This window comes from Miscanthus floridulus, chromosome 19 (genome assembly GCF_019320115.1).
Source record: "Miscanthus floridulus cultivar M001 chromosome 19, ASM1932011v1, whole genome shotgun sequence".
Taxonomy (NCBI): Eukaryota; Viridiplantae; Streptophyta; class Magnoliopsida; order Poales; family Poaceae; genus Miscanthus; species Miscanthus floridulus.
This window is the reverse complement of record NC_089598.1, coordinates 55466894-55538982: the sequence shown is the minus strand read 5'-3', so window position 1 is coordinate 55538982 and position 72089 is coordinate 55466894.

Here is a 72089-nt window from a genome sequence, read left to right as displayed (position 1 = left end):
TCTATTTCCTGCAAAACAATAATCTCCAAATACATGTGGAACTTGGTCAATAGTAAATGCATATGTGCTCAAGATTGCTAGTTTCCCCTCTTTTATGTCTTAATTGTGGGTCAAGTTGATCGTTATGGACCGCCAATACCAGTCCGACCCCCCTCTAAGGCAAGGGTCTAACTCTCACATAGGAGACTTCACTGCCATGGGCCAGAGCAGTACACTGCCCCAGCACACACCTAGGCAGAGGCTAAAAATTCTAGGAGGGCCAAAATTTCTAGGCCAGACAAGATCAATAGCCCCACTTCTTGTCTATTTTCACCCTTCTTAAGGAAGCCAACTCCAAATGTGTTTGAAACATTTGTGCATGTGAGTTAGCATTTTCACAAAAAAAATTCCAAAGGATTTTTTACTCCACTTTCCATGCCACCCGATCCTAGCACGGATGCAAAGTTAGATCACTCAAGTGGCACTAGATGACCGATATACAAACAAGTTTGCCCCTCTTGATAGTATGATCATCTATCCTAAACCCAGTCATGCACTTCTTTACACAACCTTTGACCGGTGAAATGAAATACCCTACAAGTCATACATTTGCCTTACGCATTCTATTTCAACTCCTCTAATGTTGATGTCACACAAGCACCAACCTCCATCAACAAATGATATGATCCACTTCATATCATCATGTGACCTTATCGGTTCATCAATCGCAAACTTGCTTGCTCTTCACCATTACCCTTGTCCATCGGTGCCAAGTATTTTCTCATGCTTCTCCGCCACGTGTGGTGCATCGCTCCAAAGCCTCTGACTTGCCCTTCACACTTGCAACTGGTCAATCACAGCCAAGCCTTGTCTTGATCTTCTCAACCTAGCCACATGACTCCATGTCATGTATCATATGCAATAAGTTCCTTCATCACATGTGTACCTATGGACTAATTTCATATGTATCTCACATAAACACATATTAGTCCACCTAGGTTGTCACTCAATTACCAAAACCAAATGAGGACCTTTCAAAAATGCATATACATAACACATAGTTAATTATGCAATTATAAAAAGAGTCAAGATGCTTAGGTGACTCCCTGGTGGATGGGGAATGTTCCAATAGCTTGGACCAACTCCGATATCACATACCTGAATGTATGCATATGAGATGTCATGATCATGTATGCAAACACATTATGTAAAAGAGAGAGAATAGAAGATAAAGCATAAGGTGAGAGATGATTGGTGTGTGGCTCAACTTTTAGGTGAGTGCAAGGTGCAACAAATAAATATGATGCTTATACTTGACATGATATGCTTAGACATGGATATGATTGAGTATCAAAGACATAGTACTAGGTGTGTGCAACGTATGTGTTAAAACTGTAAGCTTATAGGTGCTGTCGAGGTACCAGCAGACTATCCGAGGTGCTGTTGGATTGTCCACGCATGTAGTGTTGGTGAAATCAGCTAAGTATTGGTTTTGCTGGACTGTCCGTCAGAGCGGCGGACAATCTATGAGTGCAGGACCTGAACTGGGTAGCCTTGGGCTTGAATAATTAATTTTTACCAGACTGTCTGGTGGTTTTCTAGATGGTCTATGAGAACATGATGTGGTTGCTGCCGAAAACATCTAAGTGTGTGATGTGGCAGACCGTTCATTGTCCTGTTGGACTGTCCGCGAGAATACAGTTCATGTGTTCTAAGGACTTCGAGATTGGAATCTTAGCCTTGGGTGTTTGCATGTTTGTGCTAACTTATAGTGGTATTTCTAAGGTCCTCTCGGTCATATCTAGATAGGTGGATTGAGTTATATTGCATCTATTCTTGAAAACACCTAAAGGGGAGGGTTCTAGGTACCTAAATCTTATCTTCTATGGCCTCTAGTGGATGAGCTCGATCTGGTGCTTTCCTAGTGTGAAGAGGGTGTAAATCAAACTTTTGGAATGGTTGTGAATTTCTCTAACTCATTCTCAAGTTCTTCCTTGGATCCTTCTCCTTGGCTTGGAATCTTCCTCTTGCTAGGGAGAGAGGGCTCCTCCCCCTTCCATCCCAAGCAAGGACATGTGGTGGGTCTTCTTTGAAGGATCTAGATCACCTTGGTCATATCCTTGCTGCTCCTCTCCTTCCCCTTCATCCTTGTTGCCTTGGTAGTGGTTAAAGAGAGAGAGGATGAACAAGAACTAGATAGAGAGAGAGAGCCAAGAGAGTGAATGAGCGCGTGAGAGTGGAAGAGGGGCTGCTAGTGTTTTAAGTGATCCTGTGAGTGCTAAGTGTGGTTGCAGCCCTTGCATGTGTACGAGGTTGTCTTAGTGTGCTCCTAAGTTGCTTAGGAGTCCATCTAATAAAGTGTATGTGCTCAATGTGTAGCAAAGTGAAGGATTTCTAGTGTTGGGTTACTATATGTGAAGCATAAAATATATGTTATGTGCACCAATGCAATGAGATGATGCACACAAATATTTTTTAGGCAGCATATGCTCAAAGGAAGCTAACAAAACTAGTTTCATGTCTTTTGAAGTTCTAGAGGAGTTATTTAACAAACAAGAATGCATCCAATTTTTTAGTCCAAATTTTAAATATAACTTTGGTGTCAAATTCATGTTTGGATGATAGAGAATATTCTAAGTAACACAACAAATCTTGTTTCATAATTTTTGGATTTAAACTGAATTTTCTAAGAATTTTACAAGTTGGGCTGTTGTTGTGCACCCGCGGACTGTTCAAGCAGATAGTCTGCTGGGATGAATGTGTGAGGGCGGAGCGTCCACTGGGACAAACGCCTGTTCGGGCAGACAATCCACTATTTAGGTGGATAGTCCGCGAGAACGATGAAACACACAAGTGCAAAAGTGTTGGAGCCAATTCTGGGTGCATCCAGACTTTGAATTGAATGTGGTTTGTTTTTATGGTCTCCTAATGAGGTGAGGAACTCATTCTAAGTGTTGGATTCATCATGCACCATGTGTGGGGAGCTTGCCTCCAACCATGGTGAAAAACACCATTGGAGGGCCATGGGTTCATGGGGGAAGGTCATAGGGATGGGGAAGAAGAAGATGGACTTCGGGGGGAGTCTCACCATGCCTTGGGGGACCTCCAAACGTAGCAGCTTGGCTTAGGAATGCTTTGTGAAGGAGATCGACCTTGGGGCACCATGAGAGCTTGAGGAAGAGATGAAGCTTGGATGGCCTTCTCCTCCAACTCGGCGAAGTTGATGGCGTGGGGGTGGTGCAGCATGTTGCCCACGATGTACTCGATCCATTGGTAACATGTGGGCTAGGGGTGGATCACTACCCCAGATTAGGACATCACTGTCAGTTCAAAAAACCCCTACACTACCGGATTTTGAACCGACAGTTGCATACCGACAGTGATGGGGGGTTGACATCACTGCCGGTTCCTAAGAACTGACACTGATCTATAGGCAATAGTGTCGGTTCCTGGCTCCACCCGACAGTGTCCAATTGAACAGCATTGTCGGTTTGTAGACCCAACCGACAGTGATGGTTGCTTCAAGAGTGTCGGTTCTTGGCTAAAGCCGGCAGTGTTGAGCAAGCCTACACTATCGGCTTGTGTCTCAAGCCGGTAGTATTGAGCAAGCCATCACTGTCGGTTCATGGCTCAAGCCAGCTGTGTTGGTCGAGCCATAACTGCCAGTTGGTGGCTTTGGATTTCAAGCCAATAGTGATGGCTCAACCAACACTGCTGGCTCGTGCCATGAACCAGCAGTGCCATCTTTACCATCACTGCCGGTTTTGTGCTAACCGGCAGCGATCTCTTTTTCGCATTTTACTGTTTTATAATTTACTTTATTTTATTGGTGGAATCGGGTTTTGCTTTATATTAGCTACATAGACGATAGGTCTATCAACATTAAACATTACAAATGTTATGGTTACAGTTCAAATGTACTTATAAAGCTCTCGATCCCTTGAAATAAAAAGGAAATTACAATAGTCTAGCGAGCCGCTCTGGCCCATACTGCGCCTTGTACTTCATGGACTGTGTAATGGAGAATGTTCCTTTTTTCCAAGCACTCCAATATGATGAAGGCTGCTAGCTTCGATGACAGTGCTATGACCTCCATTTCTAACAGCCTATAGTGTTTAAATTTCTTGTGTTGTCATTCAAAAAACCAGTTTTGAAAGGTAGAAATGTTAGAGAAATAAGTAGATCGTTTTGTTGAATTAATAGATATAAATAAAATGGGGATTATACACACCAAAGCATCTGCCACCTCTGATTTTACACCAAGGTAGCGAAGCATTGCCCACATTACGTAGAACCCACATTCATTATTTTCCATCGGCTGGTCTAGGGTCTCTAATTGCATTGGTGCACCTTGGAATAGGACATTTGTCCCACCAACCATTCTTACCTGGACACTGTGCCCCATTATAAAGTGTGAAAAAGGGCAACATTAGAATATGCTATGTGCGATTAGAAAATAATATGTTATTAGGTTCACTTACGCATTAAGCACTTCGACTAGGGGATCGAGCAAAGAAAGTGGTTGTTTCTTTGAGTCCCACACCTTGATACAATTTCTGTTAATATCAACAACAATGAAGATGAAATGGTTGTTGCAATCACAAAACCTTAGTTAATGAATAATCGTAACTACAAAAAACAAGCATAAAAATAAGAGCAGAAAACACATACTCGCAGTTGTAGGCTAGAAGTATTTTGGTTTTATTACTCATCTTGAAATTTTTGAAAATGGCAGTCAGTTTCTCTGTCAGATCTTCCACTTTATTTCCATGCATGCCTCCGCATGTTCTCTCGTTGACTAGCTTGGGTTCCAGGAAAGACATATGAGCATACTTTGTTTTGAAGCAATGTTTTGCTACACACCTACCTAATTCATGGGGAATGTGTAGTCGCGAACTATTTGTGCATCGATAGAGTAGTTAATTATAAGGGTACTTACATAGTCCACAGCGTCAACATTTTGTATCAAGATCGCATCTCTAGAATAGCTGAACCAAGTGATCCCAACTGACAAAGTGCTTGTCTTCATTAGGATAATGGAAAACATGCGACGGATGGATAATATATTTGAAACCCGCCTGCCCGTCTCAAGTGCTTGGGCCATGTAATAATCATGCAAGTCACGCATATATGTTGTCAAATTTTTATACTCCTTGTCCACCAAGAAATTGCCTCTTTGACACTACATTACCGGTCTTGCCGTCTCATATGCTAGTGAATCATAATAGATGTTCGCAGCATCATCCCTGCTTAATCTGAGGTTGTCTTTGACAATCTTGTTTATCTTCCTTTGATCTTCATGGTGTATTTCTTCGAATCTTAATTGATTGTGCTTACTCTCTATTTGCCTATTGAATTCAGACTGCACCCTCTACTTAGGCAATGAGGCAAATAGATTCTAGAATCAAACATTGTCTTCCTTGGAGGTTACTTTTAGCTTTTGTTGGTTCATCAAGTTTGTAACGCTGCCACTCATCGTCCTTTTCTTTTTTTGTTGGTCCACTTTGGGAGCATTAGTGACTGAATCCAAGGACCTTTCCTACGACTGCGAGGATGCCTTAGATCTTGTTTTGGGCTATTGTGGAGGAGGAGGACAAGAATTATGTTTTCTCGATGGTGATGAAGAGGGAGGAGGAGGAGGAGGAGTCTTCTCTTTTCTTGGGGCTGATGAAGATGGAGGATGAGGAGGAAGAGATGCAGACTTCTGTCTTCTCAGGGGTGATGACAAGGAACCAGGGAAGGTAGTGTGATCTCCTCTATTGGGAGATAGTGAGTGATCATCTCTAGGAGACGAAGATTCACCGTCGTCCTCATCATCATCCAAAGACAACTGGTGATCAAGCTTAATACGCCAGGCCACATGAGCACCCTTGTTCTGAACAAGGCGTTGCTTGTCTTCCTATGTGGGATAATCAATGTGCATCTTGTTATACTTCTTATCAAGTATAGTATCAATGCTGACATGGGCATACCCCGTTGGAATTGGGTGGCCATTAATGGTCCCGTCTCTCGCAGGCCAGACCTGGCCGACCACCACCTTGTCAGTTGTCCATTGCTGATGGATGTATAGCCTGACATTGATGGGTTCAGTGATGATGTCCACTAGATGAGGTGCATTCACCTCTTCATCATCATGTAGGGTCAATCTGTAGCTGCCATGACCCCTGAACTGTGGGCTAAAGCTAGTCGGAAGAGGTTCTTGTCGTACTACTCCTGATCCCATGAATGCCATAAGTACATTGACTTTTTCTTGAACCCTGTCATCAATCCCTTTTTCAAATTTGTCTTCCATCTCTTTTAGAACCCTCATATACTCTGCCTCTTGTGCCGCTCTACCCCTCGAGTGGATCTAATAAGTGGAAGATTCTTCCTCGAATGCTATTTTGCAAGGAACAAGACCGGCTCCTCTAGAGTGACCAGGGTGCTCCTTGTTTCTGAGTGCTTGGATGAGCATGTCATTCTCCCTATTAGTACTAAAGGTCCCTTTCCTCACCAAAACATTTACCTCGGAGATCCTCTAGACGAGGCTACTCATGGCTGGATTTGTGGAGCTAAAGCTCATGTCTGGGTAACCCCCTTGTAACACCCCAGGTGTTTGGCTTCCACATTTGCACTTGCATTTCATGAACATGAGCATCATTCATTCATTCACAAGCTTATATCACATGAAACATGTCTTTGAAACATTGCAACGTATTGTTATGTTTCATGTGTGTTGTTTCCTTTATGAAATGAAAAGTGTGCAACACTTAAGTGCAACATGTGCCACTCACTTTAGTGAAACAAAGTTAGTTAATACTATGCAACAAGATCATGAAACATGTGAAACATGACTATGAAACATTTGTAACATTTTCATGTGTTTTTCATTGTTTCAGTACATCCCTTGTTTGATTCTTGTGTGACCTATGTATGGTGTGGCTAAAAATTCTTTTAAGTAACTTAGTTACACCTAGAATGTCATTTGGGACATTGTTCATGTTGATCATTTTGACTAATTAGGTTCCCAAGTCATGATTTGACCAATTTTGACCCCTAAACCCTTTTGTTTGACTATTTAAAAAGTGTAGCTTAGGATGTTTGTATGTCTAAGCAACCTAAAACAAAGTTGTAGCAAATTTTATAAGGAACAAACTTTGTTTAGAAGCCAAGTTATGAAAATGTGCACAACATGTTCAAAAAGGACCCACAAGTCAGAAGTGAAAGCTGATTCAACACTTGAAAATATTTCTAAGTCCTAAATGCCATTTCAGTTTGATTGAGCCAACTTTGGCTTGATACAACTCTTGATCCATGGAGAACTGGCTGTTGATTTCTAAAGCAAAGTTGTAGACCTAGCTTAACTCTACAACTTTCATGTTCATTGCTTCCACTAATACGTCACGGTTTAGGAGCTAATCCCTATCAAACATTGCCTATCAGTCGGGTGATGGAGCACTGAATCAGTGTTTTAGGCAGCTACAATGTATGTCCGTTTTCAGAAAATGAACGCCGCGTGGCGCCACTCGTCGCCGGTCGCCTGACGCGCAGGCCACGTGCCACGGCTGTCCTAGTGCCGCTAGCCATGACTTGAACTCGCTCCCACCTACCTGACGCACTCGCCACTTCAGTTTATCCACTCTAGTCGCCTTCCACCGCGCAACAAGCAAGCTCAGCCGCTCCGCCATTGCCGATCCAACTGCGCCGTCGTAGAGCTTGCTCACCGCTGCAAAAACGTGCACTACGTCTTCACCGTAGCTCCGCCGTGTTCTTCTCGACCTTCTAGCTGAGCCAATCATCCTTAGGTGAGGGCCTCCGGCCATTTCCACCACCGCCCGCCATGACTGAGCTTCGCCGGAGTTGGCGCTCACCGTGGCCAGCGCACCACCGCACCACTCCTCCATCCCTAGCCTTTGTCTCGTCTTCTCCATCTTGTGTAGTTGCTCCTATGATGACGCTACTGACCACACCGGTCCGGACATGCCGGAACGTGGCCACGCACCGCCGTGCGCCATGGCCGAGCCGCCGGGCACCATGGCCGACGTGCTTAGGGGCCGCTAGGGTCTAGGCTTAGGGGGTCAATCGACGCGGGAGACTTTGGGGAACACACTGGTAGCCGTGGTTTCACCGGAGGAGTCGCCGTCGGCGAGCTCCACCACTGCCGCGCCATCGCGTGCGCCTCCCTTCGCTGTCGCTGACCAGTGGGTCCGGCTAACACCCGGGTCCCACGTGTCAGTGACTGTTGTTCAAAGGGCTAGTTCAAAATTGCTGATTTGAATGTTGTTTTGTGAATTTTGTAACTCCAAATGTGTAGATCCAAATGATATGATTCAAATTTTGTTAGACTCACAGTGAGGTCTAGTATTTAAGAAAAATATGATATGAGCATATGATGAAGAAATTTTGGATGAATTAAATAGGAACTTGAAAGGTGTTTTTGAATGCATGCAAACTTGTTTAAATCATATCTTGAGTTTCTATGATCCAAAAATTGTGAAATTTTGTGGGTAAGCTAGTCTTGCTTAGTAGAAGCTCTAGTTAAAATTTGAGAGTCATTGCATGTGTAGTTTTTGAGTTATATATTTTCCTTTTATTATTGATGGATACTTGTATGAATTTTTGTAAATTATCTAGGAATCCTATGGCCATGAAACTTGGTGGGTAGTATCCTAGTACCTTAAGGATGCTAGGAAAAATATGAAATCTGTTGCTTGACACTTTTCACTAAGGTTTCCTAATTATGCCATTTTAAGCCATTATGCCTTATCATTTTTGTGTAGGCTGTAATACTTACTCAAATGGTGTGAAATTTTTATGGTAGTCTACTTAGGGCATGTAGTATCTACTGTAATTTTTGTAGGTTTAATGGTGTAGTTTTCATATATGTTTACTATTTCCTCTAATTAATTAAATAAATTAAGAAAGGTATTAAAAGAAATGTTTTGGTGATGAACACCCTACTTTCTGGTGTTCTTGTGATATGTGTGATATGTGAGTAGAGTTAGTTTTGCCCAATTATGTGTTTGCATCATAAGTTATTAATTATTTCGTTTGCATTATGTCCCTCTGGATAGATCTGGGGACTTTAGGAAGTTCCCCATGATATTTTGGTTTTATGTGAATGTGATGAATACAAGAGTTGTAGATAATTTATGTATCTAGCTCCTGCCAAAATTTGAGGGCATTTGGCCCCATAGTTTAGAAACTAAAGCTGTTTAAAGTTAGGTTCCAGTTTTACCTACTCTCTGTCTTGTGTGGATAGAGTTCTGTTGATTTATGAATTCGACCTGGTAAAGGTTTGAACCATGCTTTGAGGTCTGAAAATGAATTGTAGACAATTTCATAAGCTTTCTAGATTGTCTTGTTGCATGTCAATTGGATTTATAAATCTCCAGTTATGGCTAGTTTACTGTACCGCTACATAGTCTTCATTTTGTTGAAATACAAATGCTTGAGTGTATGCTTGTGCAATGTTCTCGTTGATTGTTTAGGGGTTAGCCTAACTTGAGAATATGCTTAGGTGCAGGTGCTAGGTCATTAACTGAAGATGAGTAATTATACATTAGGTTGTATAAACTTGGTAAGTAAAGTGATTTGAATAGGGCTTAAGTCAGAATATGCAAACTACAGCGAACATGCGCATTCCCCGAGCATCCCTGGCATTCGTTCATGTGCATCCATGATATTTATCTTATGCATTCATGCAATAGGTGTGCCAGAGGGAGTGACGTTGCTGGAGTTCGAGGGAGCCAACCAGGAGGAGGAGCCCGAGGTGCAGGAAGCCGACGAAGCAGTCGCCGCGAAGGAATTGCCCGAGTGCCCTGACCACCAGCCTTCCTCATTCCTGAAAGGCAAGCCCCGGAGCATATTAAGCCTCCCATGCTTTCACAAATACATTGAGTATCTTTTATTGTTGATGATGCATTAAGTATAGGAATTGGTTGGAACCAATTGCTGCATTATATATCCTTCATTGTCTAGATATCGCACTGGAATCCTATTTAAGTTCAGGACGGGTTAAATGCTTAGCCATGCTTAGTGCGGTAGAAGTCAGGTGATTTCCTGTCACCTACGAGCTTTAGGATGAGATGGATCACGGTTGGCTATATTTGCTATCATGGAAAAGAACCATGTGAATAATGGATTAAGACTGGGCGGGGTCTTGTGTAGGGTTTGAACATAGTGACTCCGTCTAAGTCATTTAAGGACCGATACGCTGTACGTCCTCATGTCATGTTGAACGCAGCCTAACACTTAGATCGCTGGATAAGTCGTTCCGACCGCGAAGCCTAGTAGCTCAACTCAAGCCGGGGATGCGAGCAGTGGCGTGCATTCTGGAGGTAGTAAGGATGTGCGGAGAGCCATTGGCATAAGTCCAAGGTGGGTTAGAGTCCCGAACAACCTTGGCAGAGTGGTTCTCTAAGAATGTCAATCTGTTTGGACTCGCGACTCCTGAATCGTACCAAAGGTGACTTGTTTGCGACCCTGATGGGGAAGCAGGGTTTGTGTTTAGGAATACCCCTCCAGCTGGATAGGAATTGATTTGAATCATCGTCTCTCCTGGATAGTGAGAACTTGACTGAGCAGCGGCAACGTAGATTCAATTAATTTAACGATATGGTTAAATGGATGATGATGATAAGGTTGCCACAATGAATACCTGATATGGTTATTAATGTTTGCACCCTAATAAAATGATTGCTTAGTATAGGTGCTAATATAGATGACATGTTAATGGCTAAAAAGTCACTGCTAGTTAGGATAAGAGTTGATCATATTACTTATGCTTTTCTACAAAAAGAAAGTGTCAGCCAGATCCACTACATTAAGCTATGCATAATCCTTGGTGTCATTTGTTTGGTTTTCGATGAGTAAGTCTAGCTGAGTACATTCCCGTACTCAGGGTTTATTCCCTCTTGTTGCAGATGACCTCCTATATCAGGGATTCTGTAAGTATTGTCTCCACCTGGCGGGTGATGAAGACTAGATCATGGGCATGATCTCTGTTCTCTTATTTGAATGCTTTTGCGGGTTGTGATCAGCGAACCAGTATGTGTATTTGAACTCGGGTGTGTAAGTTAAACTATTTGCTTCCGCATGTTTTACAAGACTTGTTTTGTAATAACGATGACTCTGTGGTGATGTAATCTATTTGCGAACGTCTGTGAAATGTTGTAACGTACGATATGTTATGTTGAATTACTGTGATCTTGGTTGTATGCAAGTTGGTTTGAAATCCTTCGAGATTTCAGTTGACTACCGGGTTTATATGGGCTCAAGTTCGAGAATTTGATCGTTTTGGCGATTGTTTTTGTACTTGTGCTCTTATAAATTGGTCGGTTCTGTGATACCCATCGCCATATAGAAATATATCAATCTGGGCTTCCAATTGGCAGTCTCAGGCTCAGTGCCAAGGCATTCCACCTCCTCAAGTTCCCTTTCAAATGCATCCATCTTACTGGCGTAGCCACGAGAGCCGAGTTTGTGAGGATTCATCACTTTAAGGGAGTTCTTATTCTTCCTGCTCAGTTCCAAGTACTCCTCGGATTGCCTGTATTGCTTGAATTCCTGTCAGAAGTCCTTCTACTTGGTGTACTCTCTACCATCCCAATTTGGCTCTTTATCCTTGAGGATAAATTTCTTGTACAATGTCCCCTTGAAAGTCTCGGAGCATGCCCCCATGTTTTCTTTTGCTTTTTTCTTGACTTCTCCTTGTCAAAGTCCAGTGGGAAAGTGAAATATTGTGGGATCAATTTCTCCCATATGTCATCCTTCTCACTTTCAGGAACCCTCCATGGGTCATCATCTTTCCCAATCCACTTCATGTACTTCATCAGGATGTAGTCCCTTACGAGTGCCCCAATGATAGTCTTGTATTTAGCCGTAGCTTTTTTAGGTGCGAGCGGCTCACCGACTTGGTCAAACATAGTGATGTACCAGTGTGCATTCCTACCAGTAGGAAGCTGTGACACGCCTCGCTTGGTTCTAGCCTTGCTGCTACCCAAACCATCTGGCTGCTCGATCAGTTAAACCTCCAGCTGGAGACACCAAGTAAGCTAATAGACTGTAGCAACCTGGGTTTTTGGGCAACCAAAAATGCGAGCTTTTAAAAATTTTCCCACAATTGTGTGAAGCATGTAGTCTCTAGGTCAAACTTAAGTCAAACCTAAGAGAGTTGCTAATAAATTTTTGCACTCATATAGACTTGGTTGTAGGTGTGTGCCCTTGTTCATGAGTTGGTTGAGGCTTGGGTTTTGTTAAAGTTTGGAGTGCACAAATTCATAGCAAGAATTCCTCTCGAATCCTTTTCGAGTTCTTCTCAAATCTCTCTTGTTTTCCATCTCTAAATTCCTAAAGCCATGAAAGGAAAAATCCATTTCCTTTTTCTCTTCTCAATTAGACCACTCCCTCCTCTTCTATCACGTAGCCCACCTCCCCTTCTCTGTTCCGGCCTAGCACCTTCCCCTCCTCCCTTCGCGCTGGTCGAGCAATAGCAGCAGGCTCCCGCAGCACCAGCTCACTTCTAGATCACCTCGCGCAGCTAGTAGCATCACAGCCAGCAGCCCACGTGCATGCAAAACTCCCAAACTAGCTCCACCGCTTCTCACCCCGTAGGCCCATTCGTCATAGGCCCACGCGCGAAGCCCCCACAGGCCCGCTAGCTCAACCCGGCTGTGCCCCAACACCCAAACCCTAGGCACACCTTTGCGTTCCTAGGCATCGCCGCCGCTGCCCCTGCATGCCTTGGCGTCCATACATGCATGCCCAGGATACGCGCCACATGTCCCATTTGTGGTACGGACAACGAGGATCACCGAAGCCCCTAGAGCCCTAGCCCACGTATGCCTATAAGAACGCCAGCCACTGCTCCTGTTCTTGTTTCCCAGCCGCCATCACCACTCTCTTCCTCCTCTTCTCACCTCGCTCATCCAGTAATGAGCGCACAACTACCCTGTTGCTTTCCGTGGCCGCTGAGGCACGCCACCACCGCTGTGTCCGCACCCATCACCTACTCGCCGTGCCACGGCGTCGACCGCGCGCATAGTGCTCTCCATCGGCACGTCCACGATGACCACCGCGATCTCACCTCAACGCCGCGTCATGCCGTGGGCATGACGTTCTCCTCACCATGCTCAACGTTGACCACACCATGCTCTGCTCTGAGCTAGCTGCGGTTGCATCCGCCCCATCCACCACCACGAGCTCCTCTTTGTCCACACGGCGTCCACCCCGCTGCCTCTGCCATCCATGCCGAGCAGAGAACCACTGATGCCGTGCTCCAACCTCGCCCTCTCCATGACGTGCCTCTACATTGCTCTGTGACAACCATGATGGTCAAAATCACCCTAGCCTTGCCCTGCTACTGTCCTCGCCACATCACGCCTTGCCTCATCGTGCCTCTACTGCGATGCCACCGCGACGTTGAGGGCCACGCCGATGCGGGCACAGCCATCCTCGAGTAGCATCCGAGCCTTCCCCGTCACACCGAGCTCCACCTCACCGTCTAACTACTCTCTGCTGAACATGCATGATGTCCTCAACCTCCTCTTCACCGAGCACACCTCGCTGTGCCTCATCCTCATGGCCACCATGTCGAAGCTGGCTGACACTCCTTCCTAGGGCGTGGAACCTCGTCGAACCAGACTCCATCACTGGCATCGCTCTGCACCACCACCTTGTCATCCTCTGCTCTAGCCTAGCACCTCGCCGCTACAATCTTCCACGTCGGGTAGAAAAGCATGACCGCAGCCTCCTCCACTCCACCCATGATTAGGAGCAGCGCAACCCTCGGCCCGTGCAGTGCCAACCGTAGTGGCTAGCTCCACCTCACCAGCAACCCGTCGAGGCTCGACGAGGAGCTGGACGACACCGCCACCCCGCCAGAGTTCGTTCGCTGCTGTAGGGAGGCCACGCATCTACCGTTCCTCAGGCATAGTGAGGCCACGTGCACGCATCAACTTTTGGCCATTCGCTGCCACGGCTAGCACCACCTCACCATCGACCGTCATCCTCCGTCGCGCCGGTGAGCTTCTAGTAGCCAAAGCTCCCTCTTTTCCTTGAAAACCTGCCTCTGTTCCTGACCGCTTCCTGCTACGAGCTCAAGCCATGGCCTTATAGCTTACCCCGCTGACTCCGGCCATCATTGTCGCCACCTCCGACCGCCTCTAGCCCACTCCTGGCTTGCCGCAGCAAGCCATCAGCCAGTCGTAGCAAGCCGCAGCGAGCTATAGCTAGCCCGCAACAAGCAGCAACCAGCCAAGAGTGGTAGCAACAAGCCCGCAGCTCACCCAGGCCCATCCTTGTCTTTGCAGCAAGGTTGAACCCCTTCAACCCTTGTCGGCGCCGTACCCAACATCGACAAAAACCTCTTTTTATCATCATCTATACTTGTTCATACATCTTCATATCTTCATTAATACTTGTCAACATGATCTATCTATCTATGCCTGTGCTGTGCCTTTGTGCTAGTCTATCCCTTATGTTATGGTGCATATCTATTATCGCTATGGATATGTGCTACTCCGTTGTGTTGCCGAGTTGTCGGTTCTTGTGTGTTTGTGTTGTTTGTGGACCATGCCTTCGAGCCGGTTGAGGGGTTGTACCTCACTCGAACGTTTCGGTCATGGGATTCATCCCACCATGGCCGTGATGCCAAACATAACTCAACCCCTCATTTTTAGTTGACTTTGTAGTGCCGTGATCGTTAGCCCCTTCTATGGCTTTAGGACGTGGCCATCATGGGCTCGACATCGGTGCGCTTCCTACCCGCACATGATGAGCCCATCATGGCCTAGTCTATAGGAGACGAACTAGGGGACGACCATCGTAGAACTTATGGAAGCTAACTCATGTAGGTATAGCTTGTGTCCATGAGTTTTGTAATGTCCCGCCTCTACAAGGCTGGGCCCGCTTACATCTGGCAGCTTTTATAGGACATAGACTGCCCTCACAGACCCACACAAGTCTTTTTTGCGCACTTTGTCCTCACTCATGCGCACCCCGAAAGGACTTCCCGGTCGGTCATCCATCCTGAAATTGCTCTAGACCAAGCACGCTTAACCTCAGAGTTCTTTAGAGATGGGCTTCCGGAAAAGAAGTTGCAAGCCCATCTCTAAAGAACTCTGAGGTTAAGCGTGCTTGGTCTAGAGCAATTTTAGGATGGGTGACCGACCGGGAAGTCCTTCCCGGGTGCACATGAGTGAGGACAAAGTGTACAGAAAAGACTTGTGTGAGTCTGTGAGGGTAGTCTATGTCCTATAAAAGCTGCCAGATGTAAGCGGGCCTGTCCTTGTAGAGGCGGGACGTTACAAGTTTGCCTCACCATGACCATCGGGCTTTACCTCTTTTGTTCGCTTGTTTATCCTAACCACCTCATATGTTTGTACCACTTTGACCATAGCGTTTCTTCGGATCTAGTGGTGACAACAGCATCACTATGGACCTTAAGGATAGCCTTGTGCCAATTTAGTTGCACGGTCATGGTGCCCTACGAGTGGGTTTGGATCATGGGATCATGTCTCCTTTCTTTTAACCATCGTCCGTTACATGATGAGTTGGTCGAAAGGGTGCGAATTCCATTCTTCTCTCCTTATTATCAATCCTCATCGATCCAGTAAGATGCGGATTGAGCCCTTCGCTTGTTTGGTGTTTATTGCTCTCTTGATTCCATTCCTTCGATTCCTGTCATTAGCTATGGTGAGTGGATCAGAGGAACCTGAATCTTGTGTACCCCCTCTTTTGGTTCTGTTGTTCTCAAGCCCTTGTATGCTAGTACCTATTTATACCGTAGCATTTCTTTGGTTCTTGTGGTGATGACCGCACCGCTAAGATTCCTAGGGATGTCTTAGTGCCATTCAGTGCACATAGGTCATGGTACCCTACAAGTGGACTGAGCACTCGTGTTTCCTTGTGTGTTGCCCCATCTGATACCTCACCTTTCTCCATGGTGTGTGAATTGGAAGAGGTTGACCACTGCCCCTCTCTTTCTCCTCCTGTTCCACCCTCTCTTCGGTTCTCGCTGATTCAATGGCATACGGATTGAGAGAGACCGGAATTGCTAGCCTTTCCCTTAGGCCGCTCTGTTCGATCCTGCCTTTAGCCATGACGATCAGATCAAAGATCGGACTATCACTTCTAGTTAGCAAGCTTAGCATCTATGTCATGTTCTTGGAACCATACGAGTCGACCTGATCGACACATAGAGTGTCGTCTCTACCAAAAATATGCCATGGGCGTGCCTAGCTGACTTTCTCCCTCGCACCTTTTAGCCCAAGGAAAATGGACTCGCTTCATGAGGGCTAGCCTTGTTTTTTCGTGGTGTTTGCTTAAGTCAAGCTAGGGTCTAGGCCATTATTTGAGATGCTATATAGGTCGACACAATCTACCTAGGAAGTACTTGCTAGGCTGTGACTCGAGCTTGTACTTAACAGACAACCACTTCTGTTTCTCTCCCGCCTAAGGCTTAGACTTCCCACGTTAGGGCTAATTCCTTTTCCTTAAGTGTTCTTTGGTGTTTATTCGTTCTTCCCATGCTTTGTTGCATCTTTATTTGTGGTCTTTCTTGGTTAGTGGTTGATTGCTCCCTTGTTTTGTTTGTCGTACGAGCGAGGTAATTGCATTGGGGATGACGATGTTCGAACCGGAATCCATTGGAGGGAGAAGACGTAGACGACAACAGGACTTGGAGGGGAATAGCTACGTTTACACTAAGGATCTTGGAGATAATAAATCAACAGGTGCCAGGTGCCACCCAATCTCGTAGAATCCTATTAGACATGCTATAATGTAGATTGCTAGTGCTTTACTTTTATGCAAATAATCTATGATAGGTTGCATGGTAGAATTGCTTGTGAGCCTTTACCATGTCACAACATATACCCTTGCACACCCGTTGTTAGGCTAGACGCTCGCTTACTTACTTGCAGCTGCTTCTACTATGCATTATATCTGTGATGTGATGCTTGGTGGAGGATTGTTTGTGAGTGGTTAAGGGACTTGGTGCCGATAATGTGGTAACAACTAGGGAGATCTTGGCGTGCGTTTTGGGTGTGTGGTGAGGGTTGAGTCGATCGGATAGGATCTTATGATGAGTTGTTGGATGAGTCTTGCCAGGGGGGTGCGACCTAGGCATCCCCTATGAGTGGTACCTATGGCAGGTGCATGTGAGATGAGGAGATCCTAGGGTGGAGTGTCTTTATGGGATGAAGCCCTACGATGGAGGTGCCGTCGAGGCACAGGGTGTTGGTTATCCCCTTTAAGAAGATATCCTGTCTGGCCCCCCTAAGGACTGGTATATCTAGAGAACCGGATCATAGGACCCTATGTGCACGCAACTCATTCCTGAATGGGCGAGGGATGAATGCTAACTAGCAACGACGGTGCCACTACTACTAGGTTGCAAGTGGATAGTGTAGGGAGGTATGGGCATGTGGCCCACAACCTCCTAAGACAGCATAGTGACCTCTGGGTCCGATACTACGGCTCACAGTCTTAGCGTTTTGGTGGACTCCAGGGTGGCCTAGGGTGGAGTGGTAGGGTGGCATCACACCGGTTGGAGGGTAGCCTAGTATCAGCCTAGGCAGGGCACTACCGATGATGGTGATCTTGTGGTTCCAGGTGTACACGCTCTGCAGAGTTGATCGATCTATATGTATAGCCGCATCCTCGGATATGGGCATTCCTATGACCTACGCTTCCCTTGATTAGTGAGAGGAGTCCTGTCTTCTTCTTCCCTCTGGGTTTGGTGTTGGTTTTCGGCTTGGGCCGTTGAGGCAAGGCACGAGAGGGAGTCATCCTTGCCGCCTAGAGAGTGAGAGTGTGGTGAGATATCTGTGATTGGATGGGTGAACATGTGTGGATGAGATGGGTTAAAACTTGATGAGCTATTATAAAATATTGATGAACTTGCATATGAAAACTACAACCATAAATAGGCCTTTGGCACTACCCTTGCATTCCACTTACCACAAAGCAAATGCAAAGCATAGTGTGGGAGCCAGTGGCCAGTACAAATCATACTAAAAGATTTTTGGTAGGTTTTGGATGTAATCCATGACACTAGTGGAGATTAGGAGGATTAGATGGTCTCGTTCCTATGCTCAAGTTTGGTTCAGGTGATGAAGTCTACGCCTGCTGACCTTCTACGCCGACTCTGATGATTACCTGTGAAGGAGGAGCCTTCACCCACCGACACGCCACATCTACTCTGATGCTGTTATGTGTGCATTTTTGCTAGTATACGTTGTACTTAGGTGTGATATCACGTGTTGTATTACCTTGTAAACTTGAAATTCTATAATGTATGAACTGTGATATTAACTAAATAATGATAATGTATATCAACTAAATCATGGATCATTTTAGTTGGTATCAGAGCCATACTTGACCCTAGGACAAGACCTTTAGGACAAAACGCTAGTATGGAAGCCAAACATCCTATCTGTTGTTAGAACTATAGGTGCTAACACTTGTTTCCATCCCCGCCTTGAGTTCTACTGCTAAATAATGCTCCCTGTCATGGAAAGTTGACCTGTAGAAAGCATTCCCCATTATCGCCTGTGCTAGAACGGTAGTTGCTTGTGTGAGACTTTGAAGGCCTAGGAGTCACCTTCTGTCAACACTATGCACATAGAAGTTGTAATGCTACTTGATTGCCTGGATCTTGTGTTGTGGTGCTTCTTGTGTTTCTAAATGTTTGAGTGTAAGCTATAGAAGCTATTTTGTGTATGTGAGACTCTGGACCCTTGATAAGCTAGTAGGCTAAACCCAAAGCCATCCTATGACTAGATAAGTGACCCAGATAACAGAATTGAACTATAAAGCCGATGCATCATGTCTTTACCAAACCATTTCTAACTGTTTTTGATTTCCAACTAAACACATTTTCAAAATTATCCTTTCTTCTTTTGGTTGAAAAAGACCTTTCTTTAGCAAAAGCAATTCTTTTTCAAAGGACAATGGTTCAAAACTTTTTAAAAGGTCTCCTTTTTTCAAAAGGAAGCGGTTTTAGTTCCTTCTCAACCTATTTTGATTTCAAAAGCTATCTAAGTAATAGTTTAAAAACCGGTCTTCTTTCAAAAGGTGTTACAAATTTGCTTCCAAAAAACAAAAGTTTTGCTTTTCAATCAACAAAGTGTTTTCAAACCAAAGATCTTTGGCTCGATTTTGTTCTCGAAGCCTTTGATTTTACCCTGAGAGCCAAATCCTTTTCAAAATAAACCTTGCCTTCAAAAAAAGGTTTGCAACTGATTTTTTAAACAGAATCCTTGCGAGAAGATTTTGTTTGCAATCTTTCAAAAAGAAATCTAGCAAAACCAAAGTGAGTTGTCAAAATCTAATTTCAAAAGTTTTGTTTTGAAAAGGGGTTTCTGAAAACCAAGTTTGATTGCGAAAGCTTTACTTTTCAAATAAGATGATTTCAAAACAATTTCAAAACTAGTTTTCTTTGATTCAAATAAAAGGGAAGCAATGTTTTGTTTTGAAAACTAAACTGAGTCTTCAAAATCTCTTGATTTGAAATCACTCAAAAAAGGAGGTGTGTTTTGTTTTTGAAAACAAAAGACATTCAAAAGATTTTGTTTTCAAAACTTGCATCGATTTCAACCCTTTTCTAAAATCCGATCTATCCTAGATTTAAAAGTTTTGCAAATCACCCCCTCTTTATCCATGAAGAATTTCAAAACTAACCATCTTGAAAAGTTTTGGTATTTGCAAAATGTTTTCATCAAAATGGTTTCAAAATCCGCGTACTCACTAGTTCAAAACACCTTTCGTCCAAAAAGCCTGTGTGGAAAAGTTTATAAAATAGGTTTGAATTCAAAAACTCTCTCGTCAAAAGGCCCAAATGTTCTTGAAAATCATTTTAAAAGAGGTGTGGAAAGCAAAAACCTTCTATAAAAGTTTTGATTTCATAAACTGAAAACCTATTTGAAGCATTTTCAAAATCTCTTCTGTGAGTTTGATCTAGTTTGACCAAAAATCAAACTTTTAATTTAAGTTTCAATAACCAAAAAGGGTACAACCTATTTCAAACATCTTTGTGTTGATTTCAAAATCCTAAGGTTGTAACCTTCTTCCTCGCAAAACAAATCATTTAAAATTGTGTTTAAAAAAAGAGAGGCTTCCAAAATTGTTTATAAAGGCTTTTTCCTCATCTTTTCTAAAAACTCCCCTCTCTCTTTAAGCTTGGGATATCATGTGTTGTTGGTGACTTATTTGGTAGTGTGTTCTGATCATAACCCACGGTGCCGCTACAAAACCTGGGGCCCCACGTGTGATGCATCGACATGGCTTGCTACCAGGCGTACGCAGGTATCTAGGTACGTGACTGTGACCGCTCCAAGTGCTACCCGCATACCCCCATAATCCTAAACTTAGCTTTTCAAAATCTTATTACAAAAGCAACCATTTGAAAAGAGTTTTACTTAAAACAAAGGTTGTTTTGGATTTCAAAAATCTCTTTTCAAATACCCTACTTGTTTTAATAAAGAGATTTCAAAACCTAAAGCTTTGCCAAAACAAAGCCTTGTTTGGAGTAAAAACAACCTTCAAAAGAAAAAGTGGGGTTTTGAAAAGGTTTTCTTCCCTTAACTTCTTATCGTCAAAACTCTTGGCCTCTTTCAAATGTTTTGAAAAACCTACTCCTATTTCAAAATGCTTTACAAAGTAATAAAGGTTTATGGTTTTCAAAATTCAAAAACCGGCTTCAAAAGGGATTTTGTTTCGCAATGAAAACTACTTTCAAAATTGTTTTTGCTCCAAAAACCATTGTTTACAATAAAATCATTTCCCAAATGGCATTTAAACTTGCTTTACAAAATTATGGTGCATGAAAATGTGTTTACTAGATTTATACTTGTTTCCCGAAAACCTCAGTTTATAAACAAAAAATAATAATAAAAAATATAAAAATGAATGATGATTTCAAAAGGAAAATCGCTCCCCAAGCCGGTCACTTCGTCGCCCGCAACCTATTCGTTGAAATGGGCGTGTGGTCTCCATGCATGAGCTGAGCGCCCCACCTCATTGCCACGCGTCCTGCCCTCTCCTTGCCTCAATATGGAGTGCCCGAGCCTCTCTCCACCTCCCTCACTCGCTCGCCTCACTCTCCCTGCTCTTGACACTGGAGCAGAGCTCAGGCTGCCGCTGCCATTCCTGCCTTTACTCCCCACCATAGCTGTGGCCACGTGCACCACCACCTCTGCCTCCTCCTCTCCGACCGACGTGCCTCGGCCGAGCGAGAGATCACTGGAGTGGCCTGGCCATCGGAGCCGCTTTCATCGCCACCGCCTGCTGCCGTGGCCGGGCCACCTAGGGCCACCTCCGACTGAGCCAAGCTATCCCATGGATGCATGTGGGCCCCTTGGTGCTCCGCCGCCACTCTAACGCCGCCGACGAGCCCCCTCCGGCCAGAATCGGTGAGCTCCCGCGCGTCCCTGGCTCCAAAATCACGACAAGGACCTCACGCTCAAATTAGAGAAAAGGGAGCGGCCTATCTGCACACCTGTGACTCATATGAATAGTGCCTAGAAGGACCTATTCACTGGAATTGGTATTTGAGGAAAGTTTAGTGTCTCTGATGCAAATGTGTTTCTCCTTTATTGCTTTCAATTGAGATGAAACTTTGGAAAATCATAATAAATTGTAGAAAAATTGTAAAATAGCAAATGAAGACTTTTTCGAATCCTTCAGAGTAGATCTATGCAGTAGAGTCATCTTATGTGATGTGTTAGTAGAAGGTTTTTGCTATTTTTATTTATCTATGTTAATTATGGTTTTCTAGGAATAAATTCATATCTAAAGTTTTGGTGCTCCAAATGAGGTGAAATTTTTATGGTAGTCTTCTGACGCTATGTGTGTGCTGTGGTAAAAATTTCATGCTCATTGGATGTAGTATGAGTGAGTTATTGATTTAACTTGTTTGGTGCTTGATAAATGGTTTTAAATGGTTTATAAGTAATTTATATATGCAAAAATGTGAAATGTGCTTCCTTTACTTTTGCATGGTGATTTTGTGGCCTGATAAACCCTAACATGGCTAGGTGTTTGTAGAAAATGTTGATCTTTAGATTTATCTTGGTCTCACTTATTTTCTTGCAATAGCAATCTGTCTTTTTCATAGTAATTAATATATAAAATCTGGGCATGTGAAATTTGTGCAATAGCCATGTTTTGATAGCACCTACCACTCATAAAAATCTCAGGTTCAAACTAGATGTTTGCCCTATCACCTAAAAATCAATATATAGCTTTATATATATAAATAGGAGAGTAAAAGTTGTTAGTGGATGCATGTAATTAAATCATATGATGCTCCCTTGCTTACCCTAAGTTGAATGATTGCTGAGCTAGGAGCAACAATGGTTTAAAGCTAGTTCAATGTCTTACGTGCTTGCTCTCTTGTTAATATAATAACTAGCGAGTACGTTGTCTATGCATATTTCTAGTCCTTGCTTTAGCTCTTACTCTAATATGTGCTATGTGTATGTTAGTGTATATTTGTGTGTTGTTAAGGCCAGCCCCTGAATCACCTTGGGGCAGGTTGCTTTCCTTTATAGGTTTGTCTTTGTTTGCTAATTAGTAAACAAGTGCCCATAGAATAAAAATGAAAAAGGAACATCAATATGTAACCTCTATGTTTTAGAGATGTGTTAAGATGCTTTTTATGCTAACCATAACTAATGTTGAGTGACCATGTTAAAAAGGAACATCAATATGTAACCTCTATGTTTTGGAGATGTGTTAAGATGCTTTTTATGCTAAGCATAACTAATGTTGAGTGACCATGTTAATAGTAGTTTGTGATCCATGTGATTAGTGGTACATGTACGGCCTTGTTAAAGAATGAAGTGAAGCACCACTTTGCTTATGAGTTGAAAATGGCTGCTTGAGCAGTCTCTGTTGTGGTGACAACTTTGTGATGATAATGATCTCTTCTATGAATGTGGTGAATACCAAAGTTGTATATAGATTCCTTATCTTCCTTGTCCTAAAATTTTATGATTTTAGGCCTGCTGGTGTAGGAGTTATAGATTTTACAAGTTTGCTGTCAGCTTTTGCATATCCTCTAGATAGATCTGAATGATTATATTGTTTGTCTTATTTAAACATGGAATCATGTATTGGTGATCAGAGAAGAGTTGTAGTGCTTTTGTTAAGCTTTCCAAATTGTCCAAGAACACCCTTTTTGGTGGTCTAGAACTCCAGTTATAGATGTTCAAAGTGGAATGGCAAGTTCTGTCCAAATCTGGATAGAGATGCCTTCTTGGTGTTGTTTAACATTGTTAGCTATAAAACCATCTTAAGATGATAATAATAAAGTTATAAACAACTTAATAATATTTCTATAAAGTTAAGAATAATATTTATTGGATGATTAGAACTCTAGTTATGCATTTCTGAAGTTCATGTCAGTTTTCTATCCTAGTTTGTGCAGATCTACTTGTTAGTGTTTTTCAACCTTGTTAACCTTTGAATCAGCTCTAGGTGTAAATAACAAAGTTGTAGAAAATTTCCTAAGCTTTTCATAAAGTCTAGGATCACCTTTGTTGTATGCTTATAACTCTAGTTTTGGTTAAATTGAATGGCTGCTATGTTGCTGTCCAAATTTTGTGCATATACCTGAAGTTGATTGCTTATTCTTGATCTTGATTTTGTGATTGCTAGGAGTAGCTGGTGCTAGATGATTGTTTAAAGTAGCTTAACTTGAGTGCCTCATTGGTGAAAACTTGGTGTTATTTTCTTTCTAACATACCATGATAGGTTTGTGCAATAATTAGTTAAATGACTTGTTCTCTAAGTGCTTATGTCTTGAGGTGTAACCTAATGCTGGTCTTGAATGCTTTTATATGATGCATCTCATGTTACCATTCTTCACCTTCTTGCACTTGAATTGTTGCATCTCATCTAGGTAAGCTAGGTGCACAGCGCGTGGACATGAAGGATATGATGTTGGAGTCGAACCAAAAGACGGTGTTGGTGGATAAGTCCCAAAGATGATGTTTGGTGGACGGATCCAGAAGATGGAAGGACTTTGAGAGTACATGCCTGAATAGGAGATGCTCGCAAAGTGAGTGTCATCTAACAAACACTGACCTAGTGTTGGATCCAAGGCAAGCCTCAAAGCATTCTAAGCCTCCTATGTTTTTACAAATATCACTTGTGTCCTTTATGTTTGATGCATTAGGTTATAGGAGTTGATTGGAAACACTTGATGCATATCACTTCCTTGTCCAAAAATATACCTTAAGCCCTGTGTAGGTCCAAGATCAAATATATGCTTAGCCATGCTTAGCTTGGTAGAAGTCGGGTGATTTCCTGTCACTTGTGAGATATAGGTGGATATCCAGAGCACGGTTGGCTATATTTGCTACCATGGAAAAGAACCATGGGATAATGCAACTAGAGGTCGGGTGGAGTCTATGTGTAGGTTGACTCATGTGATTCCTTCTGTGTCGATTAAGGACCGCATCATTAGAGGCCCTCTTGTCATTTTGAACGCATGACTCTCACTTAGCTGGTCAGATAACTCGTTCCGACCATGAAGCCGAGTAGCTCAACTCAGACCAGGCCTCGTTCTGTTAGAGTGCGCAAATTGGAGGTAGTAAGGATGTGCGGGGAGCCGATGTGAGGCTAAGGGCAGGTTAGAGTCCTGATTGACCTAGCATCCGGTAGTATCCCTAAGGGTGCGGCGCTGATCAAACCCTGCAAAATATGTACCTGAGTTGTACCAAAGGTGATCTAAGACTACCTTAGCATAGGTATGTCTGGGTTTGTGTTAGGAATAACTGCCCAGCTGGTTACAATCGATTCAAATCGCCGTCTCTCCCGGATAGTGAGAAACTTGACGGAGCTTTCTTCATCGTAGTAATTGGACTATGGAATGTGATGGTTATGATGAACTTGGAAATATTACACCTGCTATGGTTACTATTGCATGTTACTAAATGATATTCCACATGTTTGGCATAGGTTAGTTGCTAATCTAGAGATGAATAGCTATAATTAACTTGGTTACCAAATTATAAAATGTATAGCTCAACTAGTGGCTTTTATGCAAAATGTTGTCAAACTAGCTCCACTTATATAGCCTTGCATGATCCTTGGTGTCACTTTATTTTTTGTTTATGACGGGTAAGTCTAGCTGAGTATATTCAAGTACTCAGGGTTTATCCCACCATGTTGCAGGTGAAGTTCTCGGCCTACTGAAGATGGTGGTTAACCGCTAGTGGGCTCAGCGACTCTATATAGTGTTCTTATCTATATGCTTTTGTCACAGGATGTCACGTATGCTAGCAATGTATTTGGAACTTATATTATTGTAATCATTTGAAAGCTATGTTGTTTTCACTAATCGGTTTTGAAACCCATACTTGTATTATTATTTGTGAACTCATTATAAACATTATTTCTGCTGCAACTCCGTGTATATGATGTGTATTTGCTTAATCGTGCGATCTTAGTTGTGATGTTGATTTACCAAGATCCTTCGTGACACTTGACGGACTATCGGGTTTATATAAGTGAAAGTATGTGCGCATTAATGTGTTAAACGGGGACATCCATACTTGAGCTTGTATGAATTGGGCGGTTCTGTCATAGGCCGTGAGTTTGCCTCACCATGACCATCAGGCTTTACCTCTTTTGCTCGCTTGTTTATCCTAACCACCTTGTATGTTTGTACCACTTTGACCATAGTGTTCCTTCAGATATAGCGGTGACAACCGCATCACTACAGACCTTAGGGATAGCCTTGTGCCGATTTAGTTGCACGGTCTTAATGCCCTACGAGTGGGTTTGGATCATGGGATCATGTCTCCTTTCTTCTAACCTTCGTATGTTCCATGATGAGTTGGTCAAAAGAGTACGGATTCCATTCTTCTCTCCTTTCTTATTCTCAATCCTCGTCGATCCAGTAAGATGTGGATTGAGCCCTTCACTTGTTTTGTGTTTATTGCTCTCTTGATTCCATTACTTTGATTCCCGTCGTTTGCTATGGTGAGTGGATCAACGAAAGCTGAAGCTCAGTGTCCTCCCTCTTTTGGTTCTATTATGCTCAAGCCCTTGTATGCTTGTACCTATTTAGACCTGTAGCATTTCATTGGTTCTTGTGGTGACGACCGCACTGCTAAGATCCCTAGGGATGTCTTAGTGCCATTCAGTGCACATAGGTCATGATACCCTACAAGTGGACTGAGCACTCATGTTTCCTTGTGTGTTGCCCCATCCGATACCTCACCTTTCTCCCTGGCATGTGAATTGGAAGAGGTTGATCACTGCCCATCTCTTTCTCCTCCTGTTCCACCCTCTCTTTCGATTCTCACCAATTCAATGGCATACAGATTGAGAGAGACTAGAATTGCTACCCTTTCCCTTAGCCCGCTCTGTTCAATCCTATCTTGAGCCATGACAATTCAATCAAAGATCAGACAATCACTTCTAGTTAGCAAGGTTAGCGTCTATGTTGTGTTCTCGGAACCATACAAGTTGACCTGATCGACCCTTAGAGTATCAGTCTCTATCGAGAATATGCCATGGATGTGCCTAGCTGACTTTCTCCCTCGCCCCTTTTAGACTGAGGAAAACAGACTCCCTTCATGAGGGCTAGCCTTGTTTTCCTATGGTGTTTGCTTAAGTCGAGATAGGGTCTAGGCCATTATTTGTGAAGCCATACAGGTTGACATGATCAGCCCTAGCAAGTACTTGCTAGGCTGTGACTCGAGCTTGTACTTAACAGACAACCACTTCTGTTTCTCTCCAGCCTAAGGCTCGGACTTCCCCCATGAGGGCTAAGTCCTTTTCCTTTAGTGTTCTTTGGTGCTTATTCGCTCTTCCCATGCTTTGTGGCCCCTTTATTTGTGGTCTTTCTTGGTTAGTGGTTGATTGCATCCTTGTTTTGTTTGTCGTATGAGTGAGGTAATTGCATCGGGGATGATGATGTTCGAACTGGAATCCATTGGAGGGAGGAGACGCAGATGATAACAGGACTTGGAGGGGAATGGCTATGGTTATACTGAGGATCTTGGAGACAATCAATCAACAGGTGCCACGTCCCACCCAACCTCGTAGAATCCTCTCAGACATGCTATAATGTAGATTGCTAGTGCTTTACTTTTATGCAAATAATCTGTGATAGGTTGCATGGTAGAATTGCCTGTGAGCCATTACCATGTCGCAACCTATACCCCTACACACCTGCTATTAGGCTAGATGCTCGCTTACTTACTTGCTACTACTTCTACTATGCATTATATCTATGATGTGATGCTTGGTGGAGGATTGTTTGTGAGTGGTTAAGGCACTTGGTGCCTAACAACCAGGGAGATCTTGGCGTGTGTTTGGGTGTGTGGTGAGGGTTGAGTCGATCGGGCAGGATCTTACAACGAGTCATTGGACGAGTCTTGCCAGGGGGTGTGACCTGGGCATCCCCTATGAGTGGTACCTATGGCGGGTGCATGTGAGATGAGGAGATCCCAAGGTGGAGTGTCTCTGTGGGATGAAGCCCCAGGATGGAGGTGACATCGAGGCACGAGGTGTTGGTTATCCCCTTTAAGAAGATATCATGTCTAGTCCCCCTAAGGACTGGTATGTTGAGAGAACCGGGTCATAGGAACCTATGTGCACTCCACTCGTTCCTGAATCAATGGGGGACCAATGCTGATCAGCTAGGATGGCGCCACTACTACTAGGTTGGAAGTGGATAGTGGGTGACACCCTCCTAAGATAGTGTAGTGACCTCTAGGGCCAAGTACTATGTCTCATAGTCTCAGCATTTTGGTGGACTCGGGGGTGGCTATAAGGTCGAGATGACGGACTAGAGCGAGGGTGAATAGTCCTTTCAAAAATTAATCACATCAGCTAACCGAAAAAATTGCAGAATTAAAACAATTTGGTCTAGCCAAGACTACACCCCTCTATCAAAGTTCTCTAGAACCTTACAAAGATCCAATTAAGTAACTAAGGTGCCAGGCTAGCTAGAGCTCACCTAATCAATTCTAGAAGCAAGGTCACACAAACCTATGCCACTAGTACTTTAAGCAACGGGGAGCTCCTACACACACTTGTAAGCAAAAGCACAAAGCCAACTAAGCTCACTAGCAATGCTCAATAACAAGGCAACCAATGTCAAATTAGAGAGCGCAAATACTTAGCTGCACAAACTAAGCAATGTGACTAACAAGGTTAACAAACCAAATTAGTCACGCAAGGGAGCTACTTCTATGCTACACAAGCAAGAAGGTAACTAGTGAGCTATACAAGCAAACTAATTACAAGAGCAACTACACAAGCACAATGTATATGAAAGTAATTACAAGCTTGCGTAACTGAGATTGCAAACCAACTGGGAAGAACAAAGTTGACACTGGTAATTTTTCTCCCGAGGTTCATGTGCTGGCCAACACGCTAGTTCCTCGTTGTGTCGACCGCTCACTTGGTGGTTTAGCGGCTAATTGGCATCACCCACCAAGCCCACACGTCAGGCGCCTGCAAGAACCTACCCCGAAAGTGAGGGTAGCTCAATGACACGCTCAACTAGAGTTGCTCTTCGCAGGCTCCCACGGGGCGAGCACAATGCCCTTCACAAAGCTCTTCTCCAGAGTACCGCACAAGCTTCTTGTCGAGCTTCAACGGAGACCACCACCAAGCCATCTAGGAGGTGGCAACCTCCAAGATTAACAAGCACCATTGGCTTGCAAGACGACCACCTAGTGCCACTGGATGCAACCTCACGATGCAATCGCACTAGAATCACTCTCTCTCACACAATCAGATGATCACTATCAAGCATATGTGAGATGGAGGGCTCCCAAGCACTCTCAAGCATGGACACAAAGTCCCCCGAGGTGCTCAACTTAGGCCATGGCCAAGACCACCTTCTATTTATAGCCCCAAGGGCTAAACTTATTGTTACCCCTTCACTGGACAAATTTCAGGACGACCTGGACGCGTAGGTTGTTTGCACCGGACACATCTGGTCACCTACGTTTAGTCACAGCTGACCGCCACTGTGTCCCATTCAAACTAGCCATTGCCACCAACGACTCTCTGACATGTCCCATCAGATGCGCTATTTGAAATGACCAGAAGCTAAGCCGCAGCGTCTAGTTGAGTCTAGTAAGCTCCTAGGGCCGATCGGACGCGCCCGATCACACCGGACTGGAGATAGGAGACGCAGCATCCGGTCGAGTCTAGAGAGCTCCTAGAGCCACTCTAGGCCGACCAGACGCGTCTGGTCACTTCGGACTAGATGCTCCTAGCGTCCGATCAACTATTTCACTGAACATTGACTTCACTGATTCGCACCGGACGTGTCCGATGTGTCGACCGGACGCATCTAGTCGCTCTCTACAGTTCAGTACCGAGACACATACCGGACGCATCCGATCGCCATACCGGACGCATCTGGTCACTCTGTGACCAGTGCGACTAACTCCTTTTCTTCACCAACTTCTTCTCCTTTGCAAATGTGCCAACACCATCAAGTGTACACCACCATGTGTATGTGTGTTAGCTTTTCCCAAACATTTTCCAAAGGATTGGCCACTTAACTTGCCACGCCACTCGATCCTAGCAATGATGTAAAGTTAGATCACTCAAGTGGCACTAGATGACCGATATGCAAATAAGTTTGCCCCTCTTGATAGTACGGCCACCTATCCTAAACCCGATCATCAACTTCTCTACACACCTATGACCAGTGAAATGAAATGCCCTAGGTTATACCTTTGCCTTGTGCATTCCATTCCATCTCCTCCAATGTTGATGCAACACTTGCACCAACACGATCAACAATGATATGATCCACTTCATATCATCATGTGATCATATTGGTTCATCAATCTTGACTTCACTTGCTTTTCACCGTTGCCTTCGTCCATTGGTGCCAAGTCTTGCTCAAGCTTCACAGCCATGCGGTCCATCGCTCCAAAGCCTCCAACATGCCTTTCATGCTTGCAACCGGTCCATCAAGCCAAGTCTTGTCTTGATCTTCTCTACCTTGATCACATGACTCAATGTCATGTCTCATGTGCAATGAGCTCCTTCATCATCACATGTGTGAGGTTTGCAGCATCTCTGCGCCATTTTCACCTTCATGGCATATGTTGCTCACACACATGTACATGTGGACTAATCATCTGTGTATCTCATATAAACATAATTAGTCCACCTAGGGTTGTCACTCAATTACCAAAACCACACAAGGACCTTTCAATCTCCCCTTTTTGGTAATTGATGACAACTCTACAAAGATATGTAAATTAAGCTCTTTTGGATTCATGTTGCTTGCCCAAGCAATTTTACCATGTGTAAATGATTTTGGACAAGTACCACAAACCCAAAATGGTTGATTAGCTCCCCCTACATATGTGCTAGAGTGTTTGATTTGAAGCTTGCACATATGCATAGATTGGAATTATGGGAGAGTAATTACTACCAAATGATGCTAAGGTGTATAGAGTAAACCTTTGAAGTGTGATATCAATCGGAGTTGCACTTTTAAGTTCATCCTTAGCACCATGGTTAGCTAGATAACACTTGGAAATAAAAAGCACTAGATACCTCGTAAGATCAATATTAAAAGCAAGGTACTATCATTACTTGAAAAGCATACCAAGCTGTCTCACTATCATCCTATGCATGCTAGTTTTCATTTCATCAATCAAATTCTACAACTAGCATACATCACATAAGCATGCATATTGAATTTAAGAACTTATGCAATGCAAGCAAGCACATGAATATGCACATATCAAATGCAATCAATCAAAGTTCATGAGCTTGCTCCCCCTACTTGTGTGCTTCTCTTGTCCAAGAATTTTGATCCATCTCTTTTCTTCAATATTGCTCCCTCTTTGTCCATGTCCATGTCCAACCTCTACTTCTTTGTCTCAATCTCTCCCAAAGCTTTCATATCTTATCTCTCCCCCTTGTACAATCTCAATCTCAAAGCTTTCATATCTTTGTACAATCTCTCCCCCTTTGTCATCAATTTCCATAAAAGATGTGCTTCTCATTGATGCAAAGTTTTGCATTTTGGGGTAGATGGTTGAGGCTTGAATCTTGCATTTTTTATGGACATCACTTGATTGTTGGAATGATACCACTTGTAACTTGTACCACTTGTATCTTGTGTAGGTCTTCTTGAGATACCACTCATAAGATCTTTGATCTTGATATCAATTTGTGTGACACCTACCCCTATGTCATAGCATGGGTCATCCATTTGATACACTAGAGCTCTTGTAGGTGAGGGATGCATTCTTCATTTGATGATCATTTAAAGTTGAGGATCACTTGTGGAACCATCATCTTGTATGATTGATACCACGTGTAGATGTGATATCACTTGAAAGAATTTTTTAGTATAGAACCACTGTTGGATTTATCAATAAAAACCATTTCTTGAACATTTGCTATCTTCATGAGTACCACTTATAGGATATCACTTGTGAGTTGATCTAGACATCATGTGTGAATTCTTGATGAAATACTTGAGTCTAGATACCACTTGAAACAAACAAACTAGATATCCATTTGCATTGTTGTCATGTGCTTGTGCTCTTATCACTATCATGAGCTTCTATGGTTGACTTGAACTAAATTAATTTGCCTAAGCTTCCAAGTCTAGGTTTGAATCCAATGACAAGCTTCTTCACACCTCTTGCAAGGGTTATCTTGCCAATGTTGTACTTGTCACTTGTTGGCAATCCAAATTAAATCAAGTACTTGGGTTTACTTAGCTCATGAACAAATTCATATACTTACCACTAGATCAATTAATCATTCAAGCAATAGTGGTAGGCTATGAATGTAAACATTTCAATTGTTATGCATGATCCTATAAAGCATGTACTATATGTACTAACCGCATACTAGTAAGGGATGAAATGATCATGCACATTATAATGATACCATTGCTATGTTGGAGTAGAGGATAGTCACATAGATTCCAATTCATTACTCCAATAGCAACGTGAAGTCCAATTATAAGCTTGGTGAAGACCAATAGACACCATTTTGAATTACATTCTTCCACCCATATGAAATGAATACCACTTATGATCAAGTGCACTTTCTTGTTGTGGTTGGCTTGCTTCATCTTTTGATCAATGCTTGCATGAGAGCATCAAAGTGAGAATACCACTTGAAAAATCATGATTGACTCTCTTTTGGGTGTTGCTTGCTTTTCTTGATCAATCCTTTTGATTGCTTCAACTAAGCATCTCAAATGTCCTTTGGATCACCACTTCCATGTTAGCCATTCTAAGTACCATACTTGGTTTACCTACACATAGGCGGACAAGCCCCTACACTATGGAGAAGTGACCTTTCTCCAAGAACCATTCTTGCACACTCACTTGAAATGACTTGATTGATTGATCCAAGTGATGGACTTAACTTCATGAGTAACCTTGATTCCTTCTTTAAGTCCTATTATTTCTTCCAAATGATTTCCAATAGTCACTAGAACTTAAACTTTATCTTCATCTTAAGTTTGATCTTGATCTTCCAATTTTGAGTACCAAATATGTGCAACATACACTCCACAATCAAATGGCCTTGTACTCTTTGCCTGTCATGCTTCCAGATCATCTCAAAACCAAACTTAGGTGCCTCAATTACTTATAAACATATTTTCAAATTGAGGACCTTTCAATCAAAGTGACTCTAGATCAATCCAACAATTGTCACTTTTCTGGCAGATTCTGTACTCTTCAAAGAAAAATGCATATCTCCCAAAGTATAGATCCAAATACCACGAAATTTGGTGTAGATGTGCTTCACTAAGTTATCTATCAGCTGTAAAAATTTTAGATTCATTTGACTTCATACGAACTGGCAGGAGTCAGTTCTTCCACTACTGCTACATGCTAAAAACTGCTTGCACTATAGCTGACAAGATCCACTCCAAAACTGAAGCATTTCTTATACAATTCCCATGAAATTTGTACAGGACCTTATACCATAAGTCTAGAGCATGTACACAATTTTTTATGAAAATCCAATAAGTTTTGATCACTCAATCATGGCTAAGATCATAGCTAGCTCAGATTTTGCAATATAGGACAGATTTCAATCACTTGAGCTATACTTCATCGAATGTGAATCAAACTTGAAACCAACTTGTTTGAATACTTTCACAAGACATAAATCCATTCAATCCACTTACTAAATGTCATATTATGAACTTATCCAACACAAATCAATCCAAACTTGATTACTAAGCTATTTATCCATTTAAACATCTCATAGCAAGCAACATTGCATATTTATCCAATTCAATCAACTCATATGCACCCAAATAAAATGATCAACAAGAGATATAGCTTGGTTAGCTCATGATCATCCAACTTGCAAGCTTCAACTCAATTATTTACAAGCCATCAAACATATCCAATGAATCACCAACAACATTGAATATGACACTTGTATGTTGTAGCACATTTGGACTTCACTCAATTATCATGGCATTGGGTTTGGATATGCACTAGGCTTCATATCTTGACTCAACATATGATGATCAATGTGAAATCAATTGAATCAAGCCTCCAATGCCGATGGTACCTACAAACAATCATCCACTTTTTGATGGTACCCAAACAATTTTGGGTCCTCTCAAGTTAGGAGCAACATACTTAGGCATAGCCTTAGTATGAGTAGCGGGATATTTTGCAATTGCCACCAATGAGGTACCATTGCCATCCTTTCTAAGCAGCATCATGATCATCAATTGAAATGGGCTTAGAATTTTTACCTAGGGGATATGAATGAGCCATGTGTCCCCTTTCCTGGCATGAGTAGCACTTTCTCTTTGCTTGAGCCTTTTCTTCCTTGCTCATGTTGTGCTTCTCATTGCCTTGCTTCTCCTTGTTTGCTTGAGCCTTCTTCTCAAGCTTGTTTGGACAACCTAAAGCTAGGTGGCCCAATGTGTCACAACTATAGCATCTCATGTGAGCAATCTTCTCCATTTTCTCATCTTTGTTCTTGCTCATTTGCACTTGCATCTTGATTCATCCTTGGACGCAATGCTCTTTCTCTAGCTTTTCCACTCCCTTCTAGTTTTCTTCTTCTTTATCATCAAATCACCACCATTTCATGGTTGATCTTGATTTGCTCTTGGGGTGTCTTTCTCTTGCTCCACTTATGGCTTTGGTTGAGGCTCTTCTAGTTGCTTCACCAATTGCTTGGTTGGGCACATTGAGGTAAGGTGACCCCAAGTGCGGCACTTGAAGCACTTCACATGCTTGAGCCTCTCTTATTCTTTTATCTTCTTGAGCTTCTCAATGTTAGGGCAACCATTTGCAAGGTGTCCCACTTCATGACACCAGTAGCACATGGTATGAGAGAGCTTTCTTTGTTGTAGCTTCTTCGTCTTTCTTTCTCTCTTTATTTCACCCTTTGTCATCTTCTTCTTGAAGCTAAGGCCACACTTGTCACCATAGTTTCTTTGAGTCTTCAACATGTGCTCAAAGGTGACTTGAGAGTTGTAGCACCTCTCTAACTTGTTGCTCAATTTGTTCACTTGTTCATTGAGCTCATTGTTCTCCTTCAAAAGGTTAATCTCACAAGACATAGAAGTAGAACAAGCATCTATTTGTGAAGAACATGGCATTTCTAATAATTCATCACAAGAGGTGGATACATGCTTCTTGCCTACATCACAAGGTTTAGCAACAATATGTGATTGATCAATTGACCCATGTGATGAGCTCTCACTAGTTTCAGTTTTTCCATTGGAAAGCTCCTTAGTGAGAAAAGCATGGTCTTGTACCAAGTTATCATGAGCAACACTTAGTTCCTCATGAGTCAATTTTAGCTCCTCATGTGAACAAGTAGTAATATAAAGTAGATGCTTTTGTTGTTCACATATGTTCTTTAGAAAAGAGTTTTCATTTTTCAATTTCAATGTTTTAGCTTTCTCATTTTATAAAGGACATGGCCATGCTAGCAAGTCTACTCACAAGCTCATCATATGAATCAACATGATCAACCACATTATCATTTGATACCTTGGTGTCACCTTGTGACATGAAGCAATGTGATGTAGTTGGAGAGCTTGTAGTAGCATCACAATCATCATCATCACCATCAAGTGTGCATGGAGTAGTATCATCATGTGCATCACTTGAGGCATCATCATCAATCTTGTCAAGTGATCTTGTTGTAGAAAGATCATCATCATCATTTGACCATGAGGTGGAGCAATCTTCCACAATCATCAAATTGTGATCATGCTCGACACACTCATGTGCCTCCTCCTTGGTGCCCTTATCATCATCAATGGAGACACTCCCATATATTAAGTTGAGGTACAACCAAATATCATGGGCAGGTCTTCATGTACATGATCTCCCCAAATATGTTATCTTTCATGGATTGATACGAAAATGTTAGTAGCTTGGCAATCGAGATGTAGGCATTTCTTTTGCGCTTTAGTTGCATTCTTTTCATCCAATGCATGACAAAAGCCCACATCTACTGATCCACCACATTTAGGGGGAAATGAACTTAAAATTGCATGTCATCCAATTTTTCCACCGTGCAAAGTGTGTGCCATCAAAAGTGTATGGACAATCAACATCTAGCCCATAAGTCACCATCCTCTCGGGTCGGTGAAGACCACAAATGAGAGACCTAGCTCCGATACCACTTGTAAGGTCAAGATGGTGGACTAGTGGGGGTGAACAGGTCCTTTCTAAAATTAATCACGTAGGCTAACCAAAACAAATGTGGAATTAAAACAATTCGGTCTAGACAAGACTACACCCCTCTATTCAAAGTTCTCTAGCACCTTACAAAGATAATAATTAAGTAACTACGGTGCCGGTCTAGCTAGAGCTCACCTAATCAATTCTAGAAGAAAGGTCACACAAACCTATTGCACTAGTACTTTAAGCAACGGGGAGCTCCTACACACACTAGTAAGCAAAAGCACAAAGCCAACTAAGCTCACTAGCAATGCTCAATAACAAGGCAACCAATGTCAAATTAGAGAGTGCAAATACTTAGCTACACAAACTAAGCAATGTGACTAACAAGGTTACACAAACCAAATTAGTCACGCAAGGGAGCTACTTCTATGCTACATAAGCAAGAAGGTAAGTAGTGAGCTATACAAGCAAACTAATTACAAGAGCAACTACACAAGCACAATGTATATGAAAGTAATTACAAGCTTGTGTAATGAGGATGCAAACCAATAGGAAGAACAAAGTTGACACTGGTGATTTTTCTCCCAAGGTTCACAGTGCTTGCCAACACGCTAGTCCCCATTAGTGTCGACCGCTCACTTAGGTGGTTCGGCGGCTAATTGGCATCACCCTGCCAAGCCCACATGTAGGTGCCACAATGAACCTACCCTAAAAGTGAGGGTAGCTCAATGACACACACAACTAGAGTTGCTCTTCAGTGGCTCCCATGGGGCGAGCATAATGCCCCTCACAAAGCTCTTCTCTAGAGCACCGCACAAGCTTCTTGCAGGCTTTGATGGAGACCACCACCAAGCCATCTAGGAGGTGGCAACCTTCAAGAGTGACAAGCACCACTTGGCTTGCAAGACGGACCACCTAGTGCCACTCGATGCAACCTCACAATGCAATCGCACTAGAATCGCTCTATCTCACACAATTCGGATGATCACTATCAAGCATATGTGAGATAGAGGGCTCCCAAGCACTCTCAAGCATGGACACAAAGTCCCCTGAGGTGCTCAACTTAGGCCATGGCTGAGACCACCTTCTATTTATAGCCCCATGGACTAAACTAGCCGTTACCCCTTCACTAGGCAAATTTTGGGATGCCCGGATGCGCAGGTCGTTTGCACCGGACGCGTCCGGTGGTGACCACCTGCGTCCAGTCATAGCTGACCCGCCACGTGTCCCATTCAAACTAGTCATTGCCGCCAACGGCTCTCTAACATGTCCCATCAGATGCACTGTTCGAAATGATTGGATGTTGAGCCACAGCGTCTAGTCGAGTCTAGTAAGCTCCCAGGGCCTGACCAGACGCGTCCGGTCACTCCAGACTGGATGCAGGAGACATAGCATCTGATCGAGTCCAAAGAGCTCCCAGCATCCGATCAACTGTTTCACTGAACATTGACTTCGCTGATTCACACCGGACGTGTCCGGTGTGGCGACCAGACATGTTCGGTCGCTCTCTGCAGTTCAGTACCGAGCCACATACCAGACGTGTCCGGTCGCCATACCGGACGAGTCCGGTCACTCTATGACCAGCGTGACTAACTCCTTTTCTTCACCAACTTCTTCTCCTTTGCAAATATGCCAACACCATCAAGTGTACACCACCATGTGTATGTGTGTTAGCTTTTGACAAACATTTTCTAAAGGATTAGCCACTCAACTTGCCACACCACTCGATCCTAGAGATGATGCAAAGTTAGATCACTCAAGTGGCACTAGATGACCGATATGCAAACAAGTTTGCCCCTCTTGATATTACAGCCATCTATCCTAAACCCAGTCATCAAGTTCTCTACACACCTATGACCAGTGAAATGAAATGCCCTAGGTTATACCTTTGCCTTGCGCATTCCATTCCATCTCCACCAATGTTGATGCAACACATGCACCAACACGATCAACAATGATATGATCCACTTCATATCATCACATGATCATATTGGTTCATCGATCTTGACTTCACTTGCTTTTCACCATTGCCTTCGTCCATTGGTTCCAAGTCTTGCTCAAAGCTTCACCACCACACTGGTCCATCGCTCCAAAGCCTCACGCTTGCAATCGGTCCATCAAGCCAAGTCTTGTCTTGATCTTCTCCACCTTGATCACATGACTCAATGTCATGTCTCATGTGTAATGAGCTCCTTCATCATCACACGTGTGAGCTTTGCAACATCTCTACACCATTTTCACCTTCATGGCATATGTTGCTCACACACATGTACCTATGGACTAATCACCTATGTATCTCATATAAACACAATTAGTCCACCTAGGGTTGTCACTCAAATACCAAAACCACACAAGGACTTTTGGTGGCCTAGGGCTGAGTGGTAGGGTGGCATAGCACTGGTTGGAAGGTAGCCCGGTATCAGCCTAGTCGGGGCACCACCGATGATGGTGATCTTGTGGTTCCAGGTGTATATGCTCTGCAGAGTTGATCGATCTATATGTATAGCCATGTCCTCTTATATGGACATTCCTATGACCTACGCTTCCCTTGATTAGTGATAGGAGTCATGTCTTCTTCTTCTAGACAAGGCATGAGAGGGAGTCATCCTTGCTGCCTAGAGAATGAGAGTGTGGTGAGATGTGTGTGATGGGATGGGTGAACGTGTGTGGATGAGATGGGTTAAAACTTGATGAGCTATTATAAAATATTGATGAACTTGCATAGGAAAACTATAGCCATAAATAGGCCTTTTGCTCTATCCTTGCACACTTACCACAAAGCAAACGCAAAGCCTAGGGTGGGAGCCGGTGGCTAGTAAAAATCGTACTGAAAGATTTTTGGTAGGTTTTGGATGTAATCCACGATGATAGTGGAGATTAGGAGGATTAGATGGTCTTGTTGCTACGCTTAAGTTTGCATTGAGGTGATGAAGTCGATGCCCGCTGACCTTCTACGCTGACTCTGATGATTACCCGTGAAGGAGGAGCCTTCACCTGCCGACACGCCACGTCTACTCTGATGCTGTTATGTGTGCATTTTTGCTAGTATACATTGTACTTAGGTGTAATATCACATGTGTTGTATTACCTTGTAAACTTGTAATTCCACGATGTATGAATTGTGATATCAACTGAATAATGATAATGTGATAGTTTGGTCTTCTTGGACTCTCACATTATGATATAATATATGGATTTCCCATTGAGGAAATTGTGGATCATTTCATAGGCTCTCAGTTAATTAGCGTGTGTGGCTACCTAGTCACATGATACCTAAGTTACCTAGTCATCTTGATCTAGCTCGAGAAGAGTGGTAGGGGTCCATGGTACCTCATTCACACCTGTCCTGATTGTTACCGCCACCATTTGTCGGATCATGCTGCTCTCCTATCCCACCGATATTAGCCACTTCTTGTTGCCTATCAATTCTTGGGTGACTGGGTGAATGGGCGATGACGAGTCATGGCTATGACATGATCATGGTCAGTTTTGGCTGCGTACAACTACTAGTAGCATTTGTGCATATATATATTACCCAACTAATAGAGATTTAATGCAAAGTCTAATAATAAGTCCAAATACTATTCAGTCTAGAATAAATTCATTGTTTGATTGGCTGCATACAACAAAGTCAACCTACTGTTCTATGAAACTAAGCCTACATCAACTTCCAAATAAGAAAAGTAATGACCATAGCCATAAATAAAAGCATGACATCTTTCCAAGACCTAGGATCAATTCTCCTAATCTTCATATCTCCGGTGGGTGGCTTCTCTTTAATCTCTAGTGTCAGCTGAATGGCCATGGTTTGCACTGCTTGCACCATAGTGCACACTCAAAGCTTCAGCTTCTATGTTGTATTTTTTGTACAAATTCCCTACGTAGCGATTGACTTGAGCATAGCAATCTTCCCAGGTAAGGTTGATCCCAGGCACCCAACCAACATGCACTACATACCATGCCATGGTTGCCTATACATTTAACAAAATTAGTTTGATAAGTACTATGTCATTCAAACATGTTGTAGAGTAAGCAAAGTTGTAGACTATATTCTAATATTCAAACTTCAATTTCCAACACAACTAACTGATGAATTTCAACATCTAACTCATTTCAATCCCACTTTGAGCACTAGTATGTCTTCAACCATTCTACAAATGACCATAGTATTTTAAGCTAATTTGTTTGTCATAGATCAAAGAACATTTGCTACTAAGAAAATTTGAAGTGTTTCTACATGAAATCTAGAGAAAAAGGGATAAACAGGCTGCTTGTTATTCTCATGGGTATTTCAACTGAACACCTAAGGGCAGTGCCATGATGCACTCACCTGTGGGGGGCATAGTAGCAGCTCTCCACGCACTCCTGAGGGCCTCGGCATTGGTAGATGCAGGCGTGGTGGTGGGGGTGGACAAGGAAGACTGAGGGCACGAGGTAGCGGCGGTGCTCTGGTGGCATTGAGGAAGATGAGGGCATGGACGGTGGCGGTGCTCCGGCGACATCGAGGAAGATGAGGGTGCTGGCATGGCTAATGGAGTTAGCCATGGTAGGGACGGTGGCGATGGCATTCCTCGCTGCCAGCGATGGATAGAAGAGGCCACTGCTACATGAAGAAGGAGGATGTTATCCTCATAGGGCTTTCCATTGAACAGAGGAGGGGCAGTGAGGGCGGTGCGCACCGTGTAGCATGGAGAAGCTGCTTTCCATGCGCTCCTAAGTTCCTCGAATAGCTAGCATAGACGGGCATGGGATGGGGGACCACTGGATGGGAGATGGTGGCAGTGGAGGACCACGGGGTGTTGAGGCCCGTGGCAGTTGAGCACCACATGTGTGGTGGACCATGGGGCATGGGACGATGTTAGGGCTACTTCCTTGCTAGGGGCAGGGCACACCGTGAAGCACGGTCGCTGGCGTGGAGGAAGAAGAGGGCTCAAGGGTAGTGGACGGGGCACTGCGGGTGGAGGTGGTGCTTCGCCGATGTGGAGGAAGAGAGCGGTGCAGGCGTTCAAAAGAGGTCAAATAATTTGCCAGCACGCGCTCGGTTTATATAGTGATGGTGCATCATTGCCAGTCGGCCAAGCCAAACTGGCAGTGATGAGCTACAGTAGTGCTGGTACCACCTACCCATTAAGTAGATTTAGTTTTGAGTTCCTTTCAAACTCATACAACTCGCACAGCGGTTAAGGCACCGACCCGCGTTCGAACCTTGGATAGCCCAATCGGGCCAAAATTTTTTGTTTATTTTTAATAACCTAACTACATTATAACTAAATAAAAGAAAATAAAAAACTAAACCTAATCACAATTACTATCCTAGCGCAATGGTTAAGGGCACTACACTCTAGTGCCCAAGACTCGAGTTCGATCCCTGGGCGGGTCAAAAAATTTAATTTTGTTTTATTTATGAATATAAACTAACTACACTATAACTAAATAAAGGAAAATAAAAGACTAAACCTAATGCAATTACTATCCTAGCGTAGTGGTTAAGGCACTACACTTTGTAGCTTGAGACCCGGGTTTGAACCCCGGGCAAGCCAAAAAATTTTAATTTTGTTTTATTTTTGAATGTAAACTAACTACACAATAACAAAATAAAAGAAATAAAAAACTAAGGCTAATGCAACTACTATCATAGCGCAGCGGTTAAGGCATACTACTCTAGACTGTGAGACCCATGCTCGAACCCGAGGGTGGGCACAATTTTTTTGATTTTTTTAAAATATACCTATCACTGTCGGTTTTCAAAATGAAATCGATAGTGGTAGTTGTCATCACTGTTGGTTTCTGCCCATCACTGCTGAGGTTTTAAAACCAATAGTGATGATTATATATATTGTTTTCCTTTTTAAAACTGGATAAATTCATGCATTTACATTCCTATTGCACCTATGTCCAAATGGCTTGAAATTTTTTTGCAAGCATGTACACCCAAATTATGACACCACACAAGATCTTAGGTTTTTTGAATATTTTCTTTATTATTATATTTTCTTTATGCTAAATCGGACAAAAGAGGCCTAATTACATGTTGGGCACACTAGAATTTTGCATCCACCTCGACCAAAAATGAGTCCCTAGGACACATAAGACCCTATGGAAAAGTTTAGCACCATTCCGGATCATTTTGGGGTAGGCTCAGTTGAACCTCTAATTAATCGATGACGTCGCACGGAAATTCAATTAAATAGTAGAAAGTACCAAACCATCTCAGAAAAATCCACAACTTGGTGATTCCTTCACCCGTGGCACGTGCAAGCCTAAGAAAAAGTTTTAGACCAATACTACATCAAAATTCATATGAACCACAGAAACCTTGGGAACCTAGGTGTTTAGTCATTGTCACATGAGATGGCTTCTATAGGTTTGTGAAGCAGGTATGTACCGCCTATGTCTAACAACAACAACAACAACAACAAAGCCTTTAAGTCCCAAACAAGTTGGGGTAGGCTAGAGTTGAAACCCAACAGAAGCAATCAAGGTTCAGGCACGTGAATAGCTGTCTTCCAAGCACTCCTATCTAAGGCTAAGTCTTTGGGTATATTCCATCCTTTCAAGTCTCCTTTTATTGCCTCTACCCAAGTCAACTTCGGTCTTCCTCTGCCTCTCTTCACGTTACTATCCTGACTTAGGATTCCACTACGCACCGGTGCATCTGGAGGTCTCTGTTGCACATGTCCAAACCATCTCAACCGGTGTTGGACAAGCTTTTCTTCAATTGGTGCTACCCCTAATCTCTCACGTATATCATCGTTCCGAACTCGATCCCTTCTTGTATGACCGCAAATCCAACGCAACATATGCATTTCCGCGACACTTAGCTGTTGAATATGTCGTCTTTTCGTAGGCCAACATTCTGCACCATACAACATAGCAGGTCTAATCGCCGTCCTATAAAACTTGCCTTTTAGCTTCTGTGGTACCCTTTTGTCACATAGGACACCAGACGCTTGCCGCCACTTCATCCACCCTGCTTTGATTCTATGGCTAACATCTTCATCAATATCCCCGTCCCTCTGTAGCATTGATCCTAAATATCGAAAGGTATCCTTCCTAGGCACTACTTGACCTTCCAAACTAACATCTTCCTCCTCCCGAGTAGTAGTGCCGAAGTCACATCTCATATACTTAGTTTTAGTTCTACTAAGTCTAAAACCTTTGGACTCCAAGGTCTCCCGCCATAACTCCAGTTTCTGATTCACTCCTGTCCGGCTTTCATCAACTAGCACTACATCATCCGTGAAAAGCATACACCAAGGGATGTCCCCTTGTATGTCCCTTGTGACCTCATCCATCACTAAAGCAAACAAATAAGGGCTCAAAGTTGACCCTTGATGTAGTCCTATCTTAATCGAGAAGTCATCCGTGTCTCCATCGCTTGTTCGAACTCTAGTCACAACATTGCTGTACATGTCCTTAATGAGCCCGATGTACTTCGTTGGGACTTTATGTTTGTCCAAAGCCCACCACATAACATTCCTTGGTATTTTATCATAAGCCTTCTCCAAGTCAATAAAAACCATATGTAGGTCCTTCTTCTTCTCCCTATACCGCTCCATAACTTGTCTTATTAAGAAAATGGCTTCCATGGTTGACCTTCCGGGCATGAAACCAAATTGGTTCATAGAGACCCGCGTTATTGCTCTTAAGCGATGCTCGATAATTCTCTCCCATAGCTTCATAGTATGGCTCATCAACTTAATTCCCCGATAATTTGTACAACTTTGAATATCTCCTTTATTCTTGTAGATCGGTACCAATATACTTCTCCTCCACTCATCAGGCATCTTGTGCGATTGAAAAATATGGTTGAACAGCTTGGTTAACCATACTACAGCTATGTCCCCGAGGCATCTCCACACCTCGATTGGGATACCATCCGGTCCCATCGCCTTACCTCCTTTCATCCTTTTCAACGCCTCTCTGACCTCAGATTCTTGGATTCTCCGCACAAAGCGCCTATTGGTGTCATCAAAAGAGTCATCCAACTGAAAGGTTGTGTCCATATTCTCACCATTGAACAATTTGTCAAAATACTCTTGCCATCGATGTCGGATCTCATCCTCCTTTACCAAGAGATGCTCCCTTTCATCCTTAATGCACTTAACTTGGTTGAAGTCCTGTGTCTTTCTCTCATGAACCCTAGCCATCCTATAAATGTCCTTCTCTCCTTCCTTCGTATTCAAATGTTGGTAAAGATCCTCGTACGCTCTACCCTTTGCCACACTTACAGCTCGCTTTGCAGTCTTCTTTGCCACCTTGTACTTCTCTATGTTGTCCACACTCCTGTCATGGTACAAGCATCTATAGCATTCTTTCTTCTCCTTAATAGCCCTTTGGACTTCCTCGTTCCACCACCAAGTATCTTTAGCCTCGCGTCCCCTTCCTTTGGTTACTCCACACACCTCTGAGGCTACCTTCCGAATGTTGGTTGCCATCTTGTCCCACATATTGTTTATGTCGTCTTCTTCCTTCCAAGAGCCCTCTTTGATAACCCTTTCCCTAAATACCTCTGACGTCTCCCCTTTCAGTTTCCACCGCTTTGTTCTTTCAATCTTAGCTTGTTTATCCCTACGGGCACGCACCTGAAAACAAAAATCTGCCACCAAAAGCTTATGTTGAGAAACAACACACTCCCCTGGTATCACCTTGCAATCCAAGCATGCTCGTTTGTCCTTTCTTCTTGCGAGGACAAAGTCAATCGGGCTATAGTGTTGTCCGCTACTGAAGGTCACTAGATGAGATTCTCTCTTTCTAAAGAAAGTGTTGGCTATCATCAAGTCAAAAGCTACCGCGAAGTCCAGAACTTCCTCCCCCTCCTGATTCCTACTACCATACCCAAAACCTCCATGAACTGCCTCGAAACCTACGCTTGTAGTACCTACATGCCCATTAAGATCTCCTCCTATAAAAAGCTTCTCACTACTAGGTATAGCTCTAGCCAGACCATCTAAGTCTTCCCAGAACTGTCTCTTAGCACTCTCGTCGAGGCCTACTTGGGGGGCATACGCACTAATTACGTTCAAGACCATATCACCAACGACAAGCTTGACTAAGATAATCCTATGGCTTCAAAAAAAATTTCAAGTATGTACACCAAAATTATGGCCCCACACAAGATCTTAGATTTTTCTGATCATTTTCTTTATTATTATATTTTTCTTTGTGCTAAAAGGGACAAAAGAGGTCCAATTACATGTTGGGCACACTAGAATTTTCATCCACCTCGACCAAAAATTGGTCCCTAGGGAAAATAAGACCCCGTGGAAAAGTTTGGCACCATTCTAGATCGTTTTGGGGTTGGCTCAGTTGAACCTCTAATTAATTGGTGACGTCGTGTGGAAATTCAATTAAAAAAAGTACCAAACCATCTCAAAAAAATCCCAAACTTGGTGGTTCCTTCACCCTTGGCATGTGCAAACCTGAGAAAACATTTGAGACCAGTATGACACCAGAATACATATGAACCAAAGAAACCTTGGGAACCTAGGTGTTTAGTCATTGTAACATGAGATGGCTTCTATAGGTTTGTGAAGCAGGTATGTACCGCCTATGTCCAAATGGCTTCAAAAGTTTTTTGCAAGCATGTACACCCAAAGTATGGCCCCACAAAAGATTTTAGGTTTTTCTGATCATTTTCTTTATTATTATATTTTTCTTTGTGCTAAAAGGAACCAAAGAGGCCCTGTTACATGTTGGGCACACTAGAATTTTGCATTCACCTTGACCAAAAATTGGTCCCTAGGGCACATAAGACCCTATGAAAAAGTTTGGCACCATTCCGGATTGTTTTGGCGTAGGCTCAGTTCAACCTCTAATTAATCAGTGACGTCACACGGAAATTCAATTAAATCGGAGATAGTACCAAACCATCTCAGAAAAATCCCAAACTTGGTGTTTCATTCACTCGTTGCACGTGTAAGCCTAAGAAAAAGTTTGAGACCAATACAACACCAAAATTTAGAGTTCTTATTCCATAGCACATGAATTATGTGACAAACACAAGCCAAATTAAACTTAAACCTTGCAAATTAAACCTAAACAAACACTAATTTGGGGGTGGATGCGTAGCACCATACATTTGCATCCAAGCATGGTAATTGATGTCATAGATTCTATGACCACAGCTATCGATGAAAGCCAATGCCCATACGATTAGACTCCCATGCCTCAAAAGATCGGTGATATGGTCATCCATAGATGTAACCTATTGAACCATTGATCCCGTTAGTAAATCTTATGCAGAACTAGCATCCTATAGTAGTGTGCTAATCGAGGTTCCTAGTATAGTACTCCCAGTCATACCCGAGTCTCTCCGTAGCTTGGTCTAGAATGGCCAACAAGCCCAATGCAGCATAGGTACTGTCATGGAGCACCATCTGTAAGCGAGCAAAAAAATGAGAGATCGTTGTTACAATAACAATAAAATAAATAACCATGACTCAGGTATCAGTGACATCGACTTTACCACATCCATTTGGTTGTAGCTCACCCAATATTCACTTACTTGCAAAACGGGGACATCACCAACACGCAAAGCTTCTATCTTGAAGTGCGAGAAATTGGGCACCTGATAGCAAATGTGATGAAGTGCCATCAAACAGTTGCGCACGGCATAGAACTGGGCGCTTCTCCTGCTAGGCATCCTTGATCCTATCCGTCGGATAATTTCCTAATGCCCTAATGGTAGCCTCGAAGGGATGTAGAAGCTTAGTTGACACGTCCAAGTTTGACCATCAACAGCAGATGCCGTGTTCTCAACGATGTCCGACACCATGAGCAAGCTAAGTGCTGCTTGCAGCCACTCTATTGGGGCTATCATCTACGACATATGCAACAATGATATTATTTGAATGAGTCCATACATATTATGAAACAACACTTAGTAAGGAATTTAAACTATAATTATTAATTAATTAGCATCCAAAAATAAGATGTTGGAAAATATTTCATATGATAGCTGGAATAGGGTGGTTTGGAATGGCCGCATCAGGATCGAATGGATCATTGCCAGGGTGGAAACCTGGTTCTTGTGGTGGGGGAGGTCCATTCATCCCACCTAATAAAATTCAAGAAATATGACTAAAAATATATATTTCATTATATAAAATGTGCCAAGTAAAATGTAGCAAACTAAATAAATATAGATCGATACATATCTATACATAGCTAGAATATGGAAGAGAAGAATATATATAAATTGCATTGTACCTAATAAAATTCAAGAAATATGAATACAAAAATATATATTGCATTATATAAAATATGCCAAGTAAAATGTCACAAATTAAATAAATATAGATCGACGATGCATATATACATAGCTACAATGTGAGAGAGAACATATATATACCTGCAATGAAATATCCAGGAGCCATGACCACATAGAGTGAGAAGTGAGAGTACGTGAAACTGAGAAATGAGAGTGAAGTGAGGGTGCGTGCGTGTGTATGTTTCTGGTTCCTTTTTATAGGGGGGCAGACACATCAATGTCGATTTTAAAACAAAATCGACACTGATGGTGTCCATCACTGCCGGTTTTGTAATGAAACTAATAGTGATGCAGCCCTATCACTATCGGTTTTGTATGAAAACCAACAGTGATGTGGCTGACAGCACGTACTTCAATGCATGCATGCAATAAATGCATTGCATGCATGCTACAATAAAGGTCATTACTTACAAAAAAAATAGTATTCCTATTATCTTTATTTAATGCTCAAATAATGTCCAAAAATTTCATATCAATTGCATAATTTCATATATGGATACAAAAACACCGTCGTCCACCAAAAAACGCTAGATCGTTAATTATTAGGGCACCATATATATGTAAAATATCCATACATGCATTGCCATTTAAAGAGACAAACATCAATATATTATATATTTTGGTTATGAAAATACAACATAAAATAACAGAAACCTTAAAATAAAATTACATATACGATAACAAAGACATGACACTAAAATTAAATATATGATAACAAAAACTTATTTCCGTCTAGGTTAATGTTAGAATCGAAGTGTACAAACATATTATAAGATAACCACCTCAGAAGCATTCTTCTAGCACCTAGGCAGGGTCAAATAGCTGCTAGAGAATGCTAGAAATGGTTGACAAGCTATGGCTTCGGGAGACAAGCGGAGAGGTTGTTGGGCACTGTTGAACCCATGCCTCTCTAGTCTGATAGTTCAGAGCACATGGGACGGTTGCCAAGCAGTGATGAATCCATGCCGCTTTGGTCAGATAGTCTAGAGCACACCGAATAGGATGACTCTGTCAACCTCGCGGCATCCCCAAGCTTCAGTGTTGCTCTATCTTTAGAAACATTCTTCTAGTACCTATTGTATGCCCCATCCTTTTGTATGTGGAGGGCTTTCTCCCATAGAGAGGCCATAGATGTGTATACTAGCTAGAGAGAACGATGTGAGAAATAAGCAGCAAGAGGGTGGCAAGACATGGCTATTGAGAGGCTAGCTCCTGACCGAGGACTATTTTATAGGGGCTAGCAGTAGTGGTACGTTTTTGTTTTTGAACTAAAGCTATCGGGGTAGGTAGGACCAGTGCTCCTGCTGTGGTGGTTAGCGGGAGCACTGTTGGCCTGTGACGAGCATCTAGACATCACTGTCGGTTTTAGTTTAAAAACCGACAGTGAAGGTTGCCTTCTGTATTGGTTCTAGGAACCGACAGTCATAGCTTCTATCACTATAGGTTTTTAAACAAAAATCGACAGTGATGGGCCCTACCATGCTGATACCTAGCAGCTGGGCTACCGGTCGTCGTAGCCTTTTTATAAAAAATATTAAAAAAAATCCCAAGCCTAGGATTCGAACCCAGGTCTCGGGGTTCTTAGTTTGGAGCCTTAACCACTGCGCTAGAATAGGGATTACATTAGAATTAGTTGTACGTTTTTTATCCCATCGTAACACACTACTAATACATAATAAATCAAAAATCAAAAAAGTTTGGCCCGTCAGGGATTCGAGCATGGGTCACGGGGTCAATAGTGCATGGCCTTAACTGCTAAGCTAGGATAGGAAGTTTGGTTAGATTAGTTTTATTTTTACTTTTATCTCGTCGTAACGCACTACTACATAATAAATACAAAATCAAAAAGTTTGGTTTGCCTAGGATTCAAGCGCGGGTCTCAAAGTATAGAGTGCATAGCCTTAACCGCTCAGCTAGGATAGGGAGTTCGGTTAGTTTGCTTTTCTTTATTTATTTATTAATAGAAATAATGCGGTTAGTTTATATTCTAAAATAACACAAAAAAATCATGTCTTGATTATTTAATTCTATGATAATTAATTAATGGTCTATAATTATCAAATAATAGTATTTGTGAACATCATCTCAGTATTTGATTACATAGTCAATAATTAAATTATAGAGATGCGCACAAAATATAAATTAGATATTCAATGCGAATTACTGATACAATGTCTGAATAATGATTACAAAGTTCATAATAATCTAACTATCTTCATCGGGTCCAACAATGAGGGCCACATCATGATCACGCTGGATGTAAGAAAGTTCGTCACCCTCTTTAAGGATAGGTAGGGGTACGTTCACCCCGAATGCAGGCATTTCCAGATAGCCCCTATAGTCTTCTTCGACCGTCACTCCATCAACACCGACAATCTTTCTTTTTCTTTCCAGGACTACTTTTAGCTTTGCTTTTGTCTTGTTGTCCCCTACATAGAAGATTTGCACAATGTCTTTTGCAAGGACGAAGGGGTTGTCTCTGTATGCGGTCTTGGCGAGATCAACGGTAGTGAACCATTCTCTATTGGTGGTAATTTCCTCAAGCCAAACCCACTAGTTGCCTTCAACCGACTGTAGTCCAGCTCCCATATCTCTATGAAACCATAGTACGTTGCTTGTACGTTGTCATTTTCATCATGAGCATCAAAACGAACACCACTGTTTTAGTATGTGCTCTTTCCATCTTGCTTTTTTGTGTAAAATGTAAATCCATTGATCTCATACCCTTGGTAATTAAGTAATGTACTCAAAGGTCCTTTGGCTAAGATATCCAGCTGATTACCCAATGTTGTTCCAATCAAGCGGTATCGCAACCAGCTAACAAATTCCTTCTTATGTTTTTCATCAAGCCAAGCCTTCGACCTGCCCGGATACAAAGTTTATAGCGATTGCCTATGCTCATTAATGTATGTCATCACATCCTCTGCTTGCTAGAGAATAGCAAATTGTGCCTATCTAAAATAAACAGGGTCGTCTACTATGATATATTTATCCCCGATCGTTCCTTTGCCACCTAGTCTTCCCTCATGACAAGATTCTAGAACTCCGACCTTATTGATGTCTAGATAATATGTGCAGAACTCAATGGCCTCCTTCATTGACCATCCTTCAACCATGCCCCCTTCTGACCTAAATTTGTTCCTAACATACCTCCTAAAAACTTTCATCATCCTTTCAAAAGGAAACATCTGATGCAGGTATATTGGGATAAGGGCTCTAATTTGGTCAACAAGATGAACGAGCAGATACACTAAGATAACAAAGTAAATTGGTGAGAAATGCATCTCAAGTCTAACGAGAGTTTCAGCTATGTCTTGTTGTAGCTGGTCTAGCGTGGACACATCAATGACCTTTTTTGAGATCGCGTTGAAGAAAGAGCACAGCTTTATGATTGGGGCGCCGACCTTTGGGGGGAGGATACCATGCAGGGCAACAGGGAGTAGCTGAATCATAATGACATGACAGTCATGGGCCTTCATACAGCCATAGTTGAACTTGAGTTCTCTCATGTTCACTAGCCTCTTCGGGTTTGCATAGTAGCCCATTAGGACTTTGAGTTCACTGAAGAAAGAAATAAGCGCACGCTTTTCTTCCTTCTTCAAGGTCCACAACGCAACCAGAAGTTTGAACTAGCCATCCTCTAGCGCCATGGGATACAGCTCCTTCCTGATTCCCATGTGTTGCATGTCTAGGCGTGTGGCTAGTGAATCCTTCGATGTCCCCCCGATGTCCATCAAGGTGTTAAGCGTTTTACTGCACATGTTTTTAGTAATGTGCATGGGATCAAGATAGTGGCATACACTCAGGACTAGCCAGTAAGGTAGTTTCTAGAAAACCATTTTTTTCTTCCAAATGTATCAGGCACTGCTACTGCATTATGCCCCTTCCCAAGGACAACCTCTAGTTTGTTGACTTCTCAAAGTATTGCATGCTCGTCTCGATATTTTGGAGGTAAGCATTTCTCAATAGTCCCATCAAAATCTTTTCTGTTCCTACGGTAAGGGTGATCCTTAGGTAGAAACCTACGGTGTCCCATTTTACTATCTTTGAGTTCTTTGGCAGATGTACCGCATCGGTGTCGTCCAAGCACTCGACACATCCAGTATAGCATTTTGTCTTCTTTCGGACAAGCAACCTCGACCTGGCAGGTCGGTGATTATAGCGATAAGTACTTACCTTGATCGTGATATGTTCCTTTTTGTACTTTTTCCAAACATCCTTCACACCCTTTTCAAACATCTCCACTAGTTCATCGATCACTGGTTCTAGAAACACATCGATGTCATTCTCTGGTTGTCTTGGCCCTTGGATCAGTAGTGACATCTAGATGTACGACCGCTTCATATAGAGTAGTATATATAGAGTGTCACTAGCCAGGTGCTTTGATTGCTTCTAACCTAGTCAAAAGGATTTATCCCAGCTGTACTCAAACCAAACCAAAGGTGCCTTACCTCTAAACCGATGTTCTTATAGAACATAGTATTGACTGTCCTCTAGTCCTTCCCAACGGCAGGGTGCCTCATCATTGTATCTTTCTTACGCTCTTCACCATGCTACCTCAACAGCTTGGCTGACTTTGCACATGCAAGCAGCCTATGCACCCGGGGAGCTATAGGAAAATACCAAACGACCTTCATATGATTTCCTCTGATCTTGGTACCCTCATCTAATGCCCCTTCCTTGTACCATGGAGATTCACACTTGGGGCATGCATCCAAGTCTTTGTATTCATCTCCACAGTATAATATGTAATTATTGGAACATGCATGGATTTTTTTCAACCGCAAGGCAGATGGGACAGATCATTTGCTTCGCCAGGTATGTCTTTTCTGGTAACTCATTTTTTCTGAGAGCATTTTCTTTATTATACCTAACAACTGATCGAAGCCTTTATGGCTCAATCTGTTTGTCGATTTGAACTCTAATATCATGATGTTCGCTTCTAATTTGCTCATTGGACAATTCTTATACAATGATATTTTGCCATCTTGTCTCATTTTCTCTAGCTTTCTCAGTTGTCTTTCACTAAGACATCCGGTGTCTATATTATGTAGCAGTTGAGAAATGCCATCATTATCCTCGGTGTCGTCAGCTAGCATGTTCCTAAACACATCATTAACTGTGGCCGTAGGTTCCGTGTTGACACCTAATTCCTCGCCAGCATCGTGGATGGCTACGTCAGGCATGGCCACATCATCATCATTTTCCTGCAGAACATTCACACCAACCTCACCATGCATAGTCCATATCGTATAGTTTGGCATGAATCCCTCTGTAATCAAGTGCATTCGTACAAACTCAATTTGAGCCCATTTCATTTGATTCATGCAATCTTTGCATGGGCAGAAGACAGGGTTCCCATTCCTAGTATGGGTTTTGGCATTGGTGATAAACTGGCTGATGCCATGCATGTACCGCTTGTTCGTTCGGGACAGATGCATCCACTCTTGATCCATCTCTGCATAAAAAATATTGAGACAGTGATTACTAGGAAATTAATAAGGCGTCGAGCTTCACGAACAACAATAGTAGCTTGAAAGTACCATTTATTCTACACTTATTTAATTTAGTCACCTCATTTTTAGAAAACATTATTGTACACTAATTATTGAAAAATTGAAATTGGTAGCCCCGGCCATATAAATTGAAAATCATAGCCCCGTAAAAAACAATTATTGCACAATAATGAAGAACAATTATTCTACTCGATGCCTCATAAAAATGGAGACACTAATTTTTAAAAAAGACTAAAATTGGAGAGATGACCATGAACAACAATATAGCTCCAAACAATGTGTTGGTAGGTGACACATGGATTAATTTGCTCACCAAAATTGTAAAAGAATCTACTCTACTCTTATTAAGAACTAATTATAGCATCACATACTAACAATGATCTTGACCACCATGTAATTAGCTAGGATTTTAAATGTGTTCAAAGACACCAACCTTTTAGATGATGGATTCACCACAATTTAGCTTGCAAGCCTTGCACAAAGTCCAATTGAAAAAGTGCTCTCTAGAATGGAGAAAGAACTAAAATGACAATCAATCAATATAGCCATCAAACAACGCTAATTAAGCAACAAAATCAAAGGAGTGTATGCTTATTACTAACCTTAAAGCAAAAAGATTAAGCCATTCTTCCAAATCCAAGAGCTAGCTTCATGGCGAAGAGCAGCCGCAACAATGGAGGGATCGTCCCAAACACGCACCTCTGTGCTCGGGATGGAAGAGAGGAGGAAGGAAGAGGACGACGCTAGCTTTTTGTACTACTATTTTATCACCGTCAGGTTCTTGGCTCGAACCGACAGTGATAGCACGAAATCACTGTCGGCTCTTGATTAGAACCGGCAGTGATAAGTGGCCGCCAACTCACTGCCGGTGCAAGCCACGAACTAGCAGTGATATAGGTCCTTCACTACCGGTTTTAGCCCTAGCCCCAATTATTTTCTCATTTTCAAGCTCGGAACAATGTAGTGAAGGTACATCACTAGCTGGTTCTCACAAATCTGACAGTGATGAGGCCAGCAGTGATGTCCAAATCTGTAGTAGTGGATGTGTGAGTGACACCTCATTGCCTGCATGTACCCGTGTCCACGCAGTCCTGCTGGACAGGTCCGGAAAATCACCGAACTGTCCACTGAAGACATCAAATCAGTGAAAATTGCTAAGTATGTGGACATGTCCTGGTGAACTTTCTGAGGGTGCGCCATATGGTCTGTCCTGAACATGGCGGAGCCTAGAAAGTGTGAACTAATATGCAAGTTTTTGAAATTAGGAATTATTAAGTGCAGGTTATGCTGATGATGCTTGTGAAAAAAAGTTGGCACGTTTGGGTCATGACATAAAATGTACGACGTCCAATGACTATTCAGTTTAATGCAAAATGTCCTCTAAAATAAAGAAATTAAATGAGTGGCAAGACGCCAACCTTAGAGTAATAATATTGGTGACGTGCAAACTTCACAATTTGAGACTTGTTCAACAATTCTTTAAAAAAGTCCTCAAAAATGAAGAATTAAATTAAAGAGGCTCTCTATCATATTCATCTCAATATATTGGAAACAATGTGTAACTAAGCAAACAAGCTAACAATTAAATTAGAGGCTACACAGTAACCTTAGAGTAAGTTAGTGTGATGTGCAACCTTCAAAATTCAGGATCATCCTATATTAATTGGGTGCAAAAAGCCCTTTAAAAGAATAAAGATGCTTTCCATCACATTCATCCAAAAATTCAATATTTAGCCAAAGGATTAAGATAGGAATTTAAAAGGTTGATAATTTATAACCTTAAACAAGGAAGTGATATGCATCCTTCATGAATTGGGAGACTACATGAGCAAATTGGTGGAAAATGGCCCAACAACTCTGAAAGAAAGGTCGGAGTCTAGGAGGATCAAAAATTGGGGGAGTGAGGGAGAAAAGGAGGGAAGTGGGGTTTTCTATATATCAGAATATTTTCACTATCGGGTTCAATCCTACCAATGGTGAAACCTATTTTCTTCACCGGTTGAATAGTCGTGGTGCAGTGGCCTTCAAACTACATTAAAAAGTGTTTTCATTGCCGGTTCATCGTATTTATCCAATGATGAAAATTGTGGGAATTCTCACTGCTAGTTTGAAGGTCCACTAGCGCCTCACTAGCTTTTGAACTGGTGGTGAAACATTATCGTTGTCTGTTCTAATCAAATGGGCGGTGAAAATCGCGTGGAGAAAATGAATTCTATAGTAGTGTGGGCCAAAAATGGCTTGGCTTGTAAATGACATAGGCCCCTATATAGATTGCACACCTAAGATGGGCTGTACCTTAAACAAAAAGTGTAGTGTCCATAAAATTGTTCGACATGGGCAAGTGGACAATGAATAGTGCTTGCAGTTGGTATGAGCTCAATAATTGGCTACTAACTACATGGGCCTTGACGAGCCACATGATACTTGCGACTTTTTCTAGCCCGTAAATAAGCTGCATGATATGTGAGCATTTGAGGGGCCATAATAAATTTGTTACATTTTTGTACCTAATAGTAAAGAAAACAAATATTATATTTTTCTAAAAGAATAATGGTCATAAGATCTATAGTCAAAAACATGTTTTCACCATAAAACATGATTTAACATGCACGACAGAAGATGATTTTTCATCACACATGCATCATAGATTTGATAACATGACATAATTTTCTAGTTTTAGTGGCATAAGAATATTATCACAAGAGGTCAAATGTGTTATTATGCACTAAAAATTATAATATATAACTCACAGACAAGGGCTTATCTAATAGGTGGCAAAGGGTACTAATTTGATACAAGTATTTGTGATTTGAAGTTACTTTTGGGTGTCTATTATTAGGTTTGCCTAAGTATTTTGGCTATCATTAATATTCATTACTTCTAGGACCTATTTATATACGTCTTAAATTTCTTCTTCCGCCACGTTTCCTTTTGTCCACCTTGTCATGACAAGTGGCTTACTTTCATTCACAACCAAATGACACCTGGTGGACATGCAAAGATTCCTTAAGACACATGTCTTGTTTTGTCTACCTTCTCATGACAAGTGGCTTCCTTTCATTCATAACCAAATGGCACGTGGTGGACATGCAAAGATTCCTTAAGACACGTATAACTTCTCATTCCGTTGGATGACTATAAATAAATGACTTCTGTTTATGAACAGAACAATTGTGATATCGCGGATGGAGTTTAGGCCAACAATTATCGCCATGGTGCCAGGAGGTATCTTTTTTTCCTATCTATGTATCTTACGTTTAATATGGGCACTAGAGGTTAGGGGTTCTTGATCTAAACAGTTGATTGTTGCGAGCGCAAGTTCGACGGAAGTAGCGCAATTAACAAATTAATGAGTTAGATTTGAGAACCTACACAATATTATTGTTGGAACATGATTATGGTTGCATATAGATCATAGGTTCGGTTAAGTTTTTATTAGTGTTAGTACATTCTATTTTCCTTTTATTTTAGTCCAAATAACCATAGGAATTAAGCAGAACTGCACAAATATATTTTGAATGATTAGCCATGGATTAGAGGCAACCTTTATTTAACAGAACTAGTGAGCAAGGTTGGCTATCAGAGGACTCAAACGGGAAGAATTAGAGAGTCATGGACAGCTCATTATGGAGTTGGAGCGCTTACATTTTTTATTTTTAGTTAAGCTGCCTTCATCCCTTTTTGTATTATTTAGGAAATTGAAGTCACGTATAGACATATATCAGTACATGTCTTTTACACGGAACAAAATATTTTTGTGGAACACCTTGCCGACATTGCTAGGCCGTTAATAATAGATTTGTTTGAAGCTCTTCTTCTCAACAGTGAGCTACTTAATATTTGGTTAACATTAGTTACACATTCTCTCATATGAAATCAGCATGCGGGAACGGAAGCATTAGATTCACACACCGTACCAACAAGCATCCTCATGCGCATCATGTGGGCATGTGGCTCGCCATGCCAACCAACTCAAAGACGATGTTGCACACACCGTCCCAACAAGCATCGTCGTGCGCATCATGCGAGCATGCGGCTCATCCTGATTCAATTCTCACCTGGCTTGCCAACTGCATCTTCGGTACTAAACAGTTGCATCTATTCATCATTACTATTACATATTATGGTCTTAGTGGATTTGCATTCCATTCTACCTTGCTTTTCACTACCAGAGAAACAAAGATCACACTACTAATTCTGATGAGTTCTATATCAAACTTCAAACCTCTAATCTAGATGGGAGCAGATAACTCAAAGATGATCACCAGCGAAAGCCATGGAGCCCATGAAAAGGCACCTTGCTCAGTCAGTCGTGGAGAAACGTAGGATGGCAAATAAAGATCTGCTTTTTGTCGTCATTTGTAGCCTTGGATTGGTTGACTATGCTAGCTCTGATAGAGTTCCTAGGTTACTATCATCAATCCGAGGTTACCTTGCCATGCAGCCAGCATTCGGTGGTGTGTATTTCTGGCGCTGGCTGAAGTGATCCCAGCATTGGAGGTGACATCACGGTCTGCCGACCACGTGACATGTGCCCTCGGAATTATGGTACTGGCGTAGGTACTCGGTCAGAGGCTGTACATAGTCAGCCAATCCAAGGCTACTAATGCTGATGATACTAGGTCATCGCTTGCAATAGTCAAGCGCTGATCTCGCATGGCAACCGCAAAGAACTCCGCGTGATGCATGTGCACTGGTCCATGTCCTCCTTCACATTATTGGTAATCCTAGAGTTTTCTGGCAGAGATTGGCGCATGATGCATGTCATGATGGCCTTTTAGGATTGTGTATTCTTCATCAGGTGTGCTTCTTTGCTAGTATATAGTACTACGAAAAGTTTAGGAGTATGATAATTACGAAGTATGAATATCTCTACTGGAATTGTACAAAATAAATGTTGAAATGAATGCACTGTCAATAATCTGGCTATGTGCTTCTATGGTCTTTCCAAAAAGCATCTTATTTGATGTTGAAGACTTATAACATATTACAAATTTTTTATTTTGACTTCAAGAAAATCTACCTTTTAGGTGGCATGCATTAATTTCATCCTGATTCTATTCTCGCCCGACTTGCCAACTGCTTCTTTACTTAAAAGTTGCATCTATTCATGACTATTACATATTATGGTCTTAGTAGCTGTGCATTCCATTCTACCTTGCTTTTGACTAACAGAGAAACAAACATCACACTACTAATTCTGATGAGTTCTATATCAAACTTCAAACCTCTAATCTAGATGGGAGCAGATAACTCAAAGACGATCACCGATGAATCCCATGGAGCCCATGAAAAGGTACCTCACTTGGTCAGCCGTGGAGAAATGTAGGAGGGCAAAGATCCGCTTTTTGTTGTCATTTGCAGCTTGGATTTTTTGACTATGGTAGCTCTGAGAGAGTTCCTAGGTCACTATCATCAATCCAAGGCCACCATGCCTTATAGCCAGCATTCGGTGGTGTGTATTTCCACTGCTGTCTAAAGTGATCCCAGCAGTGGAGGTGCCATCATGGTCTGCCAGGCATGTGACATGTGCCCTTGGAATTATGGTACAGGCGTAGGTACTCGGTCAGAGGCTATACATAGTCAGCCAACCCAAGGCCGCTAATGCCGAGGATACTAGGTCATCGCCTGCAATAGTCAAGCGCCGGTCTCGCATGGCGACCACAAAGAACTCCGCATGATACACATACGTTGGATGTCCTCCTTCATGTTGCGAGTTTTCGGCAAAGATTGGCGCATGATGCATGCCACGTTGGCCTTTTAGGATCGTGTATTCTTCATCAGGTGTGCTTCTTTGCTAGCATATAGTTACAAGTTTATGAGTATGACTGATTACCAATTAGTATGAATATCTCTCTACTTGAATTGTACAAAAAATGCTAAAACAAATGCACTATCGACAATCTGGCTACGTGCTTTGATTCTGTGTTGAGGACTTATAACATATTACAATTTTTTTACTTTGACTTCAAGAAAATCCACCTTTTAGGTGACATGCATTAATTTCATCCCGATTCTATTCTCGCCCAACTTGCAAACTGCATCTTCTTTACTTAATGGTGGCATCTATTCATGACTATTAATTACAAATTATTATGGTCTTAGTCGCTTTGCATTCCATTCTACCTTGCTTTTGACTACTAGAGAAACAAAGATCACACTGATGAGTTGTATATCAAACCTCAAACCTCTAATCCAGATAGGAGCAGATAAATAGATCATGCACGCTAGCCATCAGACAATACTCTAACCCAAGTAGTGTTGCATTGGACCTGTGGGCGTTCTTAATCTAACTTGCCATTTTGTCAATATCATTTGTCCGTCATTCTCAATCATTTTTTCTTGAAAGTGGTTGTGGTCTTCTCAAATAATTATTTTGTTGGAAGCGCTTGTGGTCTTATCCAATGTTTTTTAGAAAAGGCTTCTCAACCTAAGCCATTTTTTTTTGTGTGTAGCCCTTCATCTTGCCCAATCTAACTACCCATGACATATTGTTTAGTTTTGGAATCTCCACCACTACCGATGCTATTCCTCTTCCTCCTAATATATACCGATTGGAAAAAAAAACTTACCTTCAACGTCATCATGGTGTGATTGTTTGCTTGAGATCCAGACATGTGGTTGATGTGTTTGTTATTGTCAATGAGCAGAATCTTTTTTATTTATAACCATCTAATAAATAAAGAGAACTTATATGTGTCATATACATATCTGTATGTGTATCACTTGTCATTGATAGTAGACAAAGAAACACCACATGCCATATTTAGGTAAATCAAAACGAACGTGGATGACTTGAAGGAAATTTAAGAATTATATATACCAGTTGCCTTGAACAACACATATGTATAGGTGTTGTTTTGCCTAAATATTTCATCTAACATTATTTTTATTCTATTTCTGTTAAGATCCATTCCATTTAATGTTTTTAAATTTCCTTGAGATACCCATGTTTCGTTTTATCTACCTACATATGCCATGTGGCTTCCTTCATCTGTCCACGAGCGCCCAGTTCGGGACTTAGCAAGCTGAGAGACCTGAACCGATCCACATTGAGTAGGTGAAAGGTCCTTGTTTGGTTTTGGTAATTGAGTGACAACTTAGGTGGACTAATTGTGTTTATGTGAGATACACAGGTGATTAGTCCACAGGTACATGTGTGTGAGCAACATATGCCATGAAGGTGAAAATGGCTTGGAGATGTTGCAAAGCTCACACATGTGATGATGAAGGAGCTTAAATGCACATGAGACATGACATTGAGTCATGTGATCAAGGTGGAGAAGATCAAGACAAGACTTGGCTTGATGGACCGGTTGCAAGTGTGAAGGGCAAGTCGAAGGCTTTGTGTGATGGACCGCGTGGCGGTGAAGCTTGAGCAAGACTTGGCGCCGATGGACGATGGCAACGGTGAAGAGCAAGTAGAGTCAAGATCGATGAACCAATATGATCATGTGATGATATGAAGTGGATCATATCATTGTTGATCGTGTTGGTGCATGTGTTGCATCGACATTGGAGGAGATGGAATGGAATGCGCAAGGCAAAGGTATAACCTAGGGCATTTCATTTCACCGGTCATAGGTGTGTAGAGAAGTTTATGACCGGGTTTAGGATAGATGGCCGTACTATTAAGAGGGGCAAACTTGTTTGCATATCGGTCATCTAGTGCCACTCGAGTGATCTAACTTTGCATTGTCGCTAGGATCGAGTGGCGTGGCAAGTTGAGTGGCTAACATCCTTTGGGAAATGATTGTGAAAATACTAACACACATACACATGGTGGTGTACACTTGGTGGTGTTGGCACATTTACAAAGGAGGTAGTGTTTGCAGGGTTGAGATGGATTCGGCGCTTTCGGGAAAATGGAATGCCTATTTTCTATTGCGCCGGATGCAAATTCTGGTGGTTAGCACATTGGTGCAAGGGTGAAGAAGTTAGAAGTGAAAAACGAGTTGGTCGCGAAGATGCCGGCGTCGGTCAACTGACCGGACGCTGGATCTGAATGCACCGGACGCTGGAAGGCTACGTCCGGTCAGGCTAACATACGGTGACGCAGTAACTAGAGTGTGACCGGACACTGGCTGCGTCCGATCGCGTTCGACCGGACGCGTCCGGTCATGCTCGGGAGCTTACTAGAAACGACCGGACACTGGGGGTTCAGCGTCTGGTCAGTTGAGTGCTGCTGCGTCCGGTCAGGTCAAGTGACCGTTGGAACTAGGACACGTGGTCATCTGCAAGCGACCGGACGCTGAGGTCCAGCGTCCAGTCAACACGACCGGAGCGTCCGGTCGGCCCGACCGTTGCCCAGTGAAGGGGTAACAGCTAGTTTAGCCCTTGGGGCTATAAATAGAAGTGGCCTTCGGCCATGGCTGGTGCTGAGCACCTTGGGGGACTTTGTGTCCATGCTTGAGAGTGCTTGAGAGCCCTCCATCTCACACATACTTGATAGCGATCATCCGATTGTGTGAGCGAGCGATTCTAGTGCGATTGCATCGTGAGGTTGCATCGAGTGGCACTAGGTGATCGAGTTGCAAGCCGGTGGTGCTTGTTACTCTTGGAGGTTGCCACCTCCTAGATGGCTTGGTGGTGGTCTCCGTCGAAGCGCGCAAGAAGCTTGTGCGGCGCTCCGGAGAAGTGCTTGTGAGGGGCATTGTGCTCGCCCCACGGGAGCCGCGAAGAGCAACTCTAGTAAAGCGTGTCATTGAGCTACCCTCACTCAAGGGGTAGGTTCTTGCGGCGCCCGACGTACGGGCTTAGCGGGTGATGCTAATTAGCCACCGAACCACCAAGTGAGCGGTCGATACAACGGGGACTAGCGTGTTGGCAAACACGTGAACCTTGGGAGAAAAATCATCGTGTCAACCTTGTTCTTCCCGTTGGTTTGCATCCCCGTTACACAAGCTTGCATTTACATTCATATACATTAAGCTTGTGTTGTTGCTCTTGTAATTAGATAGCTTGTGTAGCTTGCTAATTACCTTCTTGCTTGTGTAGCATAGAAGTAGCTCCCTTGCGTGGCTAATTTGGTTTTAGTAACCTTGTTAGTCACATTGCTTAGTTTGTGTAGCTAAGTTTTTGCGCTCTCTAATTAGGCATTGGTTGCCTTGTTATTGAGCATTGCTAGTGAGCATCGTTAGCTTTGTGCTTTTGCTTACTAGCATGTGTAGGAGCTCCCTTGTCGCTTAAAGTACTAGTGGCATAGGTTTGTGTAACCTTGCTCCTAGAATTGTTTAGGAGAGCTCTAGCTAGCCCGGCACCTTTGTTGCTTAATTGTTATCTTTGCAAGGTGCTAGTGAACATATATAGTGGGGTGTAGTCTTGGCTAGACCGTTAGTTTAAATTCCGCATTTGTATCGGTTAGCCGACACGATTAAGTTTTAGAAAAGACTATTCACCCCCCCTCTAGTCGCCATCTCAACCCTTCAGTAGGTCATATCCAACTGCCAACAGGCTAACGGACGACGTGGCCATATCCACTGCCCAAAATTTGTCCCGTGGACCATGGCAATATATATCTGCTCTTGCAACAACAACATAATATAGTCCACTTCCAAAAATAGAGTAAAAAAGAACAATACTAGTAGTATCTTACAGTCAGTCAATGTACAGAATCCTATGACCTTTGTCACCATTTTATTTGTGCTTCGCGTGCAGGAGGCACATAGATCTGATCACTCGACCGCATCCATGCTGTGCAACATGAGCACCCTTGGTGTAACAGAACCGACCAAATCATAAGAACATAAGTACAAAAACAATCACCGAAGTGATCAAATTCCTGTACTTAAGCTCCCATAATCCCGGTAGTCCGGAAACCACGAAGGATTTCAACCAACTCTCGACATACAAACCAAGACCATAGTGATTCAACATAGCACATCATTTGTTACAACATTTAACAAGTAGCATTCGGATTACATCCATCGGAGTTCAAATAGAATATTACAAACCAAGTTCAGATTTTTGCGGAAGCGACATAGTTTAGTACATAACTTCATAGTTTCAAATACATTGCCAGATCTTAGTCATGTCCCACAAAAGCATCATCAGGTATGAGAACTAGGAGAGACCGCGCCCAACGGTCTAGTCTTCATCCCCAGCCGGGAGAAGGCAATACTTGCAGCAACCAAAGTAGAACTGGTCATCTGCAATAGGTGGGAGATAAACCCTGAGTATGAGAAGGTACTCAGCTAGACTTACCTGTCAAAACTAGAAATAAAGGACACCAGGGTCATGCAAGGCTTATGAGGTGGACTAGCTTGACACAGTTGCACAAAAGAGCTTATGAATATAGTGACCAATTAAAACTTAGCATCAAGCTTATCATCATTTACCTGTCCACTAGATTAGCACCTGTACTAGAGCACTCACTTATTAGGAGCAATCAATATTAACCATAGCAGGTACAATAAGGCTGTCATCATCATATCATCATTTCTGAACCATTATGTTATTTAGTGTATCTACTTTGGAGATAAGCCCGTCAAGTTCTCACTAACCGGGAGAGACGGCGACTCGAATCGAATTACAACTCAGCTGAGGGGGTATTCCTAACTCTCACCCTGGCATACTTTGCAAGGGTAGCCGTGGGTCACCTTTGGAACAACTCAAGAACCAAATTCGCGGGTTCGATCAGCGCCAGCACTCTCAGGGATTACCCTTCTGCCAGGACGACCAGGACTTTTAAATCACCTGCCCTTGGACTCACGCCTACGGCTCCCTTCCGAGGCGCACTTTATACTTATCGACTCCTGGCCTGAGGTGAGCTACTCGGCTTCATGGTCGGTCTCCAGACCCGGCCAACTAAGAGAGAGGCATGCGTTCAACATGAACAGGAAAGGCTCCAAGATTCAGTCCTTAAGCGACACAGACGGAGTCACTGCAAACCAGCAAACCTCCGCTCGGTCTTCATTTCAAGTTAAGACAGGTTCTTCTCCACGATAGCAAATATAACCAACCGTGCCATATGTATATTCCTATATCTCGCAGGTGACAGGAAATCACCTGACTTCTACCGCGTTTAAGCAGGGCTAAGCACTACAAAAGCCTGAGCTACATAGGATTTAGGGTATCAATATCTGGACAAGGATTGGATAACCAATGCAGCAAGTGTTTGCATCCAACACCTAAACTTAATGCAACAATATATATATATGTAACAATAATACTTTAACTGCATTTTGGAAATTAGGAGGCTTAATATGCTCTGAGGCTTGCCTTTCACAAAGTTGCATGGATGGTGATCCGGGCACTCAACGGCGACCTCGTCTGGCACTTCTCCTGAGGGCTGCACCTCCTGAACCTCCGGTGTTGGCTGCTGCTGCTCCCTGCTCGGTTCCTCGAATTCCAACAGTGTCACTCCCTCCGGTACACCTATTGCATGCCGATGCACAAGATAAATATCATGGATGCATAAGGAATGACATGATGCTCATGATGAATGAATCACAGTAAATGTTTAACGAAAACATCACTGGACACTCGTTTACCGATTAAGAATAGCTCTATTCAAATCACTTTAAACATGTATCTAACTAAATTTGAAGAACGAGATCAACTTACCTAACTTGCATACCTAAGATAAAGATGCTCATCTTCAGTTAAAGGCCTAACACCTAGGAACATTACCACAAGCTTAGGAATAGTAAAGGCATACTTAAATCAACAGTTAAAGTTTCATATGCACACGAGTAGTTCCTTAATTCAATCACAACAAGAGTTCTACAAATCCAAATGACTTGCATGAGGACATTCTGGAAAGCTTATGAAATTCTCTACAATTCATTTGTAAACATCAAAACATGATTCTTACGTTAACCAAATCGAATTTAAGTAAAACTAGAATCTGTCCAGAAATGGCAGGTCTACTAAATTAATTATTTAGTGATGATGCAAAAGCATAATTGGACCAAACTAAGTTTACCAACTTGTTGTGCATACCATAGGTACATCAGAAAGTATAGTGCCAACTTCTAAATAAATTATTTAATATCCTTTTCTAATTTATTTAGTTAATTAGGTGATTAAAGCAATATATAGTAAAACAATTCAGAAAAATCTACAAAAATTACAGTAGCTATCTCATGCTTCACAAAGACTACCATAAAAATTTCAAAGCAATTGGGCAAGCAGAACTTGCTGTATCCAAAATAATAGATGGCATGTCTATTTCTAGCATCATTAGGAAACCCTATTGAAAAGTGTCAAGCAATAGATTTCACATTTTTCCTAGCATCATTCTAGCATAAGAATAGCACTCACCAAATTTTACCTTTACTGAATCTATAGAAAAATTATGAAAATTCACACAAGATCCATCCATGCAAACAAGAGAATTTTCTAACTCCTACATACAGTGTCCAAAATGTATGAAAATTTAACTACAAGCTATTCATGATATGAGAAGTATACCATAAAAATTTCATGCCATTTGGAGCTACACAGAAAAAGATATAATTACCCCTATTTCCCACATGATTAAAAGAGATAATTAGCAACTCTATTTTTCATAACAGAACATGGCATAAATTATATTTTTAATAAAAACTAGACATTACCAGGAGCTCAACAAAATTGGAACCACATCATTTGGATCTACCAACTAGGAGATACACATTTTTGAATATATACACAAATCTGTGAAAAGAATAAAACAACCAGAAAATGGAAAACCTAATCCTACGGCTGGGCCGGCCCGGAAAAGCTCGGCGGCCTGCGAAGCACGCGCAAGCATAGCCCACACTCAACGCAGCCCAGGTCAGGTTCCCGCCTCCGCTCAGAGACTGACAAAGGGGCCCCGTGAGTTAGTGAGTCAGACAGGGGAGGAAGAAAGGACGGCGGCGTAGCTCGTCGCCGGTGACAGCTCCGGCGAGGCCATCGGTGCTATGATGTTCGCCTCACCCATGCGCATCTAGTGGAACCATCTATTAAAGCTATTGACGCGGCTAAAGGCAATGGCGACGGCCATGGCGGCGCACGGCCACGGGTTGGCCGGCTCCGGTGAGGTGACGGCGTCACGGCCCTAGTGGGTGACCCTACGAGCATCAGCGTCACACCCAGGACTCAGAGCAAGGAGAAGATGAGACAGCAAGGGGCTCGAGCGGCACAACTACGTGTGAGCTCTGCTGGCGGCGGTCATGGCGACCCGGTGGAGCCACGCTCACGGTGAGCTCCACCTGAGGTGAAAACGCGATGACGGTGTGGTCGCGGACGTGGAGGAGCTCACGGTGGTGCTGTGGCTTGGATGAATCGGACCAAGGCGCTCGGTTGAGGTGGATTTTGGCTCGGCAGCTGCCATGGTGTCCCGGTCGCCGTGCTCATGGAGGAAGGAAATGGCAAGTCTGTGAACTAGTGAGATGAAGAGCGAGTGGCGAGGCGCTGGCTTTCATCTAGAGCTCGGACGCGTGACATGGAGATGTTGGCAAAGCATGCACACCACGCGGTGTTTAGCTCCTGAGCTGGTCAGCCACGGCAGGCTCTGTCGATTTTCTGAAACGTTGATTCAGTGTTCTACGTCGACGACTGACAGCGTGAATTCGACGATCCATAACTCCCAAACGGTGGCGATCTGGTTCATGGTATAGTTAACAAAATGGAAGATCTAAGTGAGTACAACAACTTCGTCAATTGGAGCTCGAGTTGGTTCAGCCGGGTTAGGGAGATACAAGGCTCCAAACAATGACACACAAAACTGAAAATCGTCTTAAGGACTTAGAAAAATTCTAAGTGTAGAATTCCACCCCAAATCTGACTTGTGGGCCAAGTTTGAGGCTGTTCCACACATTTTCATGAGTTGGTCACAAAATAACTTTTGTTCCTTGATAAATTGGCTACAACTTTGGTAAAGGGTGCACAGCCATGCAAGGTCTCTAGGTTGGTCTTTTGAATCAGTCAAATAGTGGCACTTTATAGGTCATTCTAAGTCAAACCTCCACTAGAGGGCATTTTTGTCATTTTGATCCACATGAACAATGTCCCATCAATTACCCTAAGTGTAATTAAGGTGTATTAGACCATAATTCACCACTCTACACAAGTGCTACACCAACTTCTAATGATCACATGTGATGAAGCAACCAAAACAATCAATTTCACTCTAACGTTGCAATTCCATGTTTCACATGTTTCATGACTTTGTTGCAATTTCACCCTTGTCAAATTACTACCATGTTGCCATGTTTCATGGTATGAGAAACTCATGTTGCATTCACATGTTGTACTACTACCATTCACACGCAAACCAAGTATGAAACAAATAGAATTGCGAATGTTGCATATGTATGTTTTAGTGACAATGGCATAATGAGATAGATGATGCATATGTTTATGAAATGAAATGCAATTTTGTGGAAGCCAAACACCTAGGGTGTTACAGCCCTCCCCCCTTAGAAAAATGTCATCCCGAGATTTGGAAAGCGTACCATTTAGTATAGAAAGTTGGATGATTTTCCTTTAGATAATCTTCCCACACCCATGTTGCATCCCGATCACTATGATTACTCCAAACTACCTTGTATAACTTAACTACTCACCTATGAGTCATTCTTTCTTGAGTATCCAGAACCTGCACGGGCTTCTCCTCATAAGAAAGATCAGATTTCAATTCAATTCTCCTCATTGCTACTCTTTTCTCGGGAATACGGAGATACTTCTTCAGCTGGGACACATGGAATACCAGGAATATAGCTCCCATTTCACATGGTAGATCGAGTTTATAGGCTACTCTTCCACTTTTCTCGATAATTTGGTAAGGTCCAACATATCGAGGCTCAAGCTTCCTTTTGATTCCAAAACATTTTACTCCTTTCATAGGGGATACCTTCAGATAAACATGATCACCTACTTCAAACTCAATAGGTTTTCTTCTCTTGTCAGCATAGCTCTTTTGCCTAGCCTGAGCGGTAGTCATATTCTTCTGTATAGTTTGGACTTGCTCTTCGGCTTCTTTTACCAAATCAATACCATAGAATCTTCTTTCTCCGGGTTCCACCCAGTTCAAAGGAGTTCTACACTTGCGGACATAAAGTGCTTCGAAAGGAGCCATTTTGATACTCTCTTGATAACTGTTGTTATAAGAGAATTCAGCGAGAGGCAACCATTCCTCCCAAGAGCCTTTGCAAGAGATAAGACAAGCTCTAAGCATGTCTTTAAGAATTTGATTAACATGCTCAGTCTGTCCTGATGTTTGCGGATGATAGGCAGAACTACGGATTAGATGAGTGCCAAGATTCTGATGTAAGCACTCCCAAAAGTAAGCCATGAATTGTGGTCCTCTATCTAAAACAATGGATTTGGGTACACCATGGAGACGTACCACTTGTTGAAATTAAATCTCAGCATAATTGTGAGGGTGATAGGTAGACTTGACCAGAATAAAGTGAGCGGATTTGGTTAGACGATCTATGATAACCCAGATGGAATCACACCCCTTTTTGGTAGTGGGTAACCCAACAATGAAATCCATAACAATTTCTTCCCACTTCTAGCCAGGAATAGAGAGTGGCTGCAACAATCCGGGCCTCATGTGAATAGCCTTGACTCTGCAACAGTTATCACACCTTGCCACGTAGGCTGTGATTTCTTTCTTCATCTTGGTCCACCAATAATACAGCTTGAGATCTTGATACATTTTACTACTACTAGGATGGATGGACAATCTAGAAGAATGGGCTTCAACCGTAATTTGATTTCTAAGTTCTCTGTCTTTGGGTACTACAAGCCTATCATTAAACCAGAGAATTCCTTTGTCATCGACCCTAAAGTGCTTGGTCTCTTGCTCTTTCATCTTCCGCTTGATGTGAAACACACCCACATCAGTCTTCTGGAGTTTGATAATTCGACTTCTAAGAGAGCAATCCATAGTGATATTGTGGAGTACTACAGGATGAAGGAGGTGTGCTAGATGAAAGTCTTCACTAACTAAGGAATTGCAATGGGCCTTTCTGCTTAAGGCATCAGCAACCACATCGGCCTTGCCAGGATGGTAGTGCACTTGAAGGTTGTAGTCTTTGATCAATTCTAACCATCGTCATTGACGCATGTTCAACTCAGGTTGAGTAAAGATGTACTTGAGACTTTTATGGTCAGTATAGATATTGCACACATTACCTAGCAAGTAATGTCTCCAAATCTTCAGGGCATGAACAACCGTGGTTAGCTCTAAGTCATGGGTAGGATAATTGACTTCATGTTTTCGAAGCTGGTGCGAAGCATAAGCAATGACTCGGCCCTCCTACATAAGAACACACCCCAAACCGGTGCCACATGCATCACAGTAGACATCAAAAGGCTTCTCGATGTCAGGTTGTGCCAATACAGGATCAAAAGTTAGTAAGGTCTACAAAGTGTGGAAAGCCTCTTCACACTTCGGAGTCCACACAAACTTCTCATCTTTTTGAAGTAGTTGAGTCATGGGCTTGGCAATTTTAGAGAAATCCAGGATGAATCGATGATAATAGCCAGCCAAACCTAGGAAACTTTGGACTTCTATGACCGTAGTAGGTGCCTTCCACTCTAGGACTTCTTGCACCTTAGTAGGGTCAACCGAAATTCCATCTCCAGATAACACATGACCTAGAAAAGGTATCTTGTTCAACCAGAATTCACACTTGCTAAACTTAGCATAAAGCTGGTTGTCATGTAATCGAGTTAAAACAATTCTCAGATGTTCAGCATGTTCTTCTTCATTCTGAGAATATACAAGGATATCATCAATGAACACGACGATGAACTTGTCCAATTCCGGCATGAATACCGAATTCATCAGGTACATAAAGTGTGCCAGAGCATTTGTCAACCTGAAGGACATGACAAGATATTCGAACAAGCCATAACGAGTAGAGAATCTGTCTTAGGTATATCTTCAGGATGAATTTTGATCTGATGATAGCCAGACCTCAAATCGATCTTGGAGAATACCTTAGCTTTGGAGAGTTGATCAAACAGAATATCGATGCGAGGAAGAGGGTATTTGTTCTTGATAGTAATAGCATTAAGGGGGCGATAATCCACGCACATGCACAGAGACTCATCCTTCTTCTTCACAAAGATAGCCGGACAACCCCAAGGAGAAGAACTAGGCCGAATCAAACCTTTCTTTAATAGCTCATTCAACTGAATCTTTAGCTCAGCCAACTCATTGGGTGGCATTCTATAGGGCCTTTGAGAAATAGGAGCCGTACCCAGAATGAGTTCTATCTTGAATTCTACTTCACGGTCCGGAGGCAATTCAGGCAAGTCATCAGGGAAGACATCTGGAAACTCACAGACAACCGGTATCTCCTCAATGGCTTTGGTTAGGGTAGCATTGGCTGTATTGTGGATAGCGATATCATGAGGTAACTGTACTAGAAAACCCATCTTATCCACAGGATCTCTCAACATTACCACACGGGTTGATGTATCGATCAACACTCCATTCCCGCTCATCCACTTCATCCCTAGGATTACATCGATTCCTACCCCCGACAGAACTATAAGATCCGTAAGGAACTCTTGATCCCCAATCTCAATCTTTACATCTTTAACTACTTGGTTAGTCATGATATTATTTCCAGCAGCACTAATACAATAACCACCCTTGACAATTGTAATCACATTCATCTTATGCTTAGATGCAAAAGTAGAACTCACAAAGGAATGCGAAGCACCCGAATCAAAGAGCACAACTGCAGGGTGATCATTAACAAGGAACTTACCAGCGGTGACAACTTCACCAGCAGGAATTTCCTCCACAGTAGTGTAGTGAACACGCCCTTGACGGACGTTTCCCTGAGCATTCTTTAGAGGATAGGGACAAGTACTAGCCCAGTGACCAGGCTTGTTATAGTTCCAGCACGGCCTGTTTGCTGGTGGAACATTGGAGCTGCCCTTCCTAGAGGTATTCTTTGGCAAGGAAATTGTGTACCCCTTGCGGAAACCAGTTTTAGCTTGATTCTTCTTCTAAGGTGGGCGGTACTAGACATTAGCATTGGGTGGACGATACTGGGTCTTGGATACCACTGGTGCCTTAGACTGACAAGCACCTACCTCAAAGTTTCTTTTACGGGTCTTGGAAGCAGCATATACCTTATCATTATTCTCCTAAGTTAGGGTGTCACTGATAAACTCATTGAAGGTGACACACTTGCAGTTGCCCATAGACTTCATCAGTTTAGGGGAAAGTCCCCTCTTGAAGCTAGCTATCTTTTTGGTGTCAGTATCAACAAACTTCGGAGCATACCTCGCCAGGTTGTTAAATGCATGGAGGTATTCATTAAGACTCTTATTGCCTTGGGTTAGCTTCATGAACTTGGTATGCTTAATGGCCATGAGACCAGGAGGGATAAAATGTCCCCTAAAAGCTGCCTAGAATTGGTCCCAAACTATCTCGACGTTTGCAGGGAAGGTGGTCCTGTGATGGGTCCACCAGATGCCTGTAGGGCCTTGGAGCTGGTGTCCTGCATACGAGGCCTTCATACCTTCTGTCAAACAGAGCAATCCAAACATTTGCTCTATCATACTCAACCATTCATTAGCTTGTAATGGTTCTTCTGCCTCTCTAAAGATAGGAGGCTTTGTATCCATGAAGTCCTTAAAGCTGCTGTACTAGTTTGGCTCGGGTCCCTGGCAGACATGTCGATCCTCGCGGTTAGCCATTTGGCGCATAGCCTCAGCTAGCATGCACTGACTTTCGACAACTGTCTGCATTAGCTCAGCTGGGGTGGGTGGTGGAGGAGGTGGTTGTTCCTCATCTCCCATGCTACGACCACGACGAAGGTTATAAGCCATCTGCAAAATGTATAGCCAATGAGCACTGACAATGTGGAAATTTTTGTAGATGAATTGTATAATTATGCCAAACTGATTCCATTGGAGAGAATGCATTTATATAATCAACAGAGGCACAATCATTCATCACAATCACACAACTCATCAAGCGCATAAATTGACACATTAATGCGATGAACTTAACCAACAACGAGATCTATAGACCGCAAAGATGGAATTTACCAAAGGCTCACATACGTGGAGCATAACATGTTTGATAGGTTACATCCAAGCCATAGTGGTTCCAAACTTACATCCAAGATAACATAGGGTGCGATATTACATCCCAACGATTAACTTATTACAAAGCTACTCATTCATGCATGAGGATCAACAAAAAACTAGCTCTAGCGCATTAGCTAAGTAGTAAGCTAAACTATGCATCGTCCTCGGAGTCAGTGTCGAAGATCTCTCCTCCATCTTCATCACTAGTAGGCTCTAACTCCTCATCTTCCTCCTCTTCAGGTGGAACATCCTCAGGTCCATTGACCTCAATGTCATCATCACCTTTAGCCATGATGACACCAGAGCCCATCTCATCCTCATCATCAGGGGGCAGGAGAGGGTGAAGCTGATTATGTAACAGGTGAACCTCCTCATGGAGATGGTCATTGTACTCTTCGGCAACTGCCAACTACTGCTCCAGCTCCACCTGTCGCGCTCTCAACACATTCTCTTCGTGCCAGGCTTCATTCCGCTGGTTCAGCACGTGAATCAACATACGTTCACAGTTGCGGTAAGCAACTATCAACCTCTGAACCTCTAGGGTCTCTTGGTCCCGTTCCTGTGTTACTTGCTCCAAACGGTGCTGAGCCGCACTCCTCTCAGTAGTCACCCGGGCCAGCTCTGCCCTCAGCCTTTCCGCCTTAGTAGGCTCCGGAC